The 72,089-nt window shown below is 47.4% G+C and overlaps 5 non-coding genes across 5 annotated transcripts; all 5 read left to right on the top strand.

Moving 5' to 3' along the window:
- The first annotated feature begins 46,782 nt into the window (after nucleotides 1-46,782).
- Nucleotides 46,783-46,866, top strand: LOC123095309 (small nucleolar RNA R16). Its single transcript, XR_006446191.1, has one exon. It is a non-coding gene; the product is annotated as a small nucleolar RNA R16 (small nucleolar RNA).
- A 76-nt stretch (nucleotides 46,867-46,942) lies between these two features.
- LOC123095419 (small nucleolar RNA U36a) lies at nucleotides 46,943-47,026 on the top strand. The gene has a single exon (XR_006446257.1). It is a non-coding gene; the product is annotated as a small nucleolar RNA U36a (small nucleolar RNA).
- A 48-nt stretch (nucleotides 47,027-47,074) lies between these two features.
- On the top strand, nucleotides 47,075-47,170 carry LOC123095268 (small nucleolar RNA Z223). Its single transcript, XR_006446165.1, has one exon. It is a non-coding gene; the product is annotated as a small nucleolar RNA Z223 (small nucleolar RNA).
- Nucleotides 47,171-47,290: 120 nt separating this feature from the next.
- On the top strand, nucleotides 47,291-47,406 carry LOC123095293 (small nucleolar RNA Z278). The gene has a single exon (XR_006446180.1). It is a non-coding gene; the product is annotated as a small nucleolar RNA Z278 (small nucleolar RNA).
- Nucleotides 47,407-47,522: 116 nt separating this feature from the next.
- LOC123095368 (small nucleolar RNA snoR97) lies at nucleotides 47,523-47,627 on the top strand. Its single transcript, XR_006446224.1, has one exon. It is a non-coding gene; the product is annotated as a small nucleolar RNA snoR97 (small nucleolar RNA).
- Nucleotides 47,628-72,089: the final 24,462 nt, after the last annotated feature.

The raw sequence follows: 72,089 nt of genomic DNA on the forward strand, positions 1-72,089 counted from the left end.
CTGCTACCACCTCCCATGGCTAGCTACGCCTCTGCCGCCCTACCGTACCCTCCAACATTGGCTAGTTCCTCCCTCTATTCCCCACACGTCCTATTATTCTCCGGCAACGTCAGCCCTAACACGCACCTGCACCCGAACCAGTCAACCCTCGTACTCCCCTCCGCCTGTGACTAGACCGGCACATCTTCGACGGCTCCTGTTCGTTCCGTCCGAGGCCTAGCCGTCGTCCTCCGCCTTGGTTCGCTCGCCGTGTGTGGTGCGCCGCCCTCTTGCATTGTCAACATTGTCAACAACCGAGAGGAACAAGGAGATGACTATACATGGACAGGATGGCAGTAGGGACCCACCAACATCATGGTAGTAGGCAAGTGCCTTGTTATTACAAGCCCAAAAAAATGGTTCCTCCTAATGGTTGGACATCTGGGGCTCACGCCATTGTCAACGTAGTCAATAAATGAGAGAATTACACTACGAGCAGCTGACACCAGGGACCCAGCAGGTTGCACAGTTTTTGAAGGAACAAGCAATTGTTATTTATACTAGTTTTAGCAACAGATCAGGGTAACAACGGGGCTGTGCGTGGGCTGTGGCCCATCTAGCGAGGGTTTTATTTATGTTTACCACATCATGAGCCCAGTTGTGTTTTTTTCTTGCGGAAAATGGCTAGCCCAGTTCCATTTTTTTAAAGAAATACTTAAACGAGGCCTACTTGCCTTATCAGCCCTGCTGGGTTGCAAATCTTTCAAGACGAGGAGAGTTTCATATGGTTTGCCCAGAAAAGGGTTGTACATTTTTAAAACACATCAAACAGGGAATTAGTTTCATTTTTTTCATTAAAAGATTTTAAATTCCATTGATTTTTATGCGTGGACAATTATTTGGATTTTATATTTATATAATTTTTTTTCAAAATAGTTTGAATGTGACTCGATATTTCGGCATTAAAAATAGTTTATCCCACCGAAATATGCAAGATTTCATATAATTTTTAACCATGGCCACAATATGGAGTGTAATGCTAACAAAAAGAAGATGGGCTCCAAAAAAATTCTTAAGAATTAGAAAATGGGATGTATGCTGTTTTCCACAAATCTGAGGCTGACTTGTGCACCTACTACATTTTGACGCGTATGCTTTCCTAAAAAAGGTTGACGCAGATGAAACGCCGTGTCAATTTAGTCAACACACGAGAGCAGTGACTGCTGGATGTCCATCCAATGGCCGTCGGCTTCTTCAGTCTCTGCTCTTCTTGCTCCAGCCGCTCAAACAAGCGTCGGCGGGACTGCCTGCTCCCTCCTCCCGCGGTCGGCTATGCTGCCACGTAGGCCTCACCGCCCCACCGAACTCCCATCACTGGCCTAGCCATCCCTGTACTCACCCACACCAGCTGTTATTGTCCGGTGACGGCAGATGAACCAGTAAACCCTCGTACTCCCCTTTGGGTGGGAAACAACTGCGGAGTCTTCCCTGGCTCCAGGTCGTTCCCATCCTAGGCCTCACCATCGTCAACAGCCCTGCTGGTCTCGGCGCGGCATGGTCAACATGGTCAATGAACGACATCCATCGGAAGTGGACTATACGTGGAGAGGCTGACAGCTGGGTCCACAGCAGCAGCAAGGATGTGCGTCCTTATTACGTGCAAAATAATGATTCTTCCACCTGATAGCAGGGACCCACCAGACAGGCCACCGTATTTCGCGAAAAAAACATTTCCCCCTGACTGCTGGGACGCACCATCTACATCTTCGCACGCAAGGAAGTGCATCATAATTACGAGGAAAAAACGATTCGCCCCCAGACTGCTGAGACCCACCAGCTACATCTTTGCACGCAAGGAAGTGTCTAACAGTCGGGACCCACCTGGTCGAAGCGTACGTAGCATTGTCATTCTGGTCGCGAACATGTACGCACATGCTGGTCGATGTAGAGGCGCACACGTGTCATAGTAGAGGCGCGCACATGTCGTAGTAGAGGCATGCACGTGTCATAGTAGAGGCGCGCACGTTGCATGTACACGTACGTACATCGGCCGGGGTGCATGAAAGAAAATACGGCCACGTACGTACATACGGGAGGGGTCTCGAACGCCTACTCGCGCATATGTACCGCCATGGCTCGTATACATGGCTGGGTCGGAATGGAGAAACTGTGTCGTCGTGTTCATCGGGAGGGCTTAGTTGGAACAGCCGATGGAAACGAGGCCTGGCCTACCGCAGAATGGAGGAAACGACCGTGTGTTCGACCGGCCACAGTCGAAACGAGATCCTGTTGATCGGGAGGGGTGTGGCGTACCGCAAAACGGAGGAAACGGACTTGTGTTGCAGCTCTATGGTCGAAACGGGGGTCCTGTTCATCGTGAGGGGTGTGGCATACCGCGAAACGAGACTCCATGGGATGCTGGTCATCTCCACCGTCGACCTCCTCCAGCCTCCACGGGCTACTGTTCATCCACTGTCGACCTCCTCCAACCTCCACTTGCAACTGTTCATCCACGGGCTCCTGTTCATCCAGCCTCCACCGCGCGCTCCTCCATCGGCTACTGTTCACCCAGCCCTCTCCACGGGGTCCTATTCAACCACCCCTCCATGGGCTACTATTTATCCAGCCATCCACCGACTACTGTTCAACCTTCCCTCCACGGGGTCCTATTCATCCAGCCCTCCACGCGGTCCTGTTCATCCACGACCAACCGGCTCGATCGATCAGGGTCCTGTTCATCCAGCGGCAACACCATGGGGTCCTGTTCATCCAACCCCCACCGAGAAATATTCATCCAAAGCCTCCCAACAAAGCTCACTGTTCATCTAGAGGCAGCATCAATTGACTTCAGTTAGCGGCAGTAGCGAAGGAATCGCTCGATCGGGTTTAGTTAACAGCCATCAATCGATCACTCGGGTTCAGTAACGCATAGCCTGCAGTGCAATTGCTCGGGTTCAGTAGGCGAATGCTTCGCTTGAGTTTAGTTAAAGCCAAATGCCTCGCACCCACGTGTGTGCGTGTATGAGAGAAACGCGCAAACCTCCATGCACCGCTCGGACCCGACCACCCACCGTAACCGGGAACACCCTGATATTTTCCTCGCCCTTGCTTCTACCATGGTTTTTTCTGTCATGGACGGCCCAAAGAATGTCATGCAGCTGCGTCTCCGGCCTGCCCAAGACGAAAATCCCATTTTCTGTCATGAGTTTTTACCATAGAAGTAGGAGCCCACCACATCTATGATGATACCGGGTTTTTGTCACAATTATCGTCATAGAAGTTTGATAAGTATGACAGGAAAAAAATCATTCGGCCCAAAATCTCATGGATGTGTCTTTTTTGTAGTCATGATTGCAGCTGAACTGGAAATTAAGAAGTTGATCATTGGAGGAGATTCACATATGGTGGTGAGACAAGTCAACAAGGATTTATCAAAGTCCATTGTTGGAGGCAGATGTCAAGGAAGTGAGAAGATTGGAGGAGCACTTTGACTGATTGTGAACAGAGCCCGTACTCCATGCGGAAAACAGCATAGCTGATTATCTGTCAAGGTGTGGTAGGCAAAAGCTTCCTATGGAACCAGGAACTTTTGGTCACCAACTTACTTAGTCCTCCATATCCCCAGCAACAATGGCCCGAAAAAGGACAAAGGTGGACACCAGCAAGCCTCTCCCAGGAGAGTCGTCCGCTCCCGGCAGAGACCTTGCAAGAAACAACTCCTCCCAGCTTGACGAACCACCCCCTCCAGCCGGGCCCATGGACCCCGCATGTGAGGCATGTGCTCCCACATCGGAGGAGGTGCCGTTAGTCCTCGTTGCCGAGCCCCAGGCTCCAACTTGGGCAAGGCACATTGTCAGCTTCCTCCAAACCGGAGAGCTTCCTGGCGAGCAAGACGAAGATGAAAAAGTAGCCCGAAGGGCCAGTATGTATCAGTTTTGTCGATGACACTCTGTACAGAAGGAGGCCCAACAGTGTGAAATTGAAGTGCGTGTGCCGGGAAGAAGGAAAGGAACTGCTGGCTGAGATATACAAAGGCACGTGCGGCTCCCACATTGGATCAAGGGCATTAGTTGGGAAAGTATTCCGACAAGGATTATATTTGCCCACATCCCTCCAAGATGCGGTCGAGCTAGTGACCAAGTGCGAAGCCTGCCTGTTCCATTCCAAGAACATCCACCTGCCTGCCCAAGCGCCTCAGAGAATCCCTCTATCATGGCCATTTTCGGTGTGGGGGCTCAATAGCCTGGCCCCTTCCCCCGAGCAATCGGGGGCTTTGGATTCTTGTTCGTTGCCATCGACAACTTTACAAAGTGGACAAAAGTGACTGCCATGAGGAAGGTGACTACTCAGCCAGCTATCAAGTTCTTGTAAGATCTAGTGTGTCGTTTTGGAGTTCCGGCTAGGATCATCAACGACAATGACACCCAGTTCACGAGCTGCTCCATCATGCAATATGTTCATGCCCTCGGATGCAAGAACTCATTCACCCGTGTGGCACACCCCTGGAGCAATGGACAAGCTAAGAGGGCAAACGCTGAAGTGTTGTGTGGACTCAAGACAAGAAACTTTGATACACTACAGAGGCTCCACAGGCGGTAGATTGAGGAGCTGTCAGTAGTTCTCTGGTCCCTCAGAATGACACCAAAACAAGCTACTGGGAAGACTCCCTTCTCCCTAGTCTACGGGGCAGAAGCAGTTATCCCCATGGAACTCATTTACGGGTCGGGTCGAGTGCTTGCCTATGATGTAGTGCAAGATCAGCACTAGCGTGACGATGCTGTGCTACTCGAGGAGGACCGTCTCCGGGCTGCTACGTGTGCTGCATGCTGTGAGCAAGCCCTGCATCGCTATCATAGCCGCAGGGTTCATGCCCGATGTTTTGAGGAAGGTGACCTCTTCCTTAGGCGTGTTCAGTCCGCCAAGGGTACAAACAAGTTGTCACCAAAGTGGGAATGCCCTTACCGGGTAGTACGAGTTATCAGACCTGGCGCAGTCCGTTCGGAGACCAGAAATGGCACTCAGTTCCAATACTCATGGAATATTGAGCATCCCCGCAAGTTCTACCCGTAAGGCGCGGCTGTCAGGACCTGCCCGATAGCCACCAATTTGTACATGCCTTGCCTCAGCTGCATGTAACCCCTTGTAAAAAGCCGGGGCGATGAGCCCGTGCAAGATAAAATAAAGTAGCGCTATAGCGGGGACCCTAACCTAGACTGCATGCATGAGCAGTCCAAGATCATTGCACAAGCATTTCATGAGAATTTGCACATGCATATAAATAGGATTGGATCATGCATTCATTCTCATCTGCATGAAGCTGCAGGTTCTTGCCGTGAACTTGGCTTCGACAAGGAGTTGAGAAGATTGCCCGACAGACTAGTTGCTCCCATCCCTGAGTCGAATGTTGCTTCGGTCAAAATTGTCGTAGTGGCCTTTGCTAAAAGGAAGTTAGCGGGATTGGTCCCTTTGTTTGTAGCACATCAGATGTGGTTCTCCGCAAGACTAAAAGGGGACTGGCAAGATAGCGTGCCAGGAAAACTCGTTTATTTACATTAAAGTGGCATCTCGCCTCTACATGGACATATACATGCATGGGTTCCCGGCAAGGTTATCTTTTTCATGAACATGCTGATACGAGTACTGGCATTATAGAACACAAACATGGACTCGAGAGATTATATTATTTGAATTAAAAATTGGCAAGTGCCTACTGATTTAAGATTAAGAAAAGAGAAGTGCCTCGTGATCTCCTCTTATTGTTTTCCCTCCCCCAGGCACTTCGGTGGAAGGAGGAAAAGATGAGAAAAATGTCTGGGTGAGAACCCATCCGTTCCCTTCGCAGCCTACCTGGAGGTGGTCGAACGAGACCGGGCCTGGCGAATGTGTGGAGGAGAATCGTAGGAGTGGGTGATGCACCCCCGGTCACCATCACTAGAGAGAAGACCCGACTCGAGCCCTGGCGGGGTCATCCGCAGGGGCTCGGTCGGGAGATCACTGGAGGAAAGGTGAAGGCGCCAAGAGAATATCCCTCCCCGGCTATATCCCAAAGAGGCCGGTGATGATGGTGCAGGGGTGGGAAGGGAAGGACGGAAGATGAGGCGGTAGGTCGTCGGTCGGAGGCGAAGGCATCCATGCCATCATACTCCGACCTGACCCTCCACCGCCTTCTACCTCCGCCTTCCCTCGTTTTCTCTCCGTCACCACCACTGCCGGAGAATGCTAGGACTCCAACCCAGCATCCCCTCCGGGAAGATGGCGAGCGACAAATACGGTGAAGGGGCTTGAGGCGCCCCGCTGCCCACCTTGGCGGGAAGGAAGGCACACCTCTCGTCTACATCGGCACCAAGACTTCTGGGAGGGGCAGTGCTAGGATTACCAATGATGTACAGCCCCGCCTCCAGGCCAAGCTTCGAAGGAACTAGGAGATCGATCACAACAAGGACCAGGCTCACTCCCCGAGCGCCAGCACAGGCAGTTGGCGGCACTCGCCCCAACCAAGAGCCCGGAGCTGGCCCCAGGCTCTCCCCTTCAACATAACCAGCGGCAATAGAAGACGGAGGAGAAGAAGAAAGCAAGAAGGGAAGACTCCACCCTCGTCCACCCCTCCTTTTATAGATGGGTCGGGGAGGGGAGCCGCTCCCTCAACAGGCGACCACCTCCCTCCTCCACCAACTCAAGATGATTAGGCCCCCGCCTTAATGCTCTCTCGTGCCAAGTGCCTCCGTTACCTACCCCGTGTGATGCATGCAGCGTACGTGGCTTAGGAGAAGGGCGTGGTGGGAAGAGTGAATTGGCAGTTTTTACCTCGTGCATTAAAGTCATTCACGGGCCATTACTGGAGCGGCCCCACCACTATTGGCTTTACACGGCATGTGGGGAAACCAGAAACTTGCCTAAAATAAAGACTAACAAAGAAGCAAAGAAGATCTCAAGAGACCAGCCTCTTCGGCAACTCTGCTTGTGCACTTATTAGGCCCTACCCCAACAATGCCCTAGGACTTCTGTTGGTGCAATAAACCCTAGGACTGTTGCCCTGACTGTGCACAGGCACGAAACCAATATTGAAGCACCAACACAAGACAGAGTTAAAGAAACCAAGAGATTCGATGGACCAACAAGCAGATCAGAGGGACCAAGACCAAGCCAGAGAAGCAAGATATCGTCAAGAGAAAGGCCTCCTTTGTCGGGTAGGCTAGCTCGGAAAGGGACGAGGCCACCCCTAGAAGAAGATGACCAAGGCATCATGGCAGGGCCTGCCGGGACTTGCGGAGGCTAAATCACCTCACCAACCACTTTACCATGACCCACGTCGTTGATCAATGCAGTGTCAAGCTACAGAGTTATTAAGTGGCAGCCATTCGCCACATGGCAGCCCCTTTCTACCAGAAGACCCACAGATGACACCCGTCCTGCAATGTGTCAGATGAGCAGGCATGGAGCTAGCAAGATAGCCCAGTAAGTCATGTCGGGTAACCAATGATGTGACATTGAGCGGTGCATTTAATGCGCCCTGTCAGCCTACAGAGTTAGGTTAACACTGTTTTCTATCATATCACTGCATAATGACTACTTTGCCACTGTGTTGACCCCTTGTTCTATAAAAGGAGGCCCTTGGCAAATGTAGAGGAGGTCAGAAGGTTGGATAACTCACACCCCCATATGCGCGTAGTCGCTACCGCCCTGAGGCAACCCTTGTCGGGCAAGTGTACTGCGCTCCACCACTACATTTCCACCATCAATCCACCAAAAGCAGGAGTAGGGTTTTATGCCTCGCAGCAGCCCGAACCTGGGTAAAACTGCCCGCGTAATCTCTGTTGTGCTGCCTCACGCTCGTCTGCTCTTTGTGCAATGCGACGTCCCCCTGCCGAAACAAGGGGCCTCCTAGTCCCATAGGTGGCCGTGGTTTCCCGTGAAACATAGGATAATTTTTTTGATGGAATTCCAATTTCAACCAATCCAATTCCAAGATCCAATATCATCGCATAGCCTATACCATGCCAATGCTTTTCCCTTCAAAGATAATGGGAAAACCTTCTTCTTAGCTTCATCTCCTGGTAAACCTGCAAGCTTAAATAATCCACAAATTTCATCCACATATATCAAGTGCAGATCAGGATGTTCGGTTCCATCTCCTGCATAAGGATCAGCTAGCAGTTGTTCTATCATACCTGAAGGAATTTCATATTCATTATTTTCAATAGGTGCAATAGGTTGAGGGGAAACTAATTGTGGTTCCGATCTAGGTGAAGATACCCCGAACAAACCCCTCAAAGGATTGTTCTCCATAGTAACAAGTGACAATAAATTTCAGCACGCAGAAATAATTTTTCCTTACCAATTTCCACTTACCAAGAGCGCTTCACTCCCCGGTAACGGCGCCAGAAAAGAGCGTTGATGACCCACAAGTATAGGGGTTCAATCGTAGTCCTTTCAATAAGTAAGAGTGTCGAACCCAACGAGGAGCAGAAGGAAATGACAAGTGGTTTTCAGCAAGGTAATGTCCGCGAGCACTGAAATTATAAGAAATGAGTAGTTTGATAGCAAGATAATTTATAACGAGCAAGTAATAGTAATGGTAAGAAAAGTGCAAAAAGGTAGCCCAATCCTTTTTAGGCAAAGGACAGGCAAAAACGCTCTCTTATGATAAGCAAAGTGTTCTTTAGGGCACACCAGAATTTCATCTAGTCACTTTCATCATGTTGGTTTGACTTGTGTCTCGCTACTTTGATAATTTGATATGTGGGTGGACCGGCGCTTAGGTGATGTTCTTACTTGAGCAAACCTCCTACTTATGATTAACCCCCTTGCAAGCATCCACAACTATGAGAAAAGTACTAAAAATAAATTGTAACCATAACATTAAACTTTTGGATCCAAATCAGTCCCTTACGGAATAGCGCATAAAGTAGAGTTTAAGCTTCTGTCACTCTCGCAACCCATCATATAATAACTACTCCACAATGCATTACCTTAGGCCCAAATATGGTGAAGTGTCATGTAGTCGACGTTCACATGACACCACTAAGGGAATCACAACATGCATACCATCAAAGTATCGAACACATATAAAATTCACATGATTACTTGCAACAAGATTTCTCCCCTGACCTCAAGAACAAAAGTAAGTACTCACAAATGATAATCATGATCAAGATCAGAGGGGTATTAAGTAGCATAATGGATCTGAACATATAATCTTCCACCAAATAAACCATATAGTAATAAAATACAAGATGTAATAAACACTACTAGTTACCCACAAGCACCAATCTATAGTTCCAGTACAAAGATTGAACTGAAGAGATGAACTAGGGTTTTAGAGGAGATGGTGTTGTTGAAGATGTTGATGGAGATTTCCCTCCCCAAAATGGGAGACTTGTTGGTGATGATGATGACGATGATCCCCCCCCCCTCCCGGGAGGGAAGATCCCCCGGTGGAATTGCTCCGTCGGAGGGCAAAAGTGCTCCTACCCAAGTGCCGCCTCAAGATGGCCGCTCTCCATCCCGAAAGTACTCCGCTTATTTCTTCTAAGTCAAGATGACTTATATACTAGAAGATGGGCACCGGAGGTGGGCTGGGCTGAGCACAACCCACCAGGGCGCGCCTGGGGGGCCTGGCGCACCCTGGTGTCTTGTGCTCACCAGGTGGGCCCCCTCCGGTAGTTATTTGGTCCATTATTTCTTATTTGTTCCATAAAAATTCCTCGTGAAGTTTCACCTCATTTGGAGTTGTGCAGAATAGGTGGCCTGACATAGCTTTTTCAGGTTAAGATTTATAGCTGCCGGAATTCTCCCTCTTTCTGTGAACCTTGCATATAATGAGAGAAAAGGCATTAGAATTACTCCAAAAAACATTATTATGCATAAATACATTATAAATAACGGTAGGTAAACATGATGCAAAATGGACGTATCACGTACCAATGACCCCGACTAGCCGAACACGGCATCTTCTCCGCCCCTAACCAAGCTCATTCCGGTGCGACACGGACCCGGCACAACCGTGCCCTGACGGCTGGTGATGACCTGGGAAACGAGCCGACTCGAGGATACCGGTGCCGGCAGGACCCTCCCATGCAATCCGGTTGGCGTTGCCATCCTGCTTCAGCCCACCCCGCTACCCGCGGCTCGGTCGCAAGCCGGCTGGGCCTGCACAGCATCGATGACACTGACGCCGTCACCGCATCGAGCAGCTTAGCCTCTCCCTTGAGCTAGAGGAGGACAATGTGGTCGGTCCAGCTTCTTTCTGCTCATGCATCCGGGATGAGCCCTTCACAAAAGGATTCACGCTTCCCCGCGACACCCCCAAGTACAACGTGGCTGTCAAGCCGGAGGACTGGCTCATCGACTACACCACCGCCATTGGCATCACGGGAAGAAACTGACACCTGGCCGTACATTACGCCCCGCTCATGCTCCAGGGCTCAGCCCAGAGATGGCTGAACAGTCTGCTGGCTAGCAGCGTCAACTCATGGGTTGACTTCGAGCAGACCTTTGTTCGCAACTTCACCAGCACCTACAAGTGTCCATGCCGGCCTAGTCAGCTCGCCATGTGCGTGCAGGGGGCGAGCAAAACCGGTCTCGAGTACCTCGCACGCTGGACCGAGCTCCGGAACATCTACGAGGGGGTCCATGAAGTCCAAGCTATTCAGTAATTTGTGAGCAGACCACCATCGCCGCGCTCCTCAAGCACAAGCTACTGCGCTCTGAGACGACCACAATGGTCGCGCTCATGGTCACGGAGGACAAGTATGCCACGACCTACTCCGCCATGAAGATCCAAGTAGAGGTGGATCAAGGTGGCAAAGCATTGCCGACACCATCCACCAAGCCGCATGGGACAGCAGCTGCCAGTGATGTCTACTATGCAAATTTATTCTTGTAGACTCATGTTGGGCCTCCAAGCGAAGAGTTTTGTAGGACAGTAGCAATTTCCCCTCAAGTGTATGACCTAAGGTTTATCAATCCGTGGGAGGTGTAGGATGAAGATGGTCTCTCTCAAACAACCCTACAACCAAATAACAAAGAGTCTCTTGTGTCCCCAATGCACCCAATACAATGGCGAATTGTATAGGTGCACTAGTTCGGCAAAGAGATGGTGATAAAAGTGTAATATGGATGGTAGAATTTTTTTTAATCTGAATAGATAAAAACAACAAGGTAGCAATGATGGATGTGAGCACAAATAGTATTGCAATGCTTGAAAATGAGGCCTAGGGTCCATACTTTCGCTAGTACAATATCTCAACAATGGTAATCTAATTGGATCACATAACCATCCCTCTACATGTGATGAAGAATCACTCCAAAGTTCTTATCTAGCAGAGAACATAAGAAGAAATTGTTTGTAGGGTATGAAACCACCTTAAAGTTATTGTTTCCGTTTGATCTATTCAAGAGTTCGTACTAAAATAACACAAGTTTATTCTTTCCATTCGATCTATCCAAGAGTTCGACTAAAATAACACCATATGATACGCATCAACCAACTCTAGTGTCACATAGATACACAAATGTCACCACAAGTAACCATGAGTTAATTATATGATACACATCAAACAATTTCAGATTCATAATACTCGATCCAACATAAAGAACCTCAAAGAGTGCCCCAAGATTTCTACTGGAGAAACAAGGACGAAAATGTGCATCAACCCCTATGCATAGATTACCCCAATGTCTCCTCGGGGATCGGCGAGTTGATTGCCGAAACATATATGAGGTGAATCAATATAATACCCCATTTTCACCATGGGTATTCATATGCAAGACATGTATCAAGTGCTCTCTAATCCATAAAAATATTCAATCCAATAAAAATAAATCTCAAAGGGAAGACTCAGTTTATTACAACAAGATATAGAGGGAGGAAAACCATATGATCCGACTATATTAACAAAGCCCCCGATACATCAAGATTGTGCCATCAAGAACACGAGAGACAGAGAGAGATAGATTAAACACATAGCTACTGGTACAAACCCTCAGCCCCGGGGGTGGACTACTCCTTCCTCATCATGGTGGCCACCGGGGTGATGAAGATGGCCACCGGCGATGATTTCCGCCTTCGGCGGAGTGCCGGAATCGGGTCTAGATTTGTTTTTCGGGGCTACAAAGGCTTGCGGCAGCGAAACTTCTGATCTAGTGTTATTTCTGGGGGATTCGATGTTTATAGGATTTTTGGCGTCGGTTTCATGTGAAGATGGGCCTCGAGGTGAGCACAACCCACCGGGGTGCACCTGGACACCCTGGCGTGCCCCGGTGTCTTGTCCCCTACTCCTTCACCTTCTGGTCCTTCCACGAAGCTTCAGGGGTCTCTTTTGTTCCAAAAAGATCATCAAAAAATTTCAGCTCATTTGGAGAAATTTCATTTCTGCACAAATAACAACACCACGGTAGTTCTGCTGAAAAGAATGTCAATCTGGGTTTGTTCCATGCAAATCATACCAAAACTATATAAAATTATTGTAAACATGGCATGAATACTTCATAAATTATAGATACATTGGAGATGTATCAGCCAGCAGAACAACCAGCACATGGCCGAGAAGCAGGCTCCCCGCTACGACAACTACCTCATCGAGCAGCCGACCGGGCGCCCGGGGCTGAGCCGGCCAGCAAGTGCCCTCGAACCGGCAAGATAGCATAGCAACCCGCCATGAGTTTCGAGGATATGCTTCGGTAATACGCCATCACCAAGCGCATCATGAGGGGCGACATCCCGTCGGCTCCTGCTCCAGCTCTGGGGTGCGGGGCAGTCGCCTCTGCCTCCGTCCCCTCCACCGGCAAACGGCGCCAAGCGCGACAAATTCTACCTTGACCAAAATGCAAGCTATGTTATCCACCAGCTTTGGTGACGACAAGCGAAGCGAGTGCCTGCTCCGGCAGGAGGTGAACACCGTCATAGATGGCGGCAGCAACATTAACATCCTGTACCGCGACACCATGACCAAGCTCGGCATTGAGGCCAAGCATCTGGAGCAATCCTGAATGGTGTTTCACGGCATCGTGCCAGGTCTCTCCTGCTCTCACATAGCCAGATCCGGCTTGACGTCCTATTTGGCACGAGCGATCATTTTTGGCGAGAGCCTACCTGGTTCAAGGTGGTGGACTTGTCAAGCATACCACGTGCTGTTGGGCGCGCCTGCGCTCGCCAAGTTCATGGTTGTCCCCCTCTATGGTGTCGCGGGAAACCACGTCCACCTATGGGACCAGGATGGGCCCATGCTGGTTTGGTAGGGGGGAGTCGCGTTGCAAAAAGAGCATACGAATGTGAGGCAGCATGGCAGAGATCACACGGGTAGTTTTACCTAGTTCAGGCCGCCGCGAGGCATAAAACCCTACTCCTTCTTTGGTGGATTGATGGTGGAAATGTGGTGGTGGAGTGTCATACACTTGCCCGGCAAGGGTTTCCTCAGGGTGGCTGCGACTACGCGCATATGGGGGTGTGAGTTATCCAACCCTCTAACCTGGCGAACCACTTCTATCATTGCCATGGGCCTCCCTTTATAGGTTAAGGGGTCACCACAGTGGCAAATCAGTCATTAGACACTGATAAGATAACAAATAGTGCTATCATACCTAACTCAGCAGGCTGACAGGGCACATAAAATGCACTGCTTAACGTCACGTCGTTGGTTGCCCTGCAAGGCTTGCCGGTCCATCTTGCCAGCTCCACGCCTGATCATTTGACACGTCATAGGACGGGTTTCACCTATTGGTTTTCTTGGTAGAAAGGGGCTGCCCTGTGGTGAATAGCTACCACTTAATTACTCTATGGCTTGACACCGCACTGACTGACGACATGACTCGTGGTCAGTGAGGTGATTTGGCCTCCGCAAGCCCGGCAGGTCCTACCGGGATGCCTTGGTCATCTTCTTCTGGGGGTGGGATCTCCCCTTTCCAGGCTCGCCTGCCCGGCAAAGGAGGCCTCTCTCTTGATGATGTCTTGCTTTTCAGGCTTAGTCTTGGTCCCTCTGATCTGCTTGTTGGTCCTTTCAATTTTCTTAGCTTCTTGTAGCCTATATTGGGTTGTCGCTTTAATCTTGATCTTGTGCCTGTGCACAGTCAGGACAACAGACCCAGGGTTTGTTGTACCAACAGAAGCCCCCGGGCCTTCCCCGAACGCGCTGCCAAGCGTCTCAAGAGGCTGGTCTCTTGATATCTTCTTAGCTTCTTGATCAGTTTTGATTTCCAGCCAGTTTCCGGTATCCCCGTGCGTCGTGTAAATCCAAAAGTGGTGGGGCCGCTCCAGTAATGGCCCGTGAATGACTTTAATGCACGGGGTAGAAATGGCCAATTCACTCTTCCCACCACGCCCTTATCCTTAGCCACGTATGTTGCATGCATCACGCGGGGTAGGTAATAGAGGCGCGTGGTGCGGGAGAGCATAATGGTGAGGGCTCGGGTTCCTTGAATTGATGGAGGAGGGCGGTGGTTACCCATTACGGAACCAACACCCAGCCCCCTGCTTGCCTATAAAAGGAAGAGCGGGGCAGGAGTGGAGGCATTCATCTGCATTCTTGTTCTCCTCTGCCTTGCTCCGTCTTGGATATGCTGGAAGGGAGAGCCCGGGACTGGCCCCCGAGTCTGAGCTTTGGGTTGATGAAGTCGAGCGACGGTGTTAGCGCCCGGGGAGTGAGCTTGGTCCAAGTCCGAGGTGAAGGGCTTGGGACCATTGGAAATCCCAGTACGGTCCCTCTCCTCGGGACTGGGGTTGATGTTCATGAGAGGCGTGCCTTCTTGCCCACCAAGGAGGGGAGCGGTGCGCCTCAAGCCCCTTGGTCGTCTTGGCCGTTAGCTGTCTCTCCAGGGAGGGTGCCATATTGGAGTCTTGGTCCTTCCCCGGAACAAAGTTGATGAAGGCGAAGCCAGGGGAGAAGGACAAGACGGGAGGCAGGCCGTCCAGTATGAGCACGCCTGCATCAATGTGTTTGTCTCGTACTGGTGACCTGCTGCCTGTCTGTCTGGCTCTCCCCCCTTTCCTCAGTGCCGTCATCACCATTTCTTCTGGCTGCCGGGAAAGGGCTTGTCCCCTTGGCGCTTTTGCTTCCCTTAGGAGGCTTCGACCGGCCCTGGCATCTTTCTCCGCTGATGCCTGTGCTGGAGCTCCCTGTCAGGTCCCGGGAGTGGTGACCAGGGGGCCGTTAAGGTGCTCTACACGTCTCCCTCCTTCGCAGCCTCGCCACTCCCAATCTTCTCAAGTTGTGCCCGTTAGTTCCTGAAAAGGATGCGGTGGGGTTGAGCCAGCACGTCGCCCGTCCTCTTCCCTTCCCACCGCACTACCTAGTATGAGAGAGAGGAAGAGGGGTTTACGGGGCACTTATATTTTTTTCAATCTTGAACCCGTAGGCGCTTGCCAAATTTTAATTCAAATAATGTAATCTCTCGAGTCCATGTTTGTGTTCTGTAATACTTGTACTTGTATCAGCAAGTTAGTGAAAAAGATAAACCTTGCCGAGAACCCGTGCATGTATATGTCCATGCAGAGGTGAGATGCCTCTTAGTGTAAATAAATGAGTTTTCCCGGCAGGCTACCTTGCCGACATCCTTTTCGTCTACCAGAGAGCCACATCTATCGGGTTACAGACAAAAGGACCAGCCCCCCGCCAACTTCTTTTTACCAAACGCCACTGCGACCATTCTGACCGAAGCAACGTTCGAGTCAGGGATGGGAGCACCTAATTTTAAAAAGAGTGGCGAGTTTTTCGAATGCATAAGTTATAGCTTACAGAACACGAATGCACAAGAGGTAGAACTTATTTGTTTGGCTTGCCGAGGATCATAGTGTCCGGCAATCTTCTCAACTCCTTGTCGAAGCCAAGTTCACGGTAGGAACCTACAACTTCATGCAGATGAGAATAAATGCAGGATGTGATCCTATCTATTTGCATATGCAAATTATCATGAAATGCTTATGTAGTGATCTGGAATGCTCATGCATGCATGTAGTCTAGGTTGGGGCCCCCCTATAGCACTTTTTCATTTTCTCTTACATGGGGTCATCGCCCCGGCTTTGTACAAGGGGTTACATGCAGCTGAGGCAAGGCCTGTACAATTGGGTAGCTACCGGGCAGGGCCCGACAGCCTCGCTCCCTACAGGTAGATCTTGCGGAGATGCTCAATATTCCATGAGTTTTGCAACTAAGTGCCATCTCCAGTCTCTAGACGGACTTCACCATGTCTCGTGACTCATACTACCCGGTAAGGGCCTTCCCACTTTGGTGATAAATTTTGTGTACCCTTGGCGGACTGAACATGGTTAAGGACAAGGTCACCTTCCTCAAAACACTAGGCATGAACCCTGCGGCTATGACAGCGACGCAGGGCTTGATGGTAGCGTGCAGCATGCGCAACAGCCCAGAGACGATTCTTCTCGAATAGCACAGCGTCGTCACGCAAGTGCTGATCTTGCACTACTTCATTGTAGGCAAGTACTCGAGGCGACCCATAAATGATTTCCATGGGGATAACTGCTTCTACCTCGTAGACCAGGGAGAAGGGAGTCTACCCAGTAGCTCGGTTTTGGTGTCGCTCTGAGGGACGAGAGAACTACCGACAACTCCTCGATCCACTGCCTGCTGTGCTTCTGTAGCGTATCAAAGGTTCTTGCCTTGAGTCCACGGAACACTTTAGTGTTCGCCCTCTCAGCTTGTCCATTGCTCGGGGGTGTGCCATGGAGGCAAATGAATTTTGCATCCGAGGGCATGAACATATTACATGAAGGCGCAGCTCATGAACTGGGTGTCGTTGTCGGTGATAATCCTTGTCGGAACTCCAAAATGACACACCAGATCTTTCAAGAACTTGATAGCTGAGTGGGCAGTCACCTTTCTCATGGCAGTCACTTTCGGCCACTTCGTAAACTTGTCGATAACAACGAACAAGAATTTGAAGCCCCCGATTGCTCGGGGGAAGGTGTCAGGACCCCGACTCAATGCCACATCGATCTAGCATGTAACACCTCATATCACTTTGCGGCCTCACGCACGGTATTCCCACGGGTGTCGCCTTACCTTAGCCCGGGACCGTTTGCGCCTTTTGGCACACGTATATGACAGTGTTGCTAGCATCCATATGATAAGGAGCCCGGGCTGACATGGCTAGTCGTAAACCCAAAGTGGCACAGACTTACAGGGACAGGCTGTCACATCCCTGGTCCTGTTATGCACTAGGCTAGACCTCATGTGAGCATCATGTTTTAATTCAAATGAAATTTGAATTGAGGAATTTTCAAAGCCTCAGAAACCTTCTAAAAATGATCAACATTAAAATCTCCTCAAAGAAGTCCAAGAAAATGTTCCTCTTAGTCTCTGAAAATATTGCAAAGAGGTAAAACTCAAAACAATATTTTTGGTATCTCAGAGTTAATTATTTTGGGCCTTTGAATTAAATAAATAGCTATTTGCATTGGATATGTATTTGATATATAAATAATATATGTCCAATAATTACTGGAACATTTTATGTGGTTTGGTATATTTTAGTTCTAGCCACATAACTATTTTCAGGATTTTATAAAATGGTTTAGTATATTACTAAACTAAAACAACACAGAACAAAATAGATAAATAAAAACAAAAATAGAAAGAGCAGAGGACTACCTGGCGCTCACCTCAGCCCACCTGGCCCAGCTCCTCCAGCCGGCCCAGCCCACCGCCGCTTCTCCCCCTGTCGTCTTCCTCCCCCTCGCCCCGAAGCTGCTCGGTGGCGCGCGCGGCCACGCGCCCCGGCCACCTCCTCCCTGCCTGGCTGCCTCCTCCTCTCCTGGACGTCTCCTGCAGCTCCACGCCACCCCCTGGAACCCCCTCGCACTCTCTCTCGACCCCTTCCCCCTCCTCTGCTCTCTCTCTCGCGCAGCCCGAGCGGAGCTCATCGCCGCCGCTCGCCGTTGCCGCACCCAGAGCCTCCCCCTCGACCCTCGGCGTGCCCAGTAGCTCGGCTACCTCGCCCTCATCCTCTCCGACGAGTCAAGCGACCTCGGACGCCCTGCATCGCCGTCATTGAGCCGTCTTCTTCACACACGGCCGCTGGATGCCGCTCGTCGATTCGCCGTCTCCGCCACCTCCCCGAGCCCACCGAGCTGCTCGTCGACCTCGCCGTGAGCTCCTCTGCCGAACCCCTCTCTCCCCGTGCTCTATTTCCCTCCGTAGCCGCCGTTACCACCGCGGCCGAGAGCTTCTCACCGCCGGCCATGGCGTGGCCGTGGCCACAGCCACCGCAGCTTGCTCCCGAGCCCACCGTCGTGCTCACCGCAACCTCAGGAGCCCGTAACACCCACCAGTTTCTCCCGTAGCGCACCATAGCATCGAATCGATTGGCGCCCGAACTCCAGTGCCGCCGCGAGCTCGTTTCCGGTGAGCTCCGGCCACCACAGCCGCTGTCGCTCGCCCAGTTGGATGCGGCGCATCTTCAGCTACCCGTAGGAGCAAACCACGCGTCGAATGGTGCTCCGTAGCGAGCACACGTTGCATCTCCGTCGTCGGCCATGGTCGTCGCCGGCGAAACTCCGGCGGGAGCTGACGTGGCTCCGTCATTAGGAGCTAATCCAACTAACTAAACCACCTACAGCCACTGACAGTAGGCCCCACCCCTGGTCAAACCCCAGTCAGCGCTGGGTTTGACCGGGATTAGTTCCTGTGTCACTGACGTGTGGACCCCGCACGTCAGGTTTGACCTGGACCTGGCTGTTGACTCGCTGACGTCATGCTGGCGTCAGGCTGACGCAGTTAAATCATTTTCTGGAATTATTTTAATTCTAAATATTCAGGAAATTCCAGAAAATGTTCAAAACTTCAAAAATTCATAGTAATTCAACCGTAACTCCAAATTAAATAATTTATATATGAAAAATTATCAGAAAAATTCAAGGAATCATCTGTACCATTTTTATGCATGTTAGAACAACTTATAGCTGCTATATAGCACAAATCAATTAAATGGCATTTGAATAATCACATATGGAGTTTGAATTTGAATCTTGTATTCAAACCAACTTCATTTAATCTGTTGCTAGTTGCAATAGCTCAAAACACATTCATATTGCCATGTCATAGCATGCATCATTTTGTGCATTGCATTGATTGTGTTCTTCTTTGTTGCCGGTATCTGTTCCCTCCCGGTAGACGATGTTCCGACGTTGTGATCGTTGACACTGATGAAGACTCAATGTTATCTTCAGAAGTGCCAGGCAAGCAAAAACCCCTTGTTCATTCCGATACAATCCCACTCTCTCGCTCCTGCTCTCTTTTACTGCATTAGGACAACAACGATTCATCTGTTACTTGCTGCGGTAGCTGAACCCCTTTATCCTTTGCATGACCTGTCATTCCACAGTAAATAGATGAAACCCACTAGCATGGGTAGGAGTTGTTTGAGCCCTGTTGTGCCTACTCATTCTTGCTTGTTTGTCATGCCTGCTACTGCTTAGAGTTGAGTCAGGTCTGATTCATCGGGGATGAATCAGAGGCGTGTGAACATGTCCTACGGTGTGTGAGCTAAGCGTGTGAACACGATTTGGTAAAGGTAGCGGTGAGAGGCCATGTAGGAGTACATGGTGGGTTGTCTCATTGCAGCCGTCCTCAGGAACTGAGTTCTGTGTTTGTGATCCATGATTCAGCTACTACCACGCATTGGGCCCGAAACCAATGGACCCTCTCGGCTTCTTGATCACCCTTGTCCTCTGTCCAGGAGTTGCAAGTAGTTTCTGGTGTTTGTAGTATGCTGGAGGCCGTGGGCAGCGCTGACCGGAGGGGTGGGTTGTGATGCGGTAGGCACGTGGCCGGGTATACCGGGCGCCCGTTTGGTGTCACGGAACCCTGTTCACATCGTTTGGGGCTGTGAGCGAAACTCCGGCCGGATCTCCTCATGGATGGAACCCGGATAGGCGATAAACCTGGACTAGAGACTCGAGTGTTTAGGTAGGCCGTGGCCGACACCCACGTTGGGCTTCCGCTTGAAGGTTGCCGAGTACATGTCGTGTAAACGGCGGTAAGTGGTGAGAGCGTGTGTGAAGAAGTACACCCCTGCAGGGTTATCATCATCTATTCGAATAGCCGTGTCCGCGGAAAAGGACTTCTGGGTTGCTTATATCAGTTCATAGACAAGTGAAAGTGGATACTCTAAAATACGCAAGATAAGCGTGAGTGCTATGGATGGCGTTCTCGTAGGGAGACGGGAGCGGATCCATAGTGGTGTATTGATATGGTGAATATGTGGACTCGTGTGCGCCACCTCAAAAGAGTTACTTGCAGTCGTAGTTCAGGATAGCCACCGAGTCAAAGCTGGCTTGCTGCAGTTAAACCCCACCATCCCCTTTGTTGATAATGATGCATATGTAGATAGTTCTGATGTAAGTCTTGCTGGGTACATTTGTACTCACGTTTGCCTATTTATGTTTTTGCAGAGAGACTTCGGTCTCGCTAGTAGTTCCGCGTGGACTTCGACGTTTAGCTTGTTACCTCAGCTACGATCTTGTGCCCTCGGCAGTATCTGGTAGATAGTCAGGCTTCTCAGCCTTTTTCATTTATAGTTGTCTGTACTCAGACATGATAGCTTCCGCTTGTGCTTTGACTTGTATGCTCTGAATGTTGGGTCATGAGACCTATGTTTGTAATATCTCGCTCCTCGGAGCCTAATGAATAAATACTTGAGTCGTAGAGTCATGTTGTGATGCCATGTTGTGTTTGCACATATCGAGCATATTGTGTGTATGTTATTGAAATGCTTGGTATGTGTGGGATCTGACTATCTAGTTGTTTATCATTAGTAGCCTCTCTTACCGGGAAATGTCTCCTAGTGTTTCCACCGAGCCATGGTAGCTTGCTACTGCTCCGGAACACTTAGGCTGGCCGGCACGTGTCCTTCTTCGTTCCTGTGTCTGTCCCTTCAGGGAAATGTCACGCGATGAATACCGGAGTCCTGCTAGCCCAGTGCTACAGCCTGGATTCACTCGCTGATGACCAACACGTTCGATGCTGGGTCATGGATGCCTGTCCCTGTAAGTCTGTGCCACTTTGGGTTTACAACTAGCCATGTCAGCCCGGGCTCCTTATCATATGGATGCTAGCGACACTATAATATACGTGTGCCAAAAGGCGCAAACGGTCCCGGGCAAAGGTAAGGCGACACCCGTGGGAATACCGTGCGTGAGGCCGCAAAGTGATATGAGGTGTTACATGCTAGATCGATGTGGCATTGAGTCGGGGTCCTGACACAGGCATCCATGACCCAGCATCGAACGTGTCGGTCATCAGCGAGTGAATCCAGGCTGTAGCACTGGGCTAGCAGGACTCCGGTGAACCGGGCTGTAGCAGGCTAACAGGACTCCGGTATTCATCGCGTGACATTTCCCCGAAGGGACAGACACAGGAACGAAGAAGGACACATGCCGGCCAGCCTAAGTGTTCCGGAGCAGTAGCAAGCTACCATGGCTCGGTGGAAACACTAGGAGACATTTCCCGGTAAGAGAGGCTACTAAAGATAAACAACTAGATAGTCAGATCCCACACATACCAAGCATAGCAATAACATACACACAATATGCTCCATATGTGCAAATACAACATGGCATCACAACATGACTCTACAACTCAAGTATTTATTCAATAGGCTCCGAGGAGCGAGATATTACAAACAGGGGTCTCACGACCCAACATTCAGAGCATACAAATCAAAGCACAAGCGGAAGCTATCATGTCTGAGTACAGACATCTATAAATGAAAAAGGCTGAGAAGCCTGACTATCTACCAGATCCTGCCGAGGGCACAAGATCGTAGCTGAGGTAACAAGCTAAACGTCGAAGACCACGCGGAATTACTAGTGAGACTGAAGTCTCTCTGCAAAAACATAAAATAGGCAAACGTGAGTACAAATGTACCTAGCAAGACTTACATCAGAACTATCTACATATGCATCATTATCAACAAAGGGATGGTGGGGTTTAACTGCAGCAAGCCAGCTTTGACTCGGTGGCTAACCTGAACTACGACTGCAAGTAACTCTTTTGAGGTGGCGCACACGAGTCCACATATTCACCAACCAATACACCACTATGGAACAGATCCCGTCTCCCTACGAGAACGCCATCCATAGCACTCACGCTTATCTTGCGTATTTCAGAGTATCCACTTTCACTTGTCTATGAACTGATATAAGCAACCCAGAAGTCCTTATCCGCAGACACGGCTATTCGAATAGATGATGTTAACCCTGGAGGGGTGTACTTCTTCACACACGCTCTCACCACTTACCGCCGTTTACACGACATGTACTCGGCAACCTTCAAGCGGAAGCCCAACGTGGGTGTCGGCCACGGCCTACCTAAACACTTGAGTCTCTAGTCCAGGTTTATCGCCTATTCGGGTTCCATCCATGAGGAGATCCGGCCGGAGTTTCGCTCACAGCCCCAAACGATGTGAACAGGGTTCCGTGACACCAAACAGGCGCCCGGTATACCCGGCCACATGCCTACCGCATCACAGCCCACCCCTCCGGTCAGCGCTGCGCACGGCCTCCAGCATACTACAAACACCAGAAACTACTTGCAACTCCTGGACAGAGGACAAGGGTGATTAAGAAGCCGAGAGGGTCCATTGGTTTCGGGCCCAATGCGTGGTAGTAGCTGAATCATGGATCACAAACACAGAACTCAGTTCCTGAGGACGGCTGCAATGAGACAACCCACCATGTACTCCTACATGGCCTCTCACCGCTACCTTTACCAAATCGTGTTCACACACTTAGCTCACACACAGTAGGACATGTTCACACGCCTCTGATTCATCCCTGATAAATCAGACCTGACTCAACTCTAAGCAATAGCAGGCATGACAAACAAACATGAATGAGTAGGAACAATAGGGCTCAAACAACTCCTACTCATGCTAGTGGGTTTCATCTATTTACTGTGGCAATGACAGGTCATGCAAAGGATAAGGGGTTCAGCTACCGCAGCAAGTAACAAATATGTCGTTGTTGTCCTAATGAAGTAAAAGAGAGCAGGAGCGAGAGAGTGGGATTTTATCGGAATGAACAAGGGGGTTTTGCTTGCCTGGCACTTCTTCATCAGTGTCAACGATCACAACGTCGGAACATCGTCTACCGGGAGGGAACAGATACCGGCAACAGAGAAGAACACAATCAATGCAATGCACAAAATGATGCATGCTATGACATGGCAATATGAATGTGTTTTGAGCTAATGCAACTAGCAACAGATTAAATGAAGTTGGTTTGAATACAAGATTCAAATTCAAACTCCATATGTGATTGTTCAAATGCCATTTAATTGATTTGTGCTAAACAGCAGCTATAAGTTGTTCTAACATGCATGAAAATGGTACAGATGGATTCCTTGAATTTTTCTGATAATTTTTCATATATAACTTGTTTGATTTGGAGTTACGGTTAATTTTCTATGATTTATTGAAGTTTAGAATATATTCTGGAATCATTAAATCATTTAAGATTTATTTAAATTTCAAAAAGGAATTATTGCGTCAGCATGACGTTGGCATGACGTCACAGGTCAACAGGGGCTGGTCCGGTCAAACCTGACGTGTGGGGGCCACACGTTAGTGGCACAGGAGCTAATCCCGGTCAAACCCAGCGCTGACTGGGGTTTAACCAGGGGTGGGGCCCACTGTCAGTGGCTGTGGGTTTAATTAGTGCGGCCATTATCACTGATTAAGCGTGCCACGTCGGCGGTCGCCGGAGTATCGCCGGCGGCGACCATTCCGCACGCCGGCGCGGCTCGGATTCGAGCTAGGGGCGATGGTTTGGCGTGCGGTTTGGCTCATTAGAACGTCTGCGACGCGGCGCGTCCAGCGGTGGCTGTGGCCGCGGCTGGGGTGGCCGGAGCCGACGACGGCGATGGCAAGTGCGGCGGCCAGAGCTTCGGGTTCGAGCGGGGCGAGGCCACAGAGGACGGGAGGGATGGCTAAGGGGCTCACCGAGCTCCTGAAGATGCTAGGAGCACGGTGCCGTGCTCGGTTTCGAGCCTTGCTGGCTGCAGTGACGGCGGCGACATCGCCGGCGGCGTGGGGTTCTCGGCTCGTTGTGAACGGCGGCTAGAGAGGGAGGTAGGGCACGGGGAGAGGGGGAATCGGGTCAAAGGCTCACCGCGGAGCTGCAGGGAGGGTTAGTGGGCTCGGGGGCGCGTCGGAGTGGCCGAATCGACGGAGAAGGGCGCCGGGGCCGAAGCTTGGAGATGATGACGATGGTGGCTGCTCGGGGCCCTTCTGGTCGCGTGAGACGTCGAGGAGGTCGAGGGCGGCACTGCGGAGCTCGGGAGCGCGTCGGGGAGGAGAGGGGGTGGTGGTGGCCGCGGCGAACGGCGTCGGTGGCGACGGGGCTCCGCTCGGTGGAGGAGAGAGGGAGCCAGAGAAAGGGGGGAGAAGGCACGGGGAGAGTGCGAGGCCTGGGAGGGTGCGTGGCGTTGCGGACGGGGTCCAGGGCGACGAGAGGAAGCAGGAGGTGGCCAGGGGGAAGCAGGAGGTGGCCGAGGCCTCTCGGGCGCGCGCCATGCCTCGCCTCTGTTCGTCCTCCTGGCAGAGGAGGAAGATGACAAGGGGGAGGAGGTGGGCTGGGCCGGCCAGATGGGCTGGCCAGCTGGGCCACTGGAGGAGCTGGGCCGGCTCTTGTGGGCTGCACGGGTGAGGCCAGGTAACTTCCTTCTCTCTCTCTTTTATTTCTGTTTTGTTTTATTTAATTTATTTGCCACTGTTTTGAATTTAAAATAATTCAAACAATGCCAAAAACTCCTCTGAATATTTTATATAGCTAGATGGACTTTTCCAAAAGCTTATAAAATATTTCAGGGGTATTTGAAATTATATTCTAATTATATGAATATAATTCAAATTCAAATAGCTAATGAATTAAATCCAAAGTCCCAAAAATAATTCCTTAAAAATGTTCAATATTTTGGTTGGGACCAGAACCCTTACCAAAAATTATCAAACAATTAAGAAGAGCATTTTGGAGCAATGAATGAGATTTCTAGGGTTTTTGCCCCTCTTTTATTTAAGTTTTTGAGGCTTCCAAAATTCCTCAATTCAAGTTTCGAAAATATAGACATGATGCACACATGAAGCTAGCCTAGAGCATTACCAGAAGCTAGGGATGTGACAGAAGGGGCCCAGAATATCAAGCCCCCGGACCAAAAATGGCCATGATAGAGGGATTGTCTGAAGCGCTTGGGTAGGCAGGTGGGTTTTGTCGGAATGCTTTCCCAACTAATGCCCTTGATCCAATGTGGGAGCCGCACATTCCTTTGTGTATCTCAGCTAGCAGTTCCTTTCCTTCTTCCCGGTAGACACACTTCAATTTCACATAGTTGGGCCACCTTCTGTATAGAGTGTCATCGAGAAACTGCTACATACTGGCCCTCCGGGCTACTTTTTCAGCCTCGTCTTGGTCGCCGGGAAGCTCTCCGGTTTGCAGGAAGCACACAAGGTGCCTTGCCCAAGTTGGAGCCTGGGCTCGGCAACGAGGACTAACAGCACCTCCTCTGCTGTGGGAGTACCAGCCTCGTGCGCAGGGTCCATGGGCCTGGCTGGAGGGGGTGGTCCGGCAGGCTACAGGAGTTGTTTCCGGCAGGGTCTCTGCCGGGAGCAGACGGCTCTACCGGGAGAGGCTTACCGGTGTCCAACTTTCTCCTTCTTCGTGCCATTGTTGTTGGGGATACAAAGGGTTGAGTAAGATGGAGAACAAAAGTTCTTGGTTCCACAGGAAGCTTCTTCACATCACACTTTGACAGATGGTCGGCTATGTTGTTTTCTGCATGGGGTATGTGCTATGTTTGCAATCCATCAAAGTGCTACTCCAATCTTCTCACTTCCTTGATGTATGCCTCCATCAATGGACTTTGATAATCCTTGTTGACTTGTCTCACCACCAGCCATGAATCTCCCCGAATGATCAACTTCTTAATTCGCAATTCTGCTACAATCCTGAGCCCGACAAGGAGCCCTGTATACTCTGTTGTATTGTCGGTTGCTTCTTCCCGGGCAAAGTGCATTTGAACGACGTACTTCAAGTGCTCCTCGGAGGGGGTGACAAGAAATACACCAGCCCCTGCACCTTGCAGGGAGAAAGCACCATCACAATACATAATCCATTCTTGTGGTGATTCCTTGTCGGGGACAACTATCTCTGTCACTTCCTTATCAGGGGTTGGCATCAATTCTGCAATAAAGTGTGCTAATGCCCTGCTCTAGACATTTGATGTGATTTCAAACTTTAAACCAAAGCTGGATAGGTCCAAAGCCCTCTCCACTATTCTGCCAGTAGCCTCTAGGTTTCGGAGTATCCGTTGCAATGGGAAACAAGTAACAACCATGATCTCATGGGTTTGGAAGTGGCGGCGCAGTTTCCTTGAGGCCATGACGAGACCAAAAATTAACTTTTACATGTGAGAGTAACTCGATCCAGCCATCTTTAGCAAGGAGTTGACGAAGTACACCGAGCACTGTACAACTTTCCTCCTTGCCACGTCCTCGGGGTTGCCCTCGTTGCCTTGCTCACTGCTATCCTTATCCTTATCTAGCGCTACCGGTCTCTGCTCACTCTCTGACTTGTCCACTTCTCGATGTGCTACCAAGGCTGCACTACCCAATTGGTTAGTTGCTGCTAAGCATAATAGTAGCGGCTCCTGGGGTTTGGGAGCAACCAAGGTAGGCAGAGAGGATAGGTAGGACTTCAACTCTTGCAAGCTACATCTGCTTCGGGGGTCCACTTCATCGGACCTGCCTTCTTCAAAAAATTTAAGAACGACACGGCAGGCTCGGAAAACTTGGAGATGAATCTGCTTAGCGCGGCAACACGTCACGTCAGGGACCTCACATCCTTAACTGTCCTTGGCGCTTGGATCTGCTCAATGGCCTTGATCTTGTTGGGATTAGCTTCGATCCCCCAATGGGACACAAAGTAACCAAGCAGCTTGCCGGATGGAACGCCAAACACACACTTCTCCAGGTTGAGCTTCAAGTTGATCTTGCACAGATTTGCAAATGTCTCCTCCAAATCCTGGATAAGAGTTGCTATGTCCTTGGTCTTAACCACAATGTCATCCATATAAGCTTCAATGTTTCTGTGCAGCTGAGGTTCAAAACCAATCTGGACTGCCCTTGTAAAGGTGGACCCGACACTCTTTAATCCAAATGGCATGCAGACAAAGCAGCACGTACCACGTGGAGTGATGAATTACGTCTTCTAATCATATTCGTTGGACATGAAGATCTGGTGATATCCAGAGTATGCATCCAGAAATGAGCACAAATCGCAGCCTGAAGTGGAATCCACAATCTGATCAATACGCGACAAGGGAAATGGGTCCTTTGGGCAAGCCATGTTGAGATCTGTGAAGTCCATGCACAGCCTCCACTCCCCGTTTGCCTTCCGGACCACCACTAGGTTTGCTAGCCAAGTGGAATGTAGCACTCCTCTAACCAAACCAGCTGCCTCAAGCTTCTTGATCTCATCTGCAATAAACTGTTGTCTCTCTACACTACAAAAAAAATGCACTTCCGTGATGATACGTGTTTGTCACAGTAGGTCGCGTTTTTTGTCATGCATGTACATCCATGACAAATTTATGATAGAATCAAGATAGTCATACCTGTGCTGTCGTAGAAGTGTTCCATGACATTACCAAAATTATCATCACGGAAGTGTCCACTTCCATGACGATAAATCGCGCGTCACAGAAGTGCTTTCATCAAGGGTGACCGACACGTGACATCCACCTAACAGAACTCCGTTAAGCTATCGGGTCGGGTTTTGGATCCGATAACCCGTTAACAGCCCCGACCAATGGGGATTTTCCACATGTAAAATCGTCATTGGCTGGAGGAAACACATGTCGGCTCATTGTTGGGACAAATGTCTTCCACTCATTGGACAGAAGGGGCCTATGATACGTCGACACGTGGCACGGCCCAACAGAGGCCCATTCCTGTGAAAAGGCCGGCCCATTTGACTTGGTCAAAAGGTGACGGGCCGGCCCATGGAAAGCCTGTTAACGGCCTATTCGCATATAGCCCACTTACATCCCGCTAACCCAAGGTCCGCTACGCCCTACCCTAATTAGGCCAGGTAGCGTCATCTGGGCCATCCAATATGATTCCAGCCCGTTTTCACTTCTGGCCCATATATGGCCCATGACGTCTTTCGGCCCATATGAGGCCCTATGTAACTCTTGGCCTATTAACGGCCCGTGGTGAAACTGGCCCGCAATGAACAGTGTATCACTTTAGACCCATTAACGGCCCGTGGTGAAACTGGCCCGTAATGAACAGTGTATCACTTTATACCCATTAAGGGCTTGTTATTCAGTTGGGCCATTTCCAGCCCATGTTATCTTTCGGCCTTCTTAGAGCCCGTTTATTCTTGGGCTTGTTTCGAGCATTTGTTTACTTACGGCCCGTTACTGTCATTTTCTTCTTGTGGGCCAAATTTAGCCTGTGGTTACAGTCGGCCCGTTTGTGGTCCGTTAATACATTGGGCCGTTTTCATAGCGTCATCAAATACAGCCTATTAACGATGGCCCGTTATGGTCGGCCCATGAATGGACGATTCCAACTCTAGTCCGTTTACGGCCATAATGCGGCCTGTTATTGGCCCATGTTTGGCCAATCGATCATACGACCCGTATAAGGCCCATTGATGATACAGCCCGTAGAAGGCCTATTGTTTCTACGGCCCGTAGAAGGCCCAATGTTTCTACGGCCCGTAGAAGGCCTACTGTTTCTACGGCCCGTAGAAGGCCCACTGTTTCTACGACCCGTAGGAGGCCCAGTGTCACTACAGTAAATATTAGCCCATGGTTATTGTGGCCTAGTTTTAAAAAATAGGTTATTGCAGCCACTAGCAAACCGCAGAAAAAGATCTGCACCGACTACAAGCAAACAAATAAATAAGACAACAAGGAAATACATAAGCAAGCAACTTATGCTAGGCTATCACGGCTATTACACATATTACATTCACTAGGCATCAAAGTTCACCACTAGTGCAAATATAGGGAACACAGTAGCATATAAACGTCGCAGCAAAAACAAGTCCAGAATTGAAACCACTTCAGAAGAGTTTAAGAAACAATATCCTGGGTACCCATAATGCTGGCAAGATGCTTAGCAAGCTTATTAACTTTCTCTTGTTTGGCGCTTAAATCCTCCAGCGCTTGCTGTTGCACAAGAAAGTACACATCTGAATTTTGCAGGGACTTCCTCAGTCCTTCGGCTTCTTGCCGCAGCACAGCTGACTGATGCCTTTCAGCTTGTAGCTGAGACTGAAGAAGCGGAAGTGATTCAGGCAGCGAGTTCGAAGAGCTTGTGCCAGCGGTACTGGCCAGTAACTCGAACACTACATCAACGCAGGACTGTGGGGTTTTCTCACTGTCTACAAGATCGTTTTTATTACCTTTCTTGGAGACCAACAGGGTTGTCTCACTATCTTGAACCTTATCTGCATTACTTTCTCTACCATTGCATAGTGGGGTGCTCTTCTCCAATATTCTGTTTGCATACTACAAGAGAAACAAGAAGACACATCACAGGTTTAGCATGTAGTATACCAAACTCATTTTGGTAAACCAGTTCAGTAGTAAGGTGGACAGGATAACAACATGAAACAAACATATATCTATGTACTATGGTCACTGTATTGTCCATATCATTCTAGTTTATGTTCCCTAATCAAGATAGAGACACAGTTCAACTCATATATTTTTAAGACACAACAGCATAGACAAAATATAAGTGTGAGAAACTACACAGCATTGGCAGCACTTGTAATGTGCATCACATGAGAAAATAACTGTTTATACAACTTACACTGAAATCAACATAGAGCAAGAAGTTAGAACATCAATCCAGTTAAAGAAATAGGTTTAAAACATACCTGTTGCGCCATTGGAGTTTCAATTGGATCCTTCAAATTTGAAAGTAGTTGGTATGTGTAAATACAGTGATGCAACAACATAGGAGTATGGACCATAGCTACAGAATCTGACCTGAGAACAGTTGCTCTTCTGCTTTAAGTGTGGAGTTTGGGTTAGCTGTGGTGGTCTTCGTGCTTTGGGCACTATAGTAGCTTTACAAACTGCTTGTGTGGGGGTACTCCGTGGTGGACATGGTGCTTTGTCAACTATAAGTGGGTTACTATCCGCTGGGGTTGTGGTTAGATGGGTTGTAGCTGGTTCTCTGCCCAACGGTGTAAGTGTGCAATCTGGAAGAGTCTCGATTATGTGTGGTAGGGCTAGTTTGTGGGCAAGTACAACCATGGTTCTATCTGCATCGACGGGTAGCACTGTCTTTTGTGAAGAACGGGTTTTTTCTCCCTTAGATACTGCCATCACCCCCTCCAATTCAAATGGCTGATAAACAAGAAAAGAAATTGAACGTACAGACATTGTATGATAGACAGATGTGGTAATTCACATATATGTTGTCTAACCAAACAGGACAGCATGACACAATTTCGCATATATGATGCCTAACTAAACAGGATAGCATGACACAGTTTTAGATATATGATGGATAACTTAATAGGATATAATGGCATAATTCAACATATGATGAGTACCTAAACAGGATGACATGACAAAACTATATGATGTCTTTCTAAATTAGGTTGGGATGAAATAATTCACATACATGTTGTCTAATTATACAGGATGGCATGATATAATTGACATAATTGATTCATATACTAAGCAGCTGGCACTCGCATGTATGATCTCTAAACTAAGCAGATAGAATTCAATATTGTGCATATGATGTCTAAACTAAGCAATGCAAGAAACCATATGCATCATATGAGAAATATAAACATTGCAACTTAGAGCATACACCTCAGGTGGGATATAGGACTGGTCATCTGTCTCTGAATCCTCCTCTGAGGAGCTCCCTGTAACCATCGAGATATATGCTTCAACAGGTACCATTGCCTGCTCTAAAGACCTTGTTTTCACTCTAGATTTTTCCATAACCGGCTCAAATGGCTGATACACATGAAGAGTAGTTCAATATACACAAATTGTCGACAAATGGAATACGTAATAAAAAAAGATGGCATGAGATAATTCACATATATGATGCCTGGCTCCATGGCGGTGCATAATTCACATATATGATAACTGGCTGAAAAACATGGCATTGCATAATTCACATATCTGATATAGAAAGCAAATAGGAGGCATTCACATAAAGCATGTCTAATCTAAGCAGATGGCATGGCAATGCAAGACAGCATATGCATGATATGAGCAATATAACCCAGCCAAGTTAGAGCATGCACCTCGAGGGGGAATACGACTGGTCATCTCTCTCTGAATCCTCCTCTGAGGAGCTATTTGTAACCAGCAAGAAATCTGCATCGACAGGTAGCACTGACTGCTCAGAAGACATTGTTTTCACTCCAGATTTTCCCATGACCGACTCAAATGGCTGATGCACAGGAAGAGTAGATGAATGTATAAACATTGTTGACAAATGGAATACATTATGGAAAAAAATATGGCATGATACAATTCACATATACGATGACTGGCTAAAGAGGATGGCATTGCATGATTCACGTATATGATGCCTGGCTAAAGAAGATGGCATTGCATAATTCCCATATACTCCCTCCGTTCCTAAATATTTGTCTTTTTAGAGATTTCAAATGGAATACCACATGCGGATGTATATAGACATATTTTAGAGTGTAGATTCACTCATTTTGTTCCGTATGTAGTCACTTGTTGAAATCTCTAAAAAGACAAATATTTAGGAATGGTGGGAGTATGATATAGAATCCAAACAGGTGGCATTCACACAAGGCAAATCTAAACTAAGCTGATGACATATAAGATGTATAATGTAAGCAATGCAAGGCGCCATATGCATGATATGACCAACATCAGCATGCCAGGTTAGAACAAACACCTCAGGTGGTAAACAGGCATGGTCGGCTCCTTTTGAATCTCCATCTGAATAGTTATCTTCCTCTTGAATACAATCTGGAAATGCATGAGAGGGGGGGCACTTCGCCCACCATGGAGCAGCGTCTGCATGACATTATATTCGCACACAACGGTCTTCTCTTTTTCTCTACATGTTCAGTACGATTGTGTACAATATCTGACATGCATAATAAAAAATAGTTAGATTTTGTAAGGCCTAAGGGGTGCATGCAAAAATCAAGACTGATGGTAGCAAACGAGTGGATGGATCCAAAACTAATGATAGCAGGTAGATTATAGCTTCAGTTTAAAAAGATAGACAATGGATCATCTATTGTTTGTTGCCCACCCAACATGAACCACATAGAAGACCCTAGATGAACCAGATAGTAGACAGGTACTATTCGTTGCTGGCTCGATATGAGACCCATGGGAAATTCAAAACTCAAGATTGAACGATAAAGTAGCAGGTAATAATAACCGATGTATAACATAAGCAAACACGAAAGACTGCGACCTCTCTTCCGGAACTGTCTAGTCCTCAGGTTCATCTGCTCAGTCGATGATGGTAATGCAGTTGGCGTGGCTGCCGGCAACGGGGAAGATGATCTGAGGTAGCGAAAGAAAGTCTGCAAGGGGGATCTCTGCTGAAGTGAACGCTTCTGTCGATGGTGCACCTCAGGTGGGGTGGATGATGGCACGGCAGGAGCAGGACATAACACACAGAGTTTTCTTTGACGCCAATCTGAAAATGAAGTAAATCTGTAAGGGCTCCTTAGAATTGGAGGATTCTATAAACGCAGGGACAGGAAAAACACAGGAATAGGGTAGGAATGCACGTGAAAAATAGAGCATTTGGAAACATAGGATTTCAGTCAACCTGGGTGTTTGGCTCACATGAATTGGAAGAAGAGAGGAATGGAGAAACAAAGTGATGCGACGAGTGTACAACCTCTTTGGCATAGCCTTGTGGACCTCAACATCATTGGGTTGGACATGGAGGATGGTGATGATGCTGGTGTGACTGTTGGAGGCGGGGAAGAAGATCCGAGGCCTCTGGAAACGGCGCCGAGGGTACTGCTCTGCTGTGATGGATGGTTCCGTCGTTGGAGCAGCTCCGCTAAGGTGTACAGCGAAGAGGCTGAAGCATGACAAGACAGACAACTTTAATCTGAAGTGGGACCCTAATATCATCTGCAATAGATGATGTAAAATACATCACCAAAAAGTGCTAGATGTAAAATGCATCAGCCGCGCCACGGCCGCTCCGACAGATGCTGTAAGTACTGTTCACTCTGAACTTAACTGAAGAAAATGAACTTCACAGTCGAAACTGAATTTTACTGTCGAAAATGATTGAACTAGTAACAGAGCATTGCAATAGATGTTTAGGGCGTTCGAGCATTAGTAGCAGAGAAGCAGTGATCTAAATTAGTTGACGCTCGAGCAGGGAACACACTAGTAGAGAGAAAGTCGTGCAGTAGCACCGCGAGCGAGTGCTAAAGCAACAACTCCTATAGCTGCCGGAGGCCATGCAGCAGCAGCAGCAGTGCAAGCGAGAGCAAGAGCAGAGAAGCAGCACGAACGAAAGCAGGAGCAGTGCAGCAGCGTGATCGACAGCAAGAATAGAGCCGCAGCGCGAGCGAGAGCCGAAGCAGCTGCAGCTAGTGCCGTTGTGGAAGTCGCCACCGAGGAAGCAACGACATGGGGGAGAGACGCCGTGGATGATGCGACCGGTGACGGCGCCGTCGATGGAGACGCCATGTCTGCTTGGTATTGAGCACCGGCAGCCCCGTGAGATCGAATAAAAGATAAAATGCAGCGGTGAGTGCAGAACCTCCTTGGTGGCGCCGAGTTGGCCTCGGCTTCATCGGAGGAATTGGTGAGGGTGTTGCGGTTCCGGTGGAGCAGGTCAAGACGGCGCTGTGGGGATTGAGGTGGCGCGATAGACGAGGCGAACATCGGGGCAGCTCTTTGGAGGTGGATGTCACGCCCAATATGCGATACTATCCTAAAGAGACTCGAAGGTCCCACCAAGGATAGAACCGCATATTGAAACGCTTTTGCAAGGTGGGTATCATTACATCAACATTACATAATAGATGGGGATACATACAAGAGGCATACAATGCCACACGAATACAACATCACAATACATAAGAGCATCATCCGATTACAGATGAAACACAAACAGAAACTCAAACGACATCCACCCTGCTAGCCCAGGCTGCCGACCTAGAACCTATCCCCTGATTAAAGAAGAAGCTGAAGAAGAAGAACTCCAAAACAAGCAAACCTCGCTCTCGCGTCATGATCATCGCATAACCTGTACCTGCAACTGTTGTTGTAGTAATCTGTGAGCCACGAGGACTCAGCAATCCCATACATGGGTATCAAGACTAGCAAAGCTTAAAGGGAAAGGAAGGGGTAAAGTGGTGAGGCTGCAGCAGCGACTAAGCATATATGGTGGCTAACACACGCAAATGAGAGCGAGAAGAGAGCAAATGGAATGGTCTTGAAGCTAGCAATGATCAACAAGTGATCCTGAACTCCTACTTACGTCAAACATAACCCAAAAACCATGTTCACTTCCCGGACTCCGCCGAGAAGAGCATCACGGCTACACACGCGGTTGATGCGTTTTAATTCGGATCTGGTGTCAAGTTATCTACAACCGGACATTAACAAATTCCCATCTACCCATAACCGCGGGCACGGCTTTCGAAAGTTTATACCCTGCAGGGGTGTCCCAACTTAGCCCATGATAAGCTCTCGCGATCAACAAAGGATATACCTTCTCCCAGGAAGACCCGATCAGATTCAGAATCCCGGTTTACAAGACATTTCGACGATGGTAAAACAAGACCAGCAAAGCCGCCCGATGTGCCGACAAATCCCGATAGGAGCTGCACATATCTCGTTCTCAGGGCACACCGGATGAGCAAGATGACGGGTTGTCATAGACCCTGGTTGCCCAGGGGGCGCCGGACATCGCTCGGTTTGGACCAACACTTAGACAAGCATTGGCCCGGGGGGGCTAAAATAAAGATGACCCTCGGGCTCCAGAAACCCAAGGGAAAAAGGGCTAGGTGAGGCAAATGGTAAAACCAAGGTTGGGCCTTGCTGGAGGAGTTTTATTCAAAGCGAACTGTCAAGGGGGTCCCATAAATCACCCAACCGCGTAAGGAACGCCAAATCCGGGAACATAACACCGGTATGACGGAAACTAGGGCGGCAAGAGTGGAACAAAACACCAGGCATAAGGCCGAGTCTTCCACCCTTTACCAAGTATATAGATGCATTTAATTAAATAAGAGATATTGTGATATCCCAAACATAATCATGTCCACCATGGAGCAATCTTCAACTTCACCTGCAACTAGCAACGCTATAAGAGGGGCTGAGCAAAAGCGGTAACATAGCCAAACAATGGTTTGCTAGGAAGGGTGTCAAAGGTTAGAGGTTCATGGCAATTTGGGAGGCTTGATGAGAACAAGAGAGGTAGCGCAGCAAAGCGATAGAACGAAGCAACTAGCATAGCAATGATAGTAGTGAGATCCAGGGTAGCGGTCATCTTGCCTGAAATCCCGCTAGGAAGAAGAACGAGCCCGTGAAGAAGACAAGCGGACGTGGTCGAACGAATCCTCACAACTCGGGAACGAAATCAAAGCTACAAGAGAAGCAACCCGGAAAGAAGCAAACAACATGGTAAACACATAAGCATAATCATGGCATGATGCACAATCAAGTATGATGCATGTCCGGTTTAATGAGGCATGGCATGGCAAAGTGCAACAAACAATACTACAAGTTAAGTGGAGCTCAATTTGCAACGAGTTGCATATTGACGAAACACCACATTCAAGTATTTGGTTCACTCTCGGTTATGTACACAACAATATTAAATGTTGTTAAACATGGCAAGAGGTGAAGCATAATAAAACTAACTATTTAGGCAATTTAAACGGGGCCAGATATAACAAACAACAAATCCGTAAAATCCCCATGCCATTTAGCAATTTAAAAGCAAACAAGAATTTTAAGCATTTTAATTGTTGTTATCATGATGCGGATAACATGTGCAAGTTTTATGCAATTTTATGAAAATGTTGACATGAGCATGTTATGAAGCATTTGTCATCATGGTGTAACGGAAGGGGTGCCACGGCAACGACAACGAAAATGGTGCCACGGCATCATTCCGATGATCCGATAACTCATTGAGATATCGGTGCAAAAGAGCCAGTGTGCGGATGTGCGGAACATGCAAAAGATGGTGGGGTGATCCCGGTTACCGGGTTCCCACGGGTCGACGGCATGGCAAACGAGGAGGAACATGCAAGGATCAATTTGGACATGGTGCAAACATACGGTTCATCTCATACAACATACATTCATCCACGGGTCAACATCTCGGCGGTTATACCTTTGAAGCGTGAATTTCGGAGCGGGTCGAGTTCGACGAAGGAAGTAGTGGTACACGGGCCGTAGTGGAAGTAGTGGTACACGATTCATAGATGTTCGAGTCATCGGTAGAGGTACTTGTCGAATCATCGGGCGTAGTCGACCTTGGTGTATCCGTGCGTAGGGGTACTTGCCAAAATCCACAGGAATAGTAGTGGTGCATGGTCTTCGCTTTGTAGTCGGACTTGGCGAATCCGCGTAGTGGTACTTGTCGGTCTCGGTCAGGGCGTTCCTAGTCTTGAGGAGGTCCCCGAAAGAGAGCTTGGCGTCCATGGGGACATGGAGCTGCGTCTTGGCGTCGGGCGGGGATCGAAGGCCAACGAGGGTTGCGCGTAAGAGTGCTGCAGGTGAGGCCAGAGTTGCGGGCGTTGGAGGCGGGGCCGGTCGATGCTGTCCGGTCGAGGACGAAGCCGGAGAAGTAGGGGCGGAGCTGGGAAGAAGCGGCTGCAGCAGGAGCTTGGGGTCGGGTTGGCCATGGCGTGGAGGATGAACCAGGTGGCCTCGGCGAGGAGGCGCGATGGCAGGGCCGACGGGAGCAACAGCTCGGACGGCGAGGCGTGGCCATGGAAGGAGCCTAGCGCGAGGGACGCTAGCGGCGGGACCGCGTGCAAGGTGGCCCTCCTGGTGGTCGCCGACGGTGGCGGGTGGCTAAGGACGGGCACCATGGGGATGCAGGTAGTGGAGAGGCGCGGGGCGTCGTGGCCAAGCAGAGGGAGGAGGAGGCGCGGATGGGACGGTGTCGGTCGCTGATGTCAAGGCCCGTGGTGGAGCTCGTGGTGGTTGGTGGTGGCCCCGGACGAGGATGGACGCAGGGGAGAGGCGATCGGTAATGGGGCAAGGGCGTCGCTCCTCTGTGTGTGCGTGCGTGGAGGCAGATAGGAACGAGAGGGAGAGATGGGGATCGAGAGGAGGGGATCAGGGTAGCTAGGGTTATGGAGCTGGGGCCGGCTGGGCCTAATGAGGTGGGCTGGTGCTGTGGGCTAGGACGCCCAGCTAGGCTAGACTCTCTCTCCCTCCCTTCTATTCTTTAGCAGAAAAGAATTAGAGAGAAGAGAAAGAAAGAGAGGGTTAGGGGAAGAATTTGCGCATAGGGTTAATTTTCCCGGACTCATAAAAATGAGCTTAATCCAAGAAAATAGAAGTTGGCATGAATGCAAGATTTAAATTCAAACTCATTTGAATTTAATTCAAATGGTTTGAACTAGGACAAGGTTTAGGAGTGGCCAAAATGTTGAGATTTTTGGTGGAGATCCGGAAAGTGATGAAAGAATTTATGGACAAAGTTTGAGGTCAAGAAGTGATATAACAAAGGAATGGAATATTTTGCAAGTGTGTTATGGTGAATTCCAAATTAGTGGAATATTTATTAGCTCCCTAAATAATATTGGGAGGATATATTATGAAGAGAAATCACCATGTGAACTCCCTCGATTTAAATAGATCAAAGATCTATGCAATTTATTTAGGTGAATTTTAAAAAAGGGTTGCATGATGACATGATGCAAAGCAAATGGTGCATTGATGAATGCAACAAGCAAAACAAACACACGGCGAAACTCGGAATAGCTGGAAGTCTTCTGGAGCGTCGGTCTCGGGGCGTTACAGTGAAGGACGGGGCGGCTGATCCGACGGGACGACGAGATCGACAACGGATCCTCATACGGTGCGGTGGATGAGGGACGGCGAGCTGTTGCGGTGGACGACGTTGTCGGGGAAGAGTCTCCGGCTGGGCGGTGGTCGGGAGGCCGACGGAGGAGCGTCGGGTTTCGCGGGTTTTGGCGGCCTCGGTGTATGAATGGGGGGGGGAAGGGGGGAGCCAAGGTTAGGGACGCGCTTGTCCAAAATGTAGGGTAAGTTACCAGTGTACCCCCACCAGGTTTGACACCGCGACATGGAGCTTCATTTCCGGCTCAGGGGTAGAAGGGGTATTTTGCGTGTCTGGGCTGCGGGAGGGATTTCGGATGAGGAGGGAGTTCTCGCGCGCGTCCAAATTTCGGGATAACAAGGCGCGGCGCGGGTAGAAGAAGCGGGAGTTTCAAAGCAGGTGAGACAAAAGATACTCGAGCTAGAAAAATTCGGGATAACAAGGTGCGGATTCCTTGTTCGGCAGAACAAACTTAACGTGTAAAAAAATCATAAAAGACACAAGAGAGTCATGTCCCCTTTTACTATATTGCTATAGATGCCATTGAAAAAACTACAAGAAAAATGTAAAAAAAATCAGGAGAACATGATTACCCTGCATAGTACCAAATCGATCCGCACTTCCCTCAACAACAACAAAAAACAAATCAAGTCCCTTTTTATATGATTACATATGCCATGATCTCGAATTTCAATTTTTGAATCCACGTTATGTTGAATTCGAGTATATCATTAGGTGACCTTGCGGTTTATTATTGATGTAGTCATACATTTTGATCTTCCATCATATATGAACATTTTACTCCACCATGCGAACATATATATTGTCGTCTACCATATGGAATAAATTTGGATCAATTTTCCTTATTTGAATACGATTGTTGTTAAGTTATACAATAATTTAAATATTATCTTGATAACAAAAACACATGCATATAGCAGTAATCATATTTCACTATGAACTACATGTACCATACGCTCTCCAATTCAAATATCTGTATCCATTTTATGTTGAATTCAAATCATTGTACATTATTGGTCTAGGTAGCGAGATGTTCGGGATAATCTAAACCCTGTTTTCGTACGTATAATTTTTGGCTGAATTGGGACAAGTTTTGGTATAAGCCTCTTGCAAAACCGAAGATTCTCTCAACAAGCCTCGTGGTTCCGAGAGGGAACGTGTCACCTTTGTGTGCGAAACGATATACGCTGCCTCCCCCCTGATTTTATTTACAGAGGCAATATAGAACTATATGAGTGCCCTGTTAAATTTTGGAATTATTTCGGGTTCATTTGGCCTTTTATACATTAATTGAGTTTCTGGACTTTTAATGTGCATAATCTAAATATGAATTGCATGCACATGCTCCGATGCACCAAAGTGGTTTGAAAAATCACAAGTGTGTCCTTGGTTGAACTTCTAGGTCCCATGGAAGAAATGAGAATGAAATTCAAACATCTGGGCGTCATGACTCTGCCGAGAACATCGAGAAACTTAGATTTTAAATTCATGTAAATCCAAAATTCGGCTGGAAATCATGAAACTTGGCATGGTGTCATGTCATGGCACTAACATGTTGTGGTAAAAAATTGGGCCGATTTGGAAGCTCGTGGTTCTAAGAGGGAACGTGCCACCCCCCCCCCCCCCGCCCTTGAGTTTCCTAACAAAGGCAACATAGAACTACATTAGTGCCATGTTAAATTTTGGAATTATTCAGGGTTCGTTTGTCTTTTTTATACATTAATTGAGTTTCTGGTCATTTAATGTGCATAAGTCAAATTTGAACTACAAGCACATGCTCTCGTGCACCAAAGTTGGTTGAAAAATCACATTTATGTCCTCGGGTGAATTTCTAGGTCCCATGCAAGAAATGAGAATAAAATTAAAACATCTGGGTAACGTGGCTTAGCCGAGAACATTGAGAAACTTGGTTTTAAAATTCTTGTAAATCCAAAAAACGTCTCAAAATCATGAAACTTGGCATGGTTGTCATGTCATGGTACTACCATGTTGTGGTAAAAAAATGGCCGAATAGGAACAGATTTTGGTATAAGCTCCTTGCAAACCGAAGCTTCTCTCAAGAAGGCTCGTGGTTCTGAGAGGGAACCTGTCACCTTTGAGTGTGAAATGATATACTTTGTCCCCCTTGAGTTTATTTACAAAGGCAACATAGAACTACATGAGTACCCTGTTAAATTTTGGAATTATTCCGGCTTCGTTTGGCCTTATTTACACATTAATTGAATTTTTTGTCATTTAATGTGCATAATTCAAATTTGAACTACAAGAATGTGCTCCCGTGCACCAAAGTTGGTTGAAAATCACATTTGTGTCCTCGGGTGAATTTCTACTCCCATGCAAAAAATAGGAATAAGATTCAAACATCTGGGCATCGTGGCTCGGTCAAGAACATTGAGAAACTTGGTTTTAAAATCATGAAACTTGGCATGGTGTCATGTCATGGTAGTACCATGCCGTGGTAAAAAAAATTGGCCGAATAGGAACAAATTTTGGTATAAGCTTCTTGCAAATCGGAGCTTCTCTCAAGAAGGCTCGTGGTTTTGGGTGGGAACGTGTCACCTTTGTGTGCATAATTCAAATTTGAAATACACGCACATGTTCCAGTGCACCAAAGTTGGTTGAAAAATCACATGTGTGTCCTCGGGTAAATTTCTAGGTTCCATGTAAGAAATGGGAATGAAATTCAAAATTTTGGGCGTCGTGGCTGGGTTGGAAACATTGAGAAACTTAGTTTTTTAATTCCTGTAAATCCAAAACACGCATGAAAATAATGAAACTTGGCTTTGTGCCATGACATGGCACCAACATGTTGTGGTAAATTTGCAGTCTGATTTGCGAAGGCGCACACATTAACAATCAACAAAGTCATTTTGGAACAAGTGATGTCACGTTACAATCGGAAACACACGTATTATTGAAACCGTGGGCGTTCTACTTACTAGTACCATTGACGTGCCGCCACGCGTCACCATTTTTTATTAGCTAGGAGGCGCCATGCAGGGTAGCTATTTGAGTACGAGAGGCGTGCGATCAGACCCCTGCGCATGCTTATCGGAAGGAGAGCCCTTTGACCTCCATCTGCCATCCACCTCTCTCCCAAGGTCTCCATTAATGGCGCCCGAGCCTCTGTTTAATGGCGTGGCTATGTCTCACTCGACTGAGATTTAAGAGAGAAAAAAGAAAATCTGATAGCACGCATCTACTACGACTTATAGCAAGACTGATGAATATATAAGGACGATTTTTTTATCAAAGAAGGGCTTGCCCCTTCCGATTTTCATTACCGAAAAGCACCACAATTCAGAAGAAGTTCAGCACAACTCCAGCCTAACACGAAGGACTAAAAGTACCATATTGGAATCACAACATCCCAAGAGGCTAACAAAGGCCAAACATCCGCGCTAGAACCCAATATTTCACAACCGACAACACAATCCACATCCTAAACCGATTATTACATCAAAAGAAACCAGGAAACTGAAGGAAGCCCAGCAGCAACTAGAAGAACAGCAACGCCAGGGTCGCCACAGCAAGAGTTTTCTTCATTCCAGCCTTGCAACATTGATCTTCCACAGAAAGATAAGGGCGATTAATTATCTTACATAATTTGAAAGATAATTAAAAAATCCACATGCGGCTACGCCCGAAATACACAAGGGCAAAAGAAGAAGGAAGACAAGGATCTGGCCCGCTGATCTCCAGTTTCTTGATGCGTTGCTGCAGGCCGTGGGAACTAGTCTTCATGGCGAGCGGCGATGAGCTCTTTCGTGTCCTCAAGACGCTGCTTGAGAACATCCACGGATTCCTCCACCAGCCTTCACTACAAGAAATATGTCAACTGGTGACCTTCTGTCAGTGACCCTGAAAGAATTGGTCATAGATCTATGACCATTTGAGACCAATTGGTCAAAAGCTGTTCGGGGCGCTCCAAACCCTAAACCATTGCGACCATTTTGGTCAGGAAGGTTGTAATTTCCTTACACGAAATGGTCATAAAGCAAACAGTGCTGGTCCACTGCCTTATTTCTAGTTGTTAACGACCAATATAGATGGTCATAGCCTTGTAGATTGTGGTGGGTTGTGATGACTAGGCGCCATCTCATCAGTTTTGCCTATGTGTCATCTCGATGTGTCAATTTTTGCCCTAGGTTGTGAAGCAACCTATATTTCTGTTATTCTGAAAATTCCCAAAAAATTCTCATAAATTGTTTGGATCATATCTTCATCAAATATGTCGAAAACCTTCCTTGCCTAGTTCCAAAATAACTCAACAATATTCATTTTCCTATTCTATTCAGAGCAGCACTTTGTGAAGGAAGTACCATTTTGGCATGTCCAAATGGTATCCATTTTCTACAGTGCTTTCCTCTACCCAAATAACCGTCGTCCACCAAATGCCAGCTCAATCCATTCATTATTTTGAGCCCAGCTTCAACATTCGTATTTATGTCCAGTGTGGTACTTTGCAAAGCAAGTACCACCCAGGATCCTCCTTTTGAACTGAAAATTTGTGAAGACGGTCTTCTTAGTAACTCATCATCCTCAGCCAAAACTCACGCCCATTAGCCATGTGCATTTCCCGTACCACTAATCAAACACTTGGCTGCTTATTCATGTTTAAGCATCAATCGATCTCCTCGTGAGAATCTTATGTTGTGATTTTCTTCCTAGCACCTACCTTCGGAGTGCCAACCCACTAGACATGCCTAGGCCGCCCAGAACACATGGCAACACCACGGTCACGCGCGCGCAATGCGGCGGGCATGCGAGTTTACACGCTCTAGTGTTGGGCCCTCGCCCACCGTCCAAACCTTGATGTATCGCCACCAAACCATGTATTTATGATTAAATAGGTACTTATGTAACTAGAAATTATTTTTGGAAAAAATAAATGGCTAACTATGAGGCAACTGCAGTTCAAATCTAACCCGCTTCCAGCTGAATCGGCGGGAATTTGTCTTTTTCACCAGAGGTGGATCAAAACTTTTGACACCCAGCCATTTTGTCAATTGTGCATTAAATATGGCCTAGTATTTTATAAAATTTATTTGGTCCATTTTTTCAACAAATATATGGTAGGTCCTTCACAAAAAAAAACTCATTTCAGGCACTAGGAAAATGGAAAATGAATTTTCCGTGCAAAGAAAATGAAAACTTCCTTAGGTAATATTGTTTGCCATTCCAAGATGCACCCTTGTGCACAATATGAGATTATTTGAACAAACTATGCCATGAATGTGGCCATAAGATTGATCATTTTGCTTGAAAGCCATGAATCTTCACACAAGATAGCTCATTTTTGAGAACACTTTTTTAAAATAATTTCCGTATTAAAAGTTCATTATTTTTCCTGGAAACTTGGTCACATATAATGACACAATGCGAAGGTTTTCCAATTTTTGGATTTTTTTAATTTTTTATGCCCGTTTCAAAATGCGGTCAAAACGGCGGGCTTGACCGTTCCTAGCTAGTGGTTGAATATTGGAAAATTTTTGATGTTTCTATGATTAAATAGATACTTATGTACCTAGAAATGAATTTTTCAAAAAATAAAGAGCAAGCTATGAGGCAGCTGCAGTTCAAATTTGAGCCGCTTCCAACTGAATCGGCGGAAAATTGTCTATTTCACCAGAGGTGGATCAAAACTTTTTACACCAAACCATTTGGTCAATTGTGCATTAAATATGTCCTAGTATTTTAGAAAAATTATTTGGTCCAATTTTGCAAGAATTATTTGGTAGGTCCTTCACAAAAAAACCTCATTTGGGGCACTCGAAAAATGGAAAATGGCTCTTTTGTGCAATGAAAGTGAAAACTCCCTTAGGCAAAATTGTTTGGAATTCCAAGATGCACCCTTGTGCACAATATGAGATCATTTGAACAAACTATGCCATGAATGTGGCCATAAGATTGATCATTTGGCTTGAAAGCCATGAATCCTCACGCTTGATAACTCGTTTCTGAGAACACTTTTTTAAAATAATTTCCGTATTACAAGTTTATTATCTTTCATGGAAACTTGGTCACATATAATGACGCAATGCGAAGGTTTTCCAATTTTTTTTATTTTTCTTGAATTTTTTATGCCCATTTCAAAATGCAGTCAAAATGGCAGGAATGACCGTTCCTAGCTAGTGGTTGAATCTTGGAATTTTTTTGTTGTTTCTCTGATTAAATAGATACTTATGTACCTAGAAATGATTTTTGAAAAAAATAAAGAGCAAACTACGAGGTAGCTGCAGTTCAAATTTGACTCCTTTCCAGCTGAATCGGTGGAAATTTGTCTTTTTCACGGGAGGTGGATCAAAACTTTTTACACCCAACCATTTGGTCAATTGTGCATTAAATATGACCTAGTATTTTAGAAAAATGATTTTTTCCAATTTTGCAAGAATTATTTGGTAGGTCCTTCACAAAAAAAAACTCATTTGGGGCACTCAAAAAATGGAAAATGGCTCTTTTGTGCAATGAAAGTGAAAACTCCCTTAGGCAACATTGTTTGGAATTTCAAGATGCACCCTTGTGCACAAGATGAGATCATTTGAACAAACTATGCCATGAATGTGGCCATAAGATTTATCATTTGGCTTGAAATCCATTAATCTTCACGCATGATAGCTCATTTTTGAGAACACTTTTTAAAATAATTTACGTATTACAAATTTATTATTTTTCCTGGAAACTGGTCACATATAATGACACAATGCGAAGATTTTCCAATTTTTTGATTTTTTTTGAATTTTTTATGCCCATTTGAAAATGCGGTCAAAACGGCGGGCATGATCGTTCCTAGCTAGTGGTTGAATCTTGGAAAACTTTTTGTGTTTCTCTGATTAAATAGACACTTATGTACCTAGAAATGATTTTTGGAAAAAATAAAGAGCAAATTATGAGGCAGCTGCAGTTCAAATTTTACCCGCTTCCTCCTGAATCGGCGGAAATTTGTCTTTTTCACGAGAGGTGGATCAAATCTTTTGACACCCAATTGTTTGGTCAATTGTGCATTAAATATGTCCTATTATTTGATAAAAATGATTTGGTCCAATATTGCAACAATTATATGGTACGTCCTTCACAAAAAAAACTCATTTTGGGCACTCGAAAAATAGAAAATGAATTTTTCGTCCAAAGAAAATGAAAACTTCCTTAGGCAACATTTTTTGCCAACCTAAGATGTAAACTTGCGCAAAATATGATATCATTTGAACAAATATTTGATAGGTCTTTCACAAAAAACTCATTTTGAGCATTGAAAAATGAAAAATGATTTTTTTGTGAAAACTTATCTTTGATCACGACCAATTAGATGGTCATAAAGTCTTCAAATTATTTGCTGCGTTTTGATTGGTTCATTGGCATATCACGTGGATCATGAACATACACCGTCGGATGCTCTAGGATTCAACCGCAGTCATCAACCCTTCCACACCAACCCTACCTCTGTCCTCGTGGTAATTTTGCATCCACCCCCCCCCTCCCCCCGCCTCCTTTTTTCCAAAATCCATCCATCGATCCCATCGAACCTCCCTCCTCCCTTCTAGATCGAGAGAGAGAACTCGCCTCCTCCTTTCCAGATCGCCGCCGCCACCTCCCTCCACAAGGTACAGCCACTTGACCTCGTGGGGCCCATCGTCTAGCAGCCCGAGTACAACCTCTTCTCCCGCCACAAGGTACTGCCGCTGCTGCCTCGATTATTACTTCAGTTAATCCTACATTCTGCTGCTGCTACTGCTAATCTCGATTTGATCCTTAATTGATCCATTGTTGAGCGGTACTGTGGTACTACTGGAGTATCAGCAATGATGCGTTGGGTGTGTTGCTAATCTTGATTTGATGTCTAATTAGTGAATCAGTGGTACTTTACTAATATACTGTATTAGCAATGATATCTTGGATGTGTGGATTGATGTGTACAACTGTTGCTGCTGTAGATCATTTATTGTAGGAGTACAACTGTTGCTACTGTCATCTCATTTTGGTTGCCTCAAAGTATTCAAAACTACAGTTTTTCAAAAACTATGGTATTCTAGTAATACTTTGAAAATACTTTGCATCCAAACGGGGCCTGCAATTAGCACATAGTTGCGTTGTATAGTTGCTTATATAATCAGATGTTGTATGTAGTCACGTACGCTTTCCAATTTTGATCCAATGCTTGCTTCCTAGCTCACGTGTGTCATTTTTTCAGATAGTTGCGACTCCTTTATAATTGACATGCTTATTGTTTCTCAATGAAGAGAGTACAAGCAGACGGGCGGTCTGAACTGATGCCATGTTGATATGTCTGCTTCATCTGTGCTTACCCTTGTGGATAGCATCTGAGAGAAAACAAGATCTTTCATTTTCAGCAATAGGTGTTTGTTCTCTAATTCTCATATTTGTGCCATAGTTTGTATTCTTCCTAGTAGTTAGATGGGGTTAAATTTTTAACTTGACTCCAAGATCCAATCCAATGGGGTCATAGTGGGCATGGGTAGGGCGATGGTTTACTTATTAACCCTTTGAAGTGTTTGCCATTGCCCTGGAGTCAAATGGTCTGACCGAGATTCTCAGTTTTGGACAATCTTCAAATTCTTTTGACTCTTCCTACTTGTATATCCTTACACAATCAATAAAAAATTCCAAGTGAACAAATGAATCTCTGCTTATTATCTGATGATACCTTTTATTAATGTTGTCCATTTGTCTCTGCTATTTCCATCGCAAATTTCTTGTGCGGCATCGGGTGGCAAATGAGGTGAAATATTGTGTGTTAAACACTGAATCTTTGATGTGTTTACAAAACTCCGCTTATTATCTGATGCCACATCAGCTTCGATCCACATTTTCAAGTTCTCTTTTCTGCACAGTTTCTTTATCATTCCTGTGAATTTCATGTCGTTGATGGCAGTGATTTGATTCTATCCGCACTTCTGATTAATCCATGAAGTACAAGGGAAAACATGGTTGAATTTCTTAATATGAGCCATACAATAGTAAAATCTTGTTCTCTTGTAGATTTTGTGTTCTTGTTTTACCGTGGCTGTGATGATTAACAGCTTCAGCAAACATGCCAGTTCTGCTTCTGAGAATTCATGACTGAAAAATCTGTTAGACAAGATCTGAGCCATTTTGCACTTAGAAAAGTTTTGTTCTCCCATTGTTGATACGTGAATATTAATGATTATTACGTTACATACATTCTATATCTCGGTTTCTAGCATGTAATTTGTTCTGAGACACCATCTGAATTGCCAATGATACTACACCCAACATTTGGAGGTGCAGATGGCTCCAGGATCCTGTTTACAGGATGAACCTACCTGGAGGCGCTGTATCCACATGACATTCATGGGCAAGTTCTGAGGTTCTTCATGATCACCTCAAACTTTTCTTGATTTTTTCAAGTTGACTTCTGCTTTTTTACTTGGTAAATTAAGTGGCTGTTTATTTATCTTTGCCGAGTTTAACTATCCTCTCACAAGTACCTCTGATTTGCGGAAGAGGCTGAAAAACTCGCAGATTGTGTGTTGTCATCAGCTTCGTCTCTTGGTCCTACGAGATGGGAGTTAAATAACGACACCAGATTAACTCTTATGCATTCCTGCCTGAATCAACTATTTAGCATAATCAATGGAAAGTTATCTTAAGTAACAAACTCATGTTTGACAGAACTGATGGAATAAAAACCTGAAAACATAAATAAAAATCTCAAGAAATTTTAAAAGTTGGGTGTACTATTGCCATGTCGAGTAGCTTTGTTTGTGGTAACTAGCTTGAGCAGCATATTATGGAAGAACAAAAATTATTACTGGAGATAATAGCTTGAATTAGTTTTAGCTTCAACCCATTGTATTCTTTATTTCTTTTGATTTGTGGCTTGTGGTTAAAACTAGTTCACTGTTAGTTTCATTTGTGATGGCCAATAGGCCAATAGATGTGAGATCCAAGGGAGTTGTTTTTGCTCTATGATTTGGCTCTTCTGTTATATTTTGATGATATAGTCACTGGAATGCGGTTGGCCATTGGTATGTCAGACCTTCTGTTGTCTAGGGAGGTTTTCCTTCTCCACGTAATGACATTTTCAGATTAGAATATTAGTTTGCTTTTGTATTTTCCTCTTGATTTTGTTTCATAAGACTTGTCAACACAAGGTTTGCCTTTGAGAGAACCTAGTGGATTTTCTCTTCCATACCGGTTCCGTTGCGGGCGTACACTGATTTAGAGCCTCCATCGTGTCTCACTCTCCACATCTGTTGCTGGGTGTCAGATTGGTTCTTGAACATTTTGAATCTAATCTTTGTTTTTTGTTGTATGGCTGCTGTTTTTCATTTTTGTCCGTGGCCTTCATAATCTCGCATGTTCATAATATATTGCTGGAATTGAGCTTAATATTCATGTGTGTATGTGTGTGTGTGTGTCGAGTAAAGTTTTGGTTTGTGCTGCTCCTTTGTAACGTGATGAAACAAAGAATGTCCTTTACTCCTTTTTTGAATGGAATATCCATAATACATTGGCTCTAGTTTTTCTAATTTTTATCAGCTGATTCATGTAACAGGGCGTCCGTGGAAGGCCAAGTCCTGACTATGGCCCTCGAGTGAGTCCGGCATTTGCTCGCTATTGAAGGAGCTACATGTAGAAGAAGAAAACACTTGTAGAGCTTGTAACTGATTCCCATAGATGTAGAGCTTGTATCAACTAAGCTTTTATTACGTGTAACTTGTAGAACTTGTAAATGCTACAGCTTGTAGGACGTGTCATTTGTAGAGCTTGTAAATAAGCTTTTATATGCTATAGCTTGTAGGACGTGTCATTTGTAGAGATTGTGTTGAATCTGGCTGTTGTTATTTGAAGTATCATGTGTGTGTTTTGCTTGCCAATTTAACTACTGGTTATTTTCTTATTGTCAAATTGAAATATGAAGAATCTGGGCCTAATAGCTAGGACCCACTTATAAGAACCTGACAAGTGGGACCTGTTTGACTAGCGGACCCATTATATATATATATAAAAAAAACTGTTGGTACAAAAAGGCCATGACCCATGAAATAAAAAGGCCGAAATGTTGGGCTTGGCCCATGAAGTCTGACAAAAAATTGTCAGGAAAAAAATATATAGAAAGGCTGAATTAATGGGCTTGACCCATATAAACACCCAATTGGACCGGGCTGATTCTAATTTTTGACCTTTTCAATTGGTCACAATTTTGCCACGTCAGATTGCCACGTCGGATCCGACGTGGCCTGGGCAGACAACTAGTGACCAAAACAAAAGGTGATGGGTTCAACGACCTTCTGTTTTGGTCGTAAACGTCTACGACCTTCTCACAGAGAAGGTCGTTAATTTTAGTTTATGACTGCCAGCTTTTGACCTTCTGTTTTTGGTCACAAAAAGGTCGCAAATGAAAAACAATGATCTTTCTGTGACCAATAGTGAAGGTCACAAGTTGACATATTTCTTGTAGTGCTTTGGCGCTTGTTGCGGAGCATGTCATTCTCGTCCATAAGTTTCTTGACGATGACGCCGGTCCTCTTCAACAAGGCACTGGTCTCCTCCTGCTGGTCTGCACTTCGGACGATCTTCTCCCTCAGCAAGTCGTGCTCGGCCCGGAGCCTCTCATTGCCCTACCTTAGTTGTCGGATGACGCCGGTAGCCTGTTCAAACGAGGCTTTCATGTCGTCCTGCAACTTCGCTAAGCCGGAGATCTGATCCATCTGTCTATGGACGATCGCATGCATGCGCCTGTAACAGTCGTCGCCTGCCCGCGAGAAATTTTCCCAGGCCGCCGCGGCGCGGCGGGACATCTCTGATGCATTCATGGCACGCCGGGCATCTCTGCTGCTTCCGCGGCGCGGCCGAACCAGTCTGCTGCATCGACGGCGTGGTGGGACCTCCGTGCTGCTTCAGCGGCGCGGCGGGACCTCTGTGCTGCTACTTCCGCGTGGCGGGACATGTCGGCTGCTCTCGCAGCGAGGCGGGACATCTCTCGTGCTTTTGCTTCCATGCTCGCCTCTCCCTGGTGGCAATCTCTCGACCCAGAACTCACGCTGGCCATGGCAGGCGCAAGGGAAGGATGCTGAATGACTTGTTTGTTTTTGTGGATGAGGAGTTGAGGAGGAATGTGCAGTCATCTTGGCATACTCGTATTTATAACCGAGTACTAATACGCTCCTAAGTGGGAAACCGTTTAGGTTGTGATCGGTGTGAATAGGTTTGGAATTCAATATACTAGCGTGGTACTAATACGTTCCTAAGTGGGAAACCGTTTAGGTTGTGATCGGTGTGAACAGATTTGCAATTCAATATAGCGTGGAGTAATTTGGAATGTGACGAGACGCATGCTCAAAATTTATTGACGGTTCTAGTTTTGAAGTGCAACACTATTCCCAGATGGAGTACTTCTTTTTCTACTCCCTCCTTTCCGGTTTTATAGGGCTTATCTCAAAATTTTTGTTTTTCCATTTTATAAGGCTCAATTTGGTTGTTCCCCAACACATGTTCAGATTCCAAGGTGCATTAAATCATTGCATGCAAGTATTAAGAGAAAATTGACCAATGCATGTACTTTATGCATGCATGCATTGCAATTAATGCATTGATAAACATAATTTGTTGAGAAAAACAAGAGCATTAATTAGGTGCTTTTGTAAACTACAAAAAATATTCCACCACTCACCATAAACCGGAAAGGAGGGAGTACTGATGTGTACGTGCAATAACTGGCACCGTCGTATACATATCTTATGGTTAATGGGGCGTTCTACAGGAATAGCCGCGTGGCGAGCTCTAGGCTAGTCCTTTTTTCAGACGCGTTAAATCTATCTCTCGGGACTTCTCGCACGCACCATCCTGCCACCCACAAAAACTTGTACTCTGAGTTTATTAGTACTACTACGTTATACAGGAAGAGAAGAGGTGCACGCACGCACTCGTCCTCTCACAAACGTGTCTGTTTTTTCTTGAAAAGGAGGATGATGACCCCCGACCTCTGCATCTGGGAGTCACACACGCATTTTTAGCTACGAATTGTAGTGTTCTCAACCATCGGATTGGCTCTATCATGGATGTACCTATATACTAAAACATGTCTAGATACATCTATATTTTGACAAGTGGAAGGCATGTATTGTGGAACGGAGGGAGTGCTTGTCCGCGCAGCCCAGGTGCCCTCCCTTGCACTGCAGAAATCAATCCAACATCACATCAATCAAGAAACCTGCACCTTGCTCAATCAGCTGAGGTGTATTCGAACCTCATACACTGGAGGCGTCAAGGGGCGGAGGCACAAGGGGCAGTGGAGCATGGTGAGGTCCATCGAGACCTTAGAGAGCTCCATCGCCGGGTCCTGTTCCTGTTCGGTCTGCATGATCTCGCCCTCCTCGTGCACAACCATCTCTCGACTTGGGTCGGGGTATTACAAAGCTTACCGTCACATATTTTATACTCCCTTCATTCCTAAATGTACTCCCTCCGTTCGGAATTACTTGTCTCGGAAATGGATGGAATCCCTACAAAGACTTATAATTTAGGAACGAAGGGAGTACTACTTCAAGGTGCATTAAATCAACACATGCAAGTACTATCAAAAGAAGAGTCACGACATGCATGCATGTGTTGTAATTAATGCATCGGTAAACGCAAATTATTGAAATATATCGAGTGCACTGCTTTGATGTGTCGTGTCAACTCATACATCAACGAGAAGTTTGATTATCCTCTCCCTCGCGGACTTAACTGCACCTGCCTTTGGCTGTATGACAGGTTGGCCACACACCTGTCGAGCCCACCTATCATACACGCAAAGACAAGAGCGTCCCTCCCTCGCCCATGAGCGTGGTGGCTGGTAAGACTAGGAGAAGCTTTCGCTACACGCTCTCCCTCCCGCACGCGGTGCACATGCAGCAGTTCAATCGGTGTCAGATGGCCAGAAGCGTACTATAGTACTCTTCCAGTGCAGTAGTACACCATCATTGTTCGACTTCCCGAAGAGGCGAAGAGGCAAGCGCAGCCCGGACGCTCGTGTGGCAGTTTCATGTGTAGAGTAGTCTAGATAGCGTGTATCGTGCCTATAAGCTTAAAATCGGGGTCGGCTCCATGTTATGTGGCCGTCTCGAAGTTTTTTTTAAATTAAAATAGTCTGCTGGCCCTACCTGTCACCCTGGTGATTGTAGTTTGCACGCTCATCTGGTCAAGACAGGAATATATATTTTAATTTGTTTTTTTTCGAAAAGGGGGAACTCCCCGGCCTCTGCATCAGAATGATGCATAGGGCCACATATATTTTAATTTGTGGTGGGTAAATGTTAGAGGTTGCAGCAAATATATTGTACACTGCGGGTCTTTCAGCCAAGTTTAGAGGCAAGCATGTGGGGCCAGTGCTATGATGTGTCGCGTCAACTCGTAGAACGTGGAGAAGCTTGATTTTACTACACGCCTTCTCCCTCGCCCATGCGCGCGGTTGCTCTTAAACAAGGACAGGCTTTTGCTTAGTAGTAGTACTTCTACAACAAGCTATCTGTCCCACTCGCGGTGGACGGACATGCAACAGTGGATTCAACAATGTAGAAGCAGTAGTAGTAACATCATTGTTTGTCTTCTCGAAGAGGCGAAGAGCCAAGCGCAAACCGAACGTTGCAGTTGCAAACATTGGTGCACGCATATAGCCAGGCTCTTGCATGAGAAAAAATTGCTATGTGAGCCCACTATTGTACTAGTACGTACAACTACTTGCTAGTATAGCCCTATAAACCAGAAAGGAGTATTTGCCCTTCTAGAGATTTCAACAAGTGACTAGACTACACCGAGACGGAGTACATATGGAGCAAAATGAGTGGATCTGCACCGTAAATAAATACGTACTAGTTCTATCATTTTCCTCTCCAAGGTGCACAATATTGACTATACTGACTAGTCTCTTTTTGACACGCATTTACGTTTTTTTTGACACAGTACAGACGCAAGCGCTCATATACACGCGCATACACTCACCCCTATGAACGCACACACGCACGACACTATCATCTTGAAATTTATGAAGTCACCATAGGCACCTCGTCATCGAAGGGTCCATAGGTGCTTGAATGCCAAGGAGGAAGAGGGTAGCGGTTCCCGAGACGTTGAACGGTCAATGATGCATCCTCAATTACATGCAGAGGGAATTAATTGGAGAAGCAGACTAGATCCAGCACGATGTGAATGCAACAGAGTTTGGACTCTCATATAATAAAGGCGCCCCACCACTCTAATCCATCTACTCCCAAGTCTCTGCGCAACACTGCCCACTCCAATCCAAGACCAAGTGACCAGAAGCCACAAGCACCTATGGAGGCGATGGACGCGAGCGGCAGTCTGCTGTGCCAAATCATCCAAGGCGCCGGCCTGCGGCCCGCACCGCGCAGCGTTTCCAGACAGTGCTGGCGACCGCAGGCATCATAGCCCTCGCCAACACCGGCTTCGCCTCTCGCATGGTTGACATGATGGTCAACTCCATCCGCAAGTTCACCACCATCAAGAAGCGCGCGGACGACCATGCCGTACTGCTCCAGCCCGCGCGCCCAGGCTCCTCATTGCCTGCCACCCTCATCGGCCTACATGGTGACGAACTCTTTCAAGCCCTGGTGGCCCTGCAGGTGCCGGAGGTCGCGATGAGGAATGTGCACCTCGACGCCGCGCTCGCCGCGCAGCGCCTCGCCATGCAAGAAACCGTCGACATGCACATCCACGTCTACGAGGAAATTGTCTACATAGGCCACTACAAGGCAAGCGAGGACAGAAAGACGTTGGCCTTCTTCCAGTGGCTGTAATCTTTGGATGCCATTGTTCAGAAGCTCGTCGACTTGGCCACAAAAGCCGCTGCTACTTAGGCACCATTCGGTGGGCCGGCGCCCTGAGTCGAGGAGGTGGACGTCGTCAATGGATGCATCTCTTCTTCTTGCCTCCTGTAATCAGCACTGCATCGCCTCGTGGCCTTAATGTTTTATTAGTATAGTACTCCCTCCGTTCCCAAATATAAGTCTTTCTAAAGATTCCAGCAAGTGACTACTACATACAGAGCAGAATGAGTGAATATACACTCTAAACTATGTCTTTATACATCTGTATGCTGTATTCCATTTGAACTATATCTAAAAAGGCTTATGTTTATGAACGGAGGGAGTATATGGCATTTTTTATTCCAGTCGTAACGTTTTCACTGTGAGGTGGGGCCGCAGTTGAGCAAACCCACACCACCCACCGGGCGTCGGCCGAGTTTAGAGTTAGAAGAGAGAAACGAGGGAGGAGAGCTAGCTGTAGCACGGACACTGTTGTCAGATGGGACTCGTGTTTATAGAATAGGAGTACTGAGCACTCGTGCCTCTTTTTTCTTGAGGGAAAAATTAGTCGTATGTCTAGTACCACTACTTGGGTGCGTGCGACCTATAGTTGTCATCACTTTAGGTCTACTTTTTGAACCGCGGCTACGCTTCATAGTACATATTTTATCACGCCTTTATCCTCCTATATGTACTCCAAGGCTATTTCCATGTGCTCCCATTCGCCGACATGTGGGACATAGAGCATCTGGGTCGTAGTGCATGCATGACTCAGAGCATATGCCGGGGTACTTTACATTTCAGACCTCATGAATTACATGCAAACCCCCCGCAAAATAATAAATAAATCAATGAATTACTACATGAAACTGGATTATTTTCATGGAAGTCGGAGCACATTCATTAAATTTTGGACATAACACGTTTATAAAATATGACCGGACCTAACCCAGTCTAAAGGCCTCTTTGATTTTTCCTAAAAAAAAGGGCCTCTTTGATTCACAGGATACTGAAAACACAGGAATGGGGAAAGTATGATGGCGATGAACCGAGACGAGGAGAACTCTAACTCAGTTAGAGGTTAGAGTTAGATTCTAACCCTGAACTAACTCTAAACCAAAGAGGTGTATGGATGGCAGGGTTAGATTGACAATAAATGCTCTATCTCAATCATTTGACTACTTTGGACCCTATTTTTAGTCAGACTAAAATAAGTCCCTTGGATCCAAGCACCCTCTTGGTGTGGTCGGCTCTTCTGTGGCCTCCTCCCGCTAACAATTCACATAAATGAACCATCTATACAAATCAAGCATGCAAAACATGATAATTTTTACTTTGTCCATACAAATGTGATATCCCACTTAAACATACAAGTCGTCAATCAAGCTTCACAAAAAAAACACTTCATGAAACAAAGAATGAGATAACTCATCACAAAAGTCGTTCACGATACGGAGGGAGCTCGGAGCCCCTCACGCACCGAGGGAGGAGCTCGCCATCGTCGCTCTGGAGGAAGGCTCTGTAGAGCCCAAGCCCCGGGAACCCCTCCGACTCCAGCCCTTGCGAGTTGAGGTCGACACCGGCATGGGTAGCAGGGCAGCTTGCCGCCGACTGGGAACTTAATCTTTGGGCCTCTAGAAATAATGCAAGCCTGTAACTAAAATACCTAGAAAGGTGAACTGAATATTTGGGCCTCTAGAAATAATGCAAGCCCGAAACTGAAATACCTAGAAAGGTGAACTGAATCTTTGGGCCTCTAGAAATAATGCAAGGCAGAAACTTAAATACCTAGAAAGGTGAACTGAATCTTTGGGCCTCTAGAAATAATGCAAGCCTGAAACTGAAGTACCTAGAAAGGTGAACTGAATCTTTGGGCCTCTAGAAATAATGCAAGCCTGAAACATAAATACCTAGAAAGGTGAACTGAATCTTTGGGCCTCTAGAAATTATGCAAGCCTGAAACTGAAATACCTAGAAAGGTGAACTGAATCTTTGGGCCTCTAGAAATAATGCAAGGCTGAAACTTAAATACCTAGAAAGGTGAACTGAATCTTTGGGCCTCTAGAAATAATGCAAGCCTGAAACTGAAGTACCTAGAAAGGTGAACTGAATCTTTGGGCCTCTAGAAATAATGCAAGCCTGAAACATAAATACCTAGAAAGGTGAACTGAATCTTTGGGCCTCTAGAAATTATGTAAGCCTGAAACTGAAATACCTAGAAAGGTGAACTGAATCTTTGGGCCTCTAGAAATAATGCAAGCCTGAAACTGAAATACCTAGAAAGGTGAACTGAATCTTTGGGCCTCTAGAAATAATGCAAGCCTGAAACTCAAATACCTAGAAAGGTGAACTGATTCTTTGGGCCTCTAGAAACAATACAAGCCTGAAATTGAAATACCAAGAAAGGTGAACTGAATCTTTGGGCCTCTACAAATAATGCAAGCCTGAAATTGAAATACCTAGAAAGGTGACCTGAATCGTTGTGCCTCTAGAAAGATTTATTACCTCCTCAAGCAGCATCAAACAATTCCATGCGTGCACCACAAATCTATAGCAAGTTTGATCAGGATCTACTTTTCCAAATCAGAATTAGTGCTAGAGGAAGCAAGATCAATGATATGGTCGTGAGACAAAGAAGGAACGAACAAACTCACCCCTCTCACGACCTCCCTGGTAGATGCGCCACTGCCGCGCACGACAGAGGGAGAAAAATGACTGGTGAAGGGGGAGCGGGGCGACCTTCGAAGGCCGGAGGGAGAGGGCGGCCGGAGTAGGGCGACGGAGGCCAGAAGGAGAGGGCGGCCAGAGGAGAGAGAGGGCGAGCAGCGCTTGGGCGGGCGGCCCTATGGGGAACAGAGAGGAGTCGTGTAAGAGGGGGGAAGCGATCTGGTGCGGGCAGGTGAGATTTTTTAGGGGAGCGATCTGGTGTAGGCAGGTGAGATTTTTTAGTTCTCTTTTAGTGGGCCTGAGGATAACTAACCCAATTAGAACCTCTCCACCGGGCTAGTTTTTTTTAGCTAGGTTAGAGCAAACTAGTTCAAACTAACCCCTCTTGTTTTGATAATTTTAGGCTATTTCAACCCAAACTAGCTCTAACTCAGGGATCCAAACAAAGAGGAGTGTTACTGTACATGCTACAGTGTGGACCGTAGTACATTGTTTTTTATGGCCATATCACCACATTGTTTTCTACTGCTGGTTCACTGGGCTACCGTGGTTCGCACGGCTGGTTCACTGGGCTGCCGTGGTTCGCACTCCTCCGACCTGAGTAGTACTCCCTCCGTTCCTAAATATAAGTCTTCGTAGATATTTCACTGTGGACCACATACGGATGTATATAGATGCATTTTATGTGTAGATTCAATCATTTTTCTCCCTATGTGGTCCATAGTGAAATCTCTCCAAAGACTTATATTTAGGAATGGAGGGAGTAGTATAGTACTAGTATATACCGCATCATTCTTTGCTCCTTTTTACTACTCCGACATGTGGGAGAGCCAGCATCTAGGTCGACGTGTCATGCACCAGATTAGAGCGCGAACAGAAGGGGGGCATCACCCCGGTCGGAGCGCCAGTAATTCATGACTATAGTGAGTGGTCATATCACAAGTCTTTCCAGCAGTAACGCGCCGTCAAATCACACAGTCCCACTCGCTCACCCTCCTCGCCTCTCTGTCAAACCGCCTACCCGAAATCTGTCGCGCGTACTGCCCGGGAAAAGCCCCGCCATCAACTTTTAACTACGCGAAAATAGTTCAAGTTTGTTCGTTCTATAAAAATACAGTACTTACTGTATGTTTATTCACCCGTGGGGTTGTTCAATGAATGGTGGGGCGGGGAGCACAAGTGAACAATACTACCTCTGTCCGGGTTTATTGGTCCCCATTGTATTTCATGCCAAATTTTGACCATAGATTAAACTAAGAAAATATTCACGCATGTCACCAAACATTATATTTTTCAAAACTATGTTCAAATACGAATCCAATGAGATAATTTTCCTTGACATGCATTAATATTTTGTTAGTTAAATCTTTAGTCAAAATTTGGCACAAACTATAAAAGGGACCTATAAATCAGGACGGAGGTAGTACTGTAGTAGTAAGTAGGAGTCGTAGAGTAGTCACCTTAAATAGAGAGTTTATTTTCTTTAATGCCACGTACACAAATTGACACGCTTGTTGTGGAGAGAAAAAAGATAATCACTCCACTATATATGGACGCAGGGGCCTGAGCACTTGCTTTACTAGGGTTGCTCTCTTCATTCTATCATCCTCTCCAGATATAAACAAGACAGTGGTAGCGAATTTTTCTCTCTGCTCACCGCTGGTCACAGATCGGGCCGGATCCCTTCGGCTGGTGTGTGTCAAGGACTAAAAGGTGCATCGTTCACGCGGTCATCACCGCCGAGGGAGGAAACCCACAGCTGCTAGAGGGGCCTGATCCTCTGCCCGTGCGGTTCTCTCTGACACAGCGCCGGCTCGGGAGGTCCTCTGCCCCTTCTTCCTCCCTGCCGTATTGTCTGCAGATCCGACCTGCCGCCGCCGACATCCCGGCGACCCTCAGGTATAAGTTCTTCGAAAGCGGCTTTGCTCTACTGCCCCAACTCCCCACGTGTCTGCATGTGCATCTTTTTCTACTCCCATCAGCTCTTCCAAAGCCACCTAAATTTTTGGTATTATTAGAGGTAAAGCTACTTCATGCATTCGAATCTAGGGCTTTGTTCAAACAAGGAAGAAAGGGGGGAAAGTTGCAGCATGAATCTAGGACTTGATTCAAAGAGGAAATAAGATGGTGAAAGTAGTAGAGACCGGATACCCAACCGGTCTCTTGGTTGAAAAGGGAAATAATGGGAAAACGCAGTACAAACTGGATAAGGAACAGATCTATTATTGGTTGAAAAAAGGATAGAAAGTGGCGGCTGGTGGACAAGTCAACAGAGTATGTCCAGGATTAGATTTGCTGCCATCACATAGTAAAAGGTCTCCAGGATTAGATTTGCTGCCCTCACATAGTAAAAGGTCTCAGGATTAGATTTGTTGCCCTCACATAGTAAAAGGTCTCAGGATTAGATTTGCTGCCCTCACATAGTAAAAGGTCTCCCGGATTAGATCTGCTGCCCTCACATAGTAAAAGGTCTCCAGGATTAGGTTTGCTGCCCTCACATAGCATGAACAAGCTCGACATCACCACTTTATGCCTCCTTGTAGGTACATTGTGCTGATGCGTCCACTATCGCTTGTCCTTATACCAACCTTTTGCTGTTTTTTTTTGCGGGTAAACCAACCTTTTGCTGTAAGGGCGCATGTAAAATGAAGCGATCACACTGTTACCTTAGGGACATGTATAACCAGTGTTATTGTTAATCTAATGCCTCCGGTGATAAGATGCAATTAAACTGTGTTACAAATGGCACTCCTGCTGTTTTCCCCAGTATGATAAGTAAGTTGCTCGTTTACGCTGCTGAGTGTCCTGGTGTCCCCATGGTCCCATGCCCTTAAACCAACTCTTTAGCTGCTATTGATTTACTGTGTCTGGTAAACAAGCAATGCCACCATTAAACTAATCCCATATCTGAGGAATCTCATTGTTGATGATAATGCTTCTGGTAAAATGAAGCATTGCTGACATTTTAAAATTTCTACTGTCCTTGCATGATTGCCATGAACATAATTAAGATGCTTCTTTTCATTTTGTATATGTTTCGTATATTCTTATTGACCAGCAACTGTTTACTTTCTATCATTTTGTGCAGATAGGGATATCCATTTCACCTTGTTGCTATTGTGACCATTTGGTGAACTGCACAAAACACTTTTTTTGGGAATGAGTGTCTTGTGCAGTTCAACTAAAATGTCACGTGGGCAACATCTCTCAATTTTGGTGGAACTGCACAAAATGGTTCAACTAAAGTGAAACCATGCTCTCCTGTCTCCTTGTTTGTGCTATGCAAACATGTTGTGCAAACAGGAATACTCTACTACAGATGTTGTGACGGTCAAGAGCATTCGCCAAGTTCTTCGATTGTATGACATGGCTAGCCAAGATGGATTTAATCCCGATATTCACTTTATCAAAAGGCTCTAATGGGTTGGTTCTGAATCTTGCAAGCTGGGAATCAGTGAGATGTGTAGGCATCTTTGTTGTACTTATTATTTGAATCTTATTGATTGGTTCTGAATCTTGCAAGCTGGGAATCAATCAGACGTGTAGGCATCTTTGTTGTACTTATTATTTGGATCTTATTTGTTGGTTCTGAATCTTGCAAGCTGGGAATCAATGAGATGTGTAGGCATCTTTGTTGTACTTATTATTTGGATCTTATTTGTTGGTTCTGAATCTTGCAAGCTGGGAAACACGACATGATGTTGCGAACTTGGTAGTATTATCTTTGTGAAAGTGCGACAAATGTGCTGATCGTGTGCGTCCCGAGAATAATAATTCTAATTGTTGTGCATGTTGATCCCGTGGTACTGATAGAACGAGCCAATGCATTGCTTGTTTTAAGTATAAATTTCTATTAAAGCTAATTAAATTTAACTAAAGTGACCACTAACTCCTGTTATTACAGTACCAATACAAACCCGCTCATGAACCGACGTGTGGTCGGAGTACATTTCTTAATGGAGGCGTTTGAATGCACCGAGGGTGCATCTTTTGCCGGGCGTGCAACGGACGAGGGAGGGGTAGTATCTGTTGTCGCCTGTACACACTCATCTTACTGTTGAATCCAGTTCCCCAAGAGCTGAAAAACGAACTGCTGCCACCGCCTACACACTCGTTGAAGAGACTCCAATGGCGATCTGAGGGGTGAGCCTGCTGGATATGGACTTCAGCAAGGAGTTAGTTCGCCGTTCAGTGCTATGGCTGCACCAAGTTGAATGTGATGTACACCAATGATACGGACTCGGTGAAGCTCTACCTCGCCTCAGTCCTATGGCTGCAACAGGTTCTAGAGCATTCGCCCATTTCATCGGCAGCGCCGACTGCACATTCGCTATGGTGGAGAGAAGGAAGAGCGCGACGATTCAGCCATCTGGTGCAACAAGTTTGTCGACATCCAGAAGCAATACAAGATCATCAGCAACGGGCAGGAGAAGGACTTCGTGGTTGACCTCGCTGAGACCATCATCGACCCCTGATACGCTAACATGAAAGAAGACGACCTGAACACGTGGGAAGTACCTCTGAATCTGGCCTATATAACCTACGCGGCCAAGGACGCATACGCATGCTATGACATGTACAGGCAGATATTGGACACGAGGGCGTGTCTGCTTCCCGTAACCGACGAGTACACGGAAAGCCGCAGCTTCATGATCAAGCGTGCCAGGAAGGTCTAGATGTTGTACTTTATCTGTTTATAAGCACCTTTATCATCTTAGTGTTTCATGCATTAGCCTATGTGTCGTAATTATCTATTTTGTCTGAAATATTTCTTTTAAGAACCCATTAACCTGATAGCTTTTTTTAGTGGATATTTGCTTATGCATGTAAACTAGTTCACTTGTCCGTAAAAAAAACTAGTTCACTCGGCTGCCGTGCTTGGAATCTCCTTCCTCCCAACATATTCCTCTCCTCAGGTGGACCCAGCTGTTCTCTAAATTTTCTCCCACTTTCTTTTTCGATGTAAACTGAGTTTTCTCCCAGTACTTTCCCCTAGAACCAACTCAATTGTCCAAAGTTTAGCCTAAAAATAATAATACCCCACGTACTATTAACTCATCAAATTAAAATGATATTTTATTTCGTAAGTTGAAAGTTCTTACAAAATAATAATAATAATTGTTTATATATAACTTGCCAAGTTAACTCCTAGTGATTGCGTACATAAGCGTGCAAAGATTTTACTAACGTGCAATCATGTGTTTATGTTTTTATAACATTTCTCCGTCTAGCCCAACATGTTATTTTCACCCAGCCCAGCAAGTCCGTGGATTTCGAGAAAAATGCAAATGGGATTTAAACGGGCTGCATAGATGCTACATCATTGTTTCACCCAGCCCACAAAATGGACTAAAAAACAAATGGACTGGCTGACATGTGGGCCAGTAGGTCAAAGCCTAAGAAGGCGTTGGATTTACATCCAACGGCCGGCATTCTTCTTCAATCTCTCGTCTTCTTCCCCCAGCGCTGCCGGAACCGCCTGCTCCAGCCTTCGGTGTCCAGCGGTGTTGTTTTGCGCTCCTTAGCGAAACGCTACCCCGCCGACGGCCAGGCCATCCCTCCACTCCGCACCTCCTGTTATTCTCTGCCGAGTGTAGGCCCAATCCGCACCCGAACCAGTCAAGTTTCCCACTCCTCTCCGTCTGCGACTCCACTGACGCGTCTTCCCCATCTCCGGGTCATTCCAGTCTGGGGCCTTGCCGTTGTCCATCGCCTCGGTGTGCTCGGCGCGGCGTGGTCAACATACGAGAGTCATCGGAAGAGGACTGTACATGGAGATCCTAACGGCTGGGACCCACGAGGTCCATGGTCCCACGCAAGGGAAGTTCCTCCTTATTACGCACTGTACAGGCACTGTACGTGGCAAGGGCTTCTGTATTTTGCGAGAACCCCCCCCCCCCATTGACAGGTCGGACCCACCAGCTATATCTTCACACGCAAGGAAGTGCCTCCTTATTACACACGAAAAAATGAATACCCCCTGCTAGTTGGGACCCACCATAGTGGGTGGCTGACTTGTGGGCCTACTAAGTTGACGAGGACGGAGGGCTTTGTCAACTTAGTCAATATGAACGATTCTAGCTCCAGTGACCGTACGATGCCATCCAACGGCCATAGTGCTTCTTCAACCTCTGGTCTTCTTGCTCCAGCCGCCCAAAGCAGCGCCGGTCGTGCCGCGTGCTCCTGCCTCGCGTGGCCGGTTGTGATGCCGCGGAGGCCTCACCGCCCCCTACTACTCCCACCGCTGGCCCAGGGTATCCCTCTACTCACCCACACCCCCTGTTATTCTGTGGCGACAGCAGCCTCACGCCGCAGCCGAACCAGTGAACCCTCGTACTCCTCTCCGCGTGGGCATCCACTGCCGCGTCTTCCCCGGCTCCGAGTCGTCCCCTTCCTAGACCTCGCCGTCGACCACCGCCTTGGTGCTCTCGGCTCGGCGTGGTCAATGTGGTCAACGGCCGACTTCCGTCGGAAGAGTACTGCACATGGAGAGGCTGACAGCTCGGTTCAAGGCCACAACCCAGTGTTTTTGTGATTTGCCAAGTAAGTCACTTTGTCAGGCCTGTTGGGCTGCAAATCTTTCAAGACAAGGAGAGCTTCATTCGGCTGGCCGAGAAAATGGCCTATCAGTAATGAGAAATGGGTTGTACATTTTTAAAACACATCAAACCGGCAATTAGTTTCAAATATCTTTTTTTCATTTTGAGATTTTAAATTACATTAATTTTTATGCGTGGAGAATTTGTTGGATTTTATATTGATATACAATTATTTTTAAAATCAGTTTGTATGTGAGTCGAAATTTCGGGATTAAAAACAGTTCGGACCGCACCAAAATATGCAAAATTTCGTATAATTTTTTAACCGTGGCCACAATATGGGTTGTAATGCAAACAAAAAGAATATGGGCTCCAAAAAAACCTTAAGAATTAGCAAATGGGCTGTAAATTATTAGAAATAATGGCAGATGGGCTGTATGCTGTTTTCCACAGATTCGAGGTTTCCTAAAAAAAGGTTGACACACAAGTAGTGACTATTGGATGGCCATCCAACGGCCGTCGTGCTTCTTCAATCTCTGCTCTTCCCGCTCCAGCCGCTCAAACAAGCGCCGGCGGGACTGCCTGCTCCCTCCTCCCCGCGGGCGGCTGTGCTGCCGCGCAGGCCTCACCGCCCCACCGTACTCCCATCGCTGGCCTAGCCATCCCTCTACTCACCCACACCTGCTGTTATTCTCCGGCGACGGACGACGAACCAGTAAACTCTCGTTCAGTCGTACTCCCCTCTGCGTGGGAAACAACTGTTGAGTCTTCCCTGCCTCCGTGTCGTTCCCTTCCTAGGCCTCCCTGACGTCCACCGCCCTGGCGCTCTCGGTGCGGCCTGGTCAACGTGGTCAACGACCGACATGCATCTGAAGTTGACTGTACGTGGAGAGGCCGACAACTGGGTCCACGGCCGCACACAAGGAAATGCCTCCTTATTACGCGCAAAATAATGATTCCTCCACCTGACATCGGGGACCCACCGAAAGGGCCTCAGTATTTCGTGAAAAAAATGTTACCGCCGCTGACAGCTCGGACCCACCAGCTATATCTTCGCACGCAAGGAAGTGCCTCCTTATTACGCACAAATAAATGAATACTCCCCCTGTTAGCTGGGACCCAGTATAGTGGCAGGCTGACTTGTGGGCCTACTAAGTTGACGGGGACGGAGGGCTTTGTCAACTTAGTCAATATGCACGATTCTAGCTCCAGTGACCGTACAATGTCCATCCAACGGCCGTAGTGCTTCTTCAACCTCTGGTCTTCTTGCTCCAGCCGCCCAAACCACCTGTTACTCTACGGTGACGGCAGCCTCACATCGCAGCGAACCTGTGAACCCTCGTACTCCTCTACGCCTGGGCATCCACTGTCGCGTCTTCGCCGGCTCTGCGTCGTCCCTTTCCTAGGCCTCGCCGCCGTCCATTGCTGTGGTACTCTCGGCGTGGCGTGGTTAATGTGGTCAAGGAATGGCTTCCATCGGACGTGGACTGTACGTGGAGAGGCTGACAGCTGGGTCCACAGCCGCAGCAAGGAAGTGCCACTTTATTACGCGCAAAATAATTATTCCTCCACCTGACAGCAGGGACCCACCGGACGGGCCACCGTATTTCATGAAAAAAAAACGTTTCCCCCTGATTGCTGGGACCCACCAGCTACACCTTCGCACGCAAGGAGGAGCGTCCGGGCAAAAAAACAAAAAAACAAAACGATTCGCCCCCCTGACTGCTGGGACCCACCAGCTACATCTTTGCAGGCAAGGAAGTGCCTGACAGTCGGGACCCACCTGGTCGAAGTGTACGTAGCGTTGTCATCCTGGCCGCGAACGTGTACGTACATACTGGTTGATGTAGAGGTGCGCACGTGTCGTAGTAGAGGCGCGCACGTAGCATGTACACGTACGTACAACGGCCAGGGTGCAAGAAAGAAAATACGGCCACGTACGTACATACGGGCGGGGTCTCGAATGCCTACTCGCGCATACGTACATGGCTGGGTCGGAACGGAGAAACAGAGTCATCTTCGTGTTCATGGGGAGGCAACGGAATGCGTCGTGTTCATGGGGAGGCAGCGGAATGCGTCATGTTCATCGGGAGGCAACGGAACACGTGGGAGCCAACCGGCTGGGTCGGAACGGAATGCGTGGTCGTGTTCATTGGGAGGGCTTGGACGGAACAGGCGATGGAAACCAGGCTTGGCGTACCGCACAATGGAGGAAACGGACCTCCTACGTTCGGAACGGGGTCCTGTTCATCGAGAGGGGTGTGGCGTACCGCAAAACGGAGGAAACGGACCTCCTACAGTCGAAACGGGGGTCCTGTTGATCGGGAGGGGTGTGGCGTACCACAAAATGGACGAAACGGACTTGTGTTGGAGCGCTACGGTCGAAACGGGGGTCCTGTTCATCGGGAGGGGTGTGGCGTACCGCAAAACGGGACTCCACGGGATACTGTTCATCTCCACCGTCGACCTCCTCCAGCCTCCACGGGCTACCGTCGACCTCCTCCAGCCTCCACGGGCTCCTCTTCATCCAGCCTCCACTACGCGGTACTCCACCGGCTACTGTTCAACCACCCCTCCACCGTCTACTGTTCATCCAACCCTCCACCATCTACTGTTCATGCAGCCCTCCACACCACGGGGTCCTATTCAACCACCCCTCCACCGTCTACTGTTCATCCAGCCCTCCACACCACGGGTTCCTGTTCATCCAGAGGCAACGCCACCGCTCACTGTTCATCCAACCCCCCCCCCCCCCCCGCAACGCTCACTGTTCATCCAATCGATCGGCTTCAGTTAGCAGCAGTAGCGAAGGAATCGCTCCATCGGGTTCAGTTAACAGCCATCGCTCGATCACTCAGGTTCAGTAATGCGTAGCCTGCAGTGCAATCGCTCGGGTTCAGTTAGAGCCAATGCCTCGCACACGCGTGCGTACATACGAGAGAAACACGCATCGCTCTGCCCCCGACCTCCCACCGTAACCGGCAACTCCCCGAAATTTTCCTCCCCCTCGCTTCTACCAAGGTTTTTTCCATCATGGACGGCCCAAAGAATGTCATGCAGTTGCGTCTCCGGCCCGCCCAGGACAAAAAGCCCATTTTCTGTCATGATTTTTTGTCATAGAAGTAGGAGCCCACCACATCTATGATGATATCGTGTTTTGTCACAATTATCGTCATAGAAGTGTCATATGTATGATAGAAAAAAAAATTCGTTCGGCCAAAAATGTCACAGATGTGTCTTTTTTTTGTAGTGCTAAGGCCTGCTTCCAGACTTTCAATTTAACAGGTTGGCCTATGGGTTGACCGCAAGGTGGTGCTCGAATACCTCCCTAGGAACATCGGGGATATCAGATGGTTGCCAGGAAAATACATCGATATTCGCCCGCAGGAAGGCAACGAGCACGCTTTCCTATTTGTCATCGAGGGTGGCGCTGATATTGAAAGTACCATTAACACCATCCCGCCCTGTCGGGACCTTTTTCACTTGGGGAGCAGCAAACTTGGAGCTCTTGATATTGGAACGCTCCGGCACGTCATTAACAGGTGCCGTGCACTCGGAGGGGGCATGCTTCCCGGACTCTTTGCGGGAGGTCCTACAATCCCTATTCTTTCCGTCACTTTCCTTGGCAGGAACTGCTGCTACCGCTGCCTCTGCCGCGACTGCGTCCCGGTACATCTTGTCCACACAAATAATTGCATCCTTCTCATCTGATGGGATGGTGATGAATCCAAGTGGTCCAGGCATCTTTAGGGTGTTGTAGACATAATGGGATGCCACCATGAATCTAGCCAGAGCTGGGCACCCAAGAATCCCATTGTATGGCAGGGGGAGATCAACCACATCAAACACAATCTTCTCAGTCCGGTAGTTCGATACTCCCCCAAATGTTACTGGCAACGTGATCTTTCCCTTAGGATGACTCCTGCCGGGATTAAGTCCTTGAAACGTGCCGGTAACCCCTAGCTCTTCCTCTGTTATCTGTAGCTTGCTGATAACTGATGGAGAAATTAGATTCAGTCCGGCTCCGCCGTCCAACAACATCTTCGTGACCTTGAGGTTGCAAGTTGGAGAAACCAACAATGGAAGGCACCCTACTGCAGTGGTATGGCTAGGATAATCCTCTTAGTCAAAAATGATGGGTGTACGGGACCATTTCAGGCGCTTCCGGGCCTCTGGCGCCTGTTCCACGGCATTAACTTCTTGCGCCCACCGCTTGAGCTGGCGGTGAGAGGTGTGCAGAGATGCACCCCCATCAACGCACAGGGCGTCAGTGGCCTTATGAAACTCTTGCTCACGGGTTTCCTCTTCATCCCCTCTACCACTCTCATCATCACAGGCTTCCTTCTCTCGACCCCTGGCGGGGTTTCCTTGGTTCCGAAAGGGCTTGCTGGGGCGATTTACTTCACCACCTCAGCCATTATAGCCAGCAATATTCTGACCATTTTTTCCTTATCATGCTTCTCATACTCTGCTTTCCGTCTCTTGACTAACTGCTCAACCTGATAGCACTCTTGCAGGTCGTGGCCCTTGGTCCAATGGATCTTGCAGTACAGCGCATCGCCCTTTCTGGCCTTCTCGGCAACTGCAACTTCCTGGCAATCAGTGCACACAGTAGCCTCCTTGCCGGGGACCTCATCCTTGGTGGTCTTGCCGTTACTGGGGGTTCCTGACCCTTCAATAGTCATCACTGCCTTATCCCTTCGCTTCTTACTGCGCTTATTGCTCTTCCTCTGACTGTTTGATTCATCATCATCCTCTGAATAAACAATGATGCAATCTTCCTATCCGGGCAACTTCCTTCCCTCCACCATTTGAGCACACTTATCCACTAGGGTGCACAGCTCCTCACATTCTTAGGAAACCACACATTCATCTTAGAACGAATCTGGCAGTTGCGCACATTGGATCAGAAGGCGGCTATCACAGCTGCTAGATGCATATTTGGAATGTTCCTATGCACTTTGCTAAATCTCTATAAATACTTATGGAGGCTTTCTCCTTCCTTCTGGTGGAGAAGCTGCAGATCGCTGGGTTGGCCGTGCTCCTGGTGGCCACCGGTGAAAGCACCGATGAACTCGTGCCAGAGGTCTATCCATGACGAAATAGATTTCGCTGGCAGGTGCATCAGCCAAGACCTCACATTGGACTTGAGGGACAAATTGAAGTAGTTGGCGAACACCTCCTCATCTCTTCCCCCGGCAGCCTGAACAACGATGGTGTAGATGCCCAGGAACTCTACTGGGTTTAGCGTCCTGTCGTGCTTCTCAGGTATCCTTGGCTTAAACATGCGAACGGATGGCCAACGGACATGCCGTAGCTCACGGGTATAGGCAGGGAAGCCAGCCTCGAAAGGTAGGTACCCAGCAAAGCCGAGCGCACGCCCGTTGACGTCGGGGCCGTCGCACCCTACGGTTCGGCGAAGGTCGTCGTGGTGTTGCTCAATGACGCGCGCGTCTCCTCTCCGCCTCTCCTTCGGGGTTTGCCATATCCCTGGACGTGCTCGAGGGTCAGAGGAGGCCACTGAGACGTCATCAGGGTCTGGATTTGGTCGCGCTTTGTGGCACCTCTGCTCAGAGAAAACCGGAACGCCCCATATTCTAGCCCAGATATCAAGGAGAAGTATTCTGGAATACGACACTGCTTAGCGTAGAAAAAATCAGCTCTTTATTACAATCTATATTGGGTACAAGGGGATTACATCGGCCCAGCGACACTACGTCTGCCACAGTTGCTCTATGCAAGCAGCAGAACAACACGAAGCAGCAGAATAATTACTGGCAGTAGAACAACGACAATGGTGGTGAACTCCACTCCGTAGGGACTCTAACTGGAACGCGTATCCTAGCTCGCAAACAAGTGATCCATGGCAAACAAGCAATCAAATCCGGCATGACCTGCAAACTGGCATGACACGCCAGGTCAAGACATTGAATGCACCTGCAATCTCACAATAACTAGAGGCATTCAAGACAAACAATAGCATGGCAATTACAGGTTAACAATGATTAACATGATATCATCAGAACAACGTGGCATGAACAACATGAACACGATACAGCTAGCACAATGTGATCATGGCATGAACATATGAACATGATGATACCAGCATGAAACATGATGACACTAGCATGCATCACTTACTCTGCTCGGGTTACCTCGTAAGCATCACATGCACAAGCTTACCAACCTGGAACATCACACGATCAACTCAGGATCAAATCAAGCTTGGTATAAACAATACCACAGTAATCATTACATGACCACAAGGAGCTTGATCTTTCCCCATGATTCTCGCATAAGCCCACAAATATCCAACAACTCGGTATCCTCGACCAACTTCTCTCATCCTCGAACCGGGGTTGTTATTAAGCACATCATTATTATTACTATTGATCCATAGTGTGACCAACTACGAACTGGGCCCATATCCGCGGGCGTGGCTATCGATAGATTTAACATACACACTCTGCAGAGGTTAGCACAATATACCCGCACCATGGAACCTAAGGCCTCACAGTCCCATTCGGGTGGACCAACGGTGTTCCGACAAAACCGCTCTACTGCCATGACACTCTCCCGACCACTCTGACTAACTCCCCAGTGGGCTAAGTCATGGGTGGCCCCGTGCCTACCAAAGCCATCAATGGCCACCTTCGTGGCAAAACATAAACGGTCCCAAATAGGGACATGAGCTCAAAAGCAAACAACAACGGGCACACAAGGCTTATGCCGTCCTACCTGGCCAAGGTAGCGCCCGCTGTCGTGTCAAAACTGGCGGATCTCGAGTAGGGGGTCCCGAACTGTGCGTCTAAGACTGATGGTAACAGGAGGCGGGGGACACAATGTTTACCTAGGTTCGGTCCCTCTCTATGGAGGTAATACCCTACTTCCTGCTTGATTGATCTTGACTAATATGAGTATTACAAGAGTTGATCTACCACGGGATCATAATGGCTAAACCCTAGAAGTCTAGCCTATGTGATTATGATTGCCTCTACGGACTAAACCCTCCGGTTTATATAAACACCGAAGGGGACTAGTGTTATACAAAGTCAGTTACAAAGAAAGGAATCTACATATCCGAATCACCAAGCTTACCATCCACGCAAAGGAGAGTCCCATCCGGACACAGGAAGAAGTCTTTTGTCTTGTATCTTCATAGCCCAACAGTCTGGCCCATGTTAATAGTCCGGCTGTCCGAGGACCCCTTAATCCTGGACTCCCTCAGTAGCCCCTGAACCAAGGCTTCAATGACGAGGTGCCCGACGTGCAGATTGTCTTCAGCATTGCAAGGAGGCTTCCTTCTCCGAATACTCCAAAATAGTCTTCGAACACAGAAAACATGTCCGGCTCTGCAAAACAAATCCCACACACAATTGTGGAGAGTATAATATTTCACGAGTCCAATCCGCTGACAACTTTACGTAGCGTGACATCACGTCACTACCCGGTCATTATTCAAACCGTTTTTTAGCCTGCCGCTCCATATTTCGAGATGCGGTTTCATTGGCACGTCTTGTCAAAGCAGAGATCGTGTCCCCTTATTAAGGGATTCTCATCAATATGGGCGTGTATAACCCAACTGTTCTGTTGGTATGATTCCTTTGGAATAGGCATGTTTTAAGGCCTAGGAGGCGCGTTTGATATTCATCGCCTTTATAAAGGGGTCAAGACTCGTCCTTTTTTCCTTTACGCCAAGCCTTCCCTCAACCTCTCCTACCTCGAGTTCCAACACCCAAGTTTCAAGCTAATAACTTCGTGCCTCCCAGTTATGTCCGGACCCAGCCCTCAAGGACGGTGGGTTGCTTCCTCCGTCAAAGAGGAGGATATCGCGAAGCTCCGGGAGGCAAGATACCTGACCACAAACCTCCCCCACAGGCTTCCTGCTCAAGGGCAGGTTATTCCTACCCCCAGATCCAGCAAGAGGGTCGTATTCATCTCCCACTTCCTCCGAGGGCTAGGTTTCTCTCTTCATCCCTTCGTTCGAGGGCTCATGTTTTCTTACGGCTAGATTTTCACGATCTAGCTCCGGACTCTTTTCTTCACATCTCGGCGTTCATTATCATATGCGAGGCCTTCCTACGTATTCCCCCACACTTCGGCTTATGGCTCAAGAACTTCAGTGTGAAGCCAAAGCTAGTCAACGGGAAACAAGTGGACTGCCGTGGTGCTGCGGTGAGCAAGCTTGCCAATACTACTTGGCCAAAGGGCTCCTTCACAGAAACTTCCCCTGTGGCAGTGGGAGTGGTTCTACATCACCGAACTCCGTGGTACCAGGTGGGCAGCTACACCTGTGTTGCGATCCGGCCCTCCGTTACAGCTTGTGTCATCGATTAATAAGGGGCTGGACTGGGGATCCATCAATGAAGCGCAGACGCTGCAAAGCCGAATTCGGAGCCTCATTGAAAAGGACAATGGTCTGATCAACGTAATCCAAGTAATGCTGGTCCGGTGAGTCCTATCGTGCCAGCGACAGCCTCTCCGTATGTGGGAGTTTAATCCGGAAGGACCATGAACCCTTCAACACTTCTCTGGCACAACGGTCAGAGGAATGTGGAAATCATTCTTTGGGACGCGAAAACAGTGGCCGGATACTACAGAGGACATCGGCCTTGACTACAACCATCCGGATACCTCGGTAAGTACTTGACTTCCGAACATAGTTTAGTCAAATTTCTCATGATAATATTCTAAGAAAATCATACTTGGCCAAGGCTAGATAAAGGCGGAGACAATTAGTTGTTCGGCCCCTCTTCACGAAGACTCAGCTTATCCGGTGTTAACAAGGATGCTGGATCCGTCACCCAACCAAGTGCTGGCGAGGGAAGACAAGGAGGAGGGCAAGGAGGCCCAAGGTTCCCTTCATTCTAGAGGCACGCCTGGCACCTTGTCCGGGGAGATTAGGACTCCCACTTCCGAAGATGGAAGGGAAGGGAAAACTGATATTCCTTGTCCTCATGGGAAGAAGAGGACTGCCTCCAAAGACTTGATGATAGAAGCTTCTAAGCGGGGGGAAATATCCCTGTCAGGGGGT

Source organism: Triticum aestivum, chromosome 4B (assembly GCF_018294505.1).
Source record: "Triticum aestivum cultivar Chinese Spring chromosome 4B, IWGSC CS RefSeq v2.1, whole genome shotgun sequence".
In the NCBI taxonomy this organism is placed as follows: Eukaryota; Viridiplantae; Streptophyta; class Magnoliopsida; order Poales; family Poaceae; genus Triticum; species Triticum aestivum.